The 72,089-nt window shown below is 39.8% G+C and overlaps 4 protein-coding genes across 5 annotated transcripts in view; 1 reads left to right on the top strand and 3 right to left on the bottom strand.

Moving 5' to 3' along the window:
• Positions 1 to 12,782: 12,782 nt before the first annotated feature.
• LOC311296094 (uncharacterized protein) lies at positions 12,783 to 15,977 on the bottom strand. The gene is made up of 2 exons (XM_084417739.1): positions 15,840 to 15,977; positions 12,783 to 14,354 (listed from the first exon to the last, which is right to left on the bottom strand). The coding sequence occupies exons 1-2, from the start codon at positions 15,862 to 15,864 to the stop codon at positions 13,372 to 13,374; spliced, it is 1,008 nt and encodes a 335-aa protein (XP_084273865.1). The 5' UTR covers positions 15,865 to 15,977; the 3' UTR covers positions 12,783 to 13,371.
• Positions 15,978 to 29,666: 13,689 nt separating this feature from the next.
• Positions 29,667 to 42,088, bottom strand: LOC311295733 (uncharacterized protein). The gene is made up of 3 exons (XM_084417238.1): positions 42,041 to 42,088; positions 41,007 to 41,287; positions 29,667 to 35,221 (listed from the first exon to the last, which is right to left on the bottom strand). The coding sequence occupies exon 3, from the start codon at positions 34,956 to 34,958 to the stop codon at positions 34,230 to 34,232; it is 729 nt and encodes a 242-aa protein (XP_084273364.1). The 5' UTR covers positions 34,959 to 35,221; positions 41,007 to 41,287; positions 42,041 to 42,088; the 3' UTR covers positions 29,667 to 34,229.
• A 21,313-nt stretch (positions 42,089 to 63,401) lies between these two features.
• LOC311295731 (uncharacterized protein) overlaps positions 63,402 to 72,089 on the bottom strand; it is a 9,738-nt gene continuing 1,050 nt past the window's right edge. Inside the window, exons 2-3 of one of the 2 annotated variants that reach the window (XM_084417235.1) lie at positions 71,979 to 72,089; positions 63,402 to 65,870 (exon numbers count right to left, since the gene is read on the bottom strand). The exon at positions 71,979 to 72,089 is cut by the window's right edge and continues 136 nt beyond it. In XM_084417235.1, coding sequence (XP_084273361.1) covers positions 64,999 to 65,870; positions 71,979 to 72,027 — 921 coding nt within the window. In that variant the 5' untranslated portion in view covers positions 72,028 to 72,089 and the 3' untranslated portion in view covers positions 63,402 to 64,998. Of the gene's footprint in view, positions 65,871 to 71,719 lie in introns of both variants that reach the window. The other variant, XM_084417234.1, reaches the window with a different exon arrangement.
• Positions 63,452 to 64,422, top strand: LOC311295734 (uncharacterized protein; the record flags this gene model as incomplete). The annotated part of the gene is made up of 2 exons (XM_084417239.1): positions 63,452 to 63,705; positions 63,801 to 64,422. 2 exons carry the CDS (start codon positions 63,452 to 63,454, stop codon positions 64,273 to 64,275), a joined length of 729 nt encoding a protein of 242 aa, XP_084273365.1. The 3' UTR covers positions 64,276 to 64,422.

Below are 72,089 nucleotides of genomic sequence, written 5' to 3'. Positions count from 1 at the left end.
ATGTGACAAATGTTGACAATGTTTCTTTTATACTGTCGATGGTTGTGGCCAGAGCTGAAGAGTTCTAGAATCGCCGGTGTCCCAGATATGAGGTAGTTCAGGGGGTTCGGGGTCATAAACATAGGCTCGACTGATATTTATATACATCAGTTTTCCTGATTATTTTTGTCGGTTGTTTAACATTTCTATCCTAAAATAGCTGTCAAATATGAAATGTTGAGTTTAGCTATTTGATCTCTATTAGCTATTTGAAAATCTGTACATTTAATTTTATCATTTACAGAATTTCACTTGGGCCAATTGAAAAATTTAGATGTTATCGGTCACTTTAAATTTTTGATTTGGGAGGGTTAGAAATTTTTTACAGTGTACACCTCGGAAATATACTGAAGTGACTTCATAACTGGCTACAGCCGTGGTTGTGGCTGGTTAAGACAAACTAATAGGAAAGAGAGGCGGCATCGCACTCGAAAGTGCTGGAACTGAAGATAAGCTACTTAATGTGAGTTTTTGTATGTCTGTGTAGATTAGATAATTGAGTGAAGCTCTTCCCACATGCAGTGCAGTGATACGGTTTCTCTCCAGTGTGGATCCTCTCGTGTGTTTTCAGGGATCCTGACCAACTAAATCTCTTGTCGCAGTGTGAACACTTGTAAGGTTTCTCTCCAGTGTGAATTATCTGGTGCCGTTTCAAAACTCCAGCTGTGATAAAAGTCTTCCCACACTCAAAGCACATATGATTTCTTACACCAGTGTGTATTTTCTGATGTCCTTTTAAATCCTGCAGACGCGAAAAACTCTTTCCACACAAAAAACATGAATGTGGTTTCTCCTGTGAATGAACTGTCATGTGGCTCTTCAGGCCTGAAGCCCTCAAAAATGTTTTGCCACATTGGTCACATTCATGCAGTTTCTCTCCAGTGTGGATGTTCATGTGTTCCTGAAGGTGTCCTTTATGTGCAAAACTCTTCCCACACTGATCACATGTGAACGGTTTCTCTCCAGTGTGGATCCTCATGTGAACCTTAAGACTCTGTTTGCATGTGAAACTCTTTCCACACTGAGTGCAAGTGAAAGATTTCTGAGATCTTCTTTGATGTTTCTCCTCTTCATTCACTTCTTCATTCTCATCCATCGGGCCTGAAATTAAAGTTAAAAAAGTGCTCAGTAAATCAATAAAAGAAAAAACTAGATCACTAGTGGACGTGCTAAACACTGGTGTAAACAGGGTCTAAAACAATTTGAGCTTGTCCACTTTTGACCACTTCCAGAGGTAGTTGAAAACACATTCAACCGGATTGCTTTGGTAGTGTAGACGCTCATGTGGTCGAGTGTGTTCAAACAGACACAAATGCGTAAACATTATGGGAAGTGCTGTAGCCAGACGGCATTTAAACTTTGTTGGCTGAAGACCCAAGTTTGGTTTGAAGAAGGAAAACTCTGTGTTTGACGTGGACTTGCAGCTTTAAGAGCAGAAACAAAACTCTTCATATATATTTCTGTCCATCTCTGGTCATGCTCACATGCAAATTGCATGAGCTTACTTCATCCATTATATTGAAAGCTCGTACATTTACCTGCCCATAGACCGTCCCCTCAAAGAAACAGAACAAAAGTGGATAATAGAGATGGATTTGAAGCACCAGGTGTAAACGGGAATGGGCCCTTGTATACTTGTGATCCAACTGACCAAAACGCATCTTAACACCAGCTGTAGACAAAGCCTCACAATCTTCTTTAATCCTTTTGAACATGTGATTGAAACCAAATGTGAGACATTTAAACTGACCAATCAGCAGATTACAGCTTTCCCACATCGTACTGAAGGTGTGACATTTAGCAAACCTCAGATGTACACACACATCTTGGCCGACAGACCTTTATCACTATCAGCACTTCTTTACGGATCACTAATGGCCCTTGTGGTAAGAAAGAGGGGGTTGGAGCAGGAAAGCAAACGTCTTTGTTCATTTGCAACCCTAAAGAACGCAAAAACAATGAAATATAGTTTTTCCATCACCATGTCCCTTTAGGGGCTCTGAATAAGCCACATTTTTGTAGTGAGAACTATTAAATATTTGATAAACTATTAACATTTAAAAAATACGCAATAATGCTATAATTTTAACACTCCCTGTTTTTATACAAACTAAACCACGTGTAGCAAAGTCTATTTATTTGATAATTGTTTTTAAATGTTGGTGTTTTAGCAAGATAATAACAATATTTTGGAATGCGCAAAAACTGTATTAAGACATATCCATAATTTTGGTAACATGGTTGCAGTAATTGTGAACCAGATGTAAAATAAACAGAAAAAAATGCTCAGATAATACTAATATTGACTTACAAATTGCACCCGGTTCATATTATTTGCTGCTTTAATTATAATTCACAACTAGATTTGTCCTACTATAACAGAGCTAAATCTGATGAACTGCTTTATAACCTTAATGTTCTTCAGCCTCACTAATGAAGAATCAGGAATAAACACCAACCTCTTTGTTCTTCAGTGTGTTTCATTCTGCAGTGTTCTGGATCTCTCATGTTCTCACTGTCCTTCAATAAACTCTGTCTTTGCAGATTTCAGCTCTTCCTGATGGTTTGATGCTCGTCTTCACTTGTAGCTGATGGGAATATTCCGGCATTTATTGGTGAATTGCAGTGGGAGGAGCTTTGCTGAAGGAGGAGGGGCTTAATTGAAGGAGGAGGGGTTTCATTGAAGGAGGAGGAGCTTCACTGGAGGAGGAGGAGCTTCACTGAAGGAGGAGGAGCAGATCTGACAAAATCAAGAAGAAATCACTTACTGAGTTTATGTTTATTCTAATTTACACATTTTAATTGTTATGGTCACATATCTACCTAGAGAAGTAACTTTTAAGTCAATTAATGGAAAAGTGTCAACCACATACTTTATTCCTACATTTATCTTACCTCTCATTAACATATTTAGTGGAGCAGCTAAGTGATATAATCGTTCAGTTTATGATACAAGCGTGAAAATTGGCATGAGCAGTCTCCATGGGTCACTTGACAAGAAAATTGTCTGAGCCACTTGAAATTTCAAGATTTTTCAAGATGGCCGATGGCCGACACCTTAGTGGAGCAGTTAAGTGATATAGTGGTTTATTTGGTGATACAAGCATGAAAATTGGCATGAGCAGTCTCTGATGGTCACTAGACAATAAGCCACCCACAGCTACTTGAAATTTCAAGATGGCGGCCATTTTTCAAGATGGCCACCACCAGTGGAGCAATTAGGCTTAAGAAATCATTTACTTGGTGATACAAGCATGAAAATTGCCATGAGCTGTCTCAAAGGGTCATTTGACAAGAAACCACCCACAGCAACATAAAATTTCAAGATGGCGGCAATTTTTCAGGATTACTGCCACCCGCCATGTGGATCTTTAAATGATACATTTTCTCATAGAAATGTATTGGGTTCCTCAAAAGACTCTGTCAAGAGAGGTAGTTTGACTGTGTTTTGTCTGACTCCTCACCCATGACCTGTCCAGTTTGGTAAAGCCTGTCAGGAGTTGCCTCCCACCGGCATAGCTCTCAGGGTTCATTGAGGTACACAAGCTCCCTTACCACGACAAGGTAACAAGTGACCCACAGAGACTGCTCATGCCAATTTTCATGCTTGTATCACCAAATAAACCACTATATCACTTTACTGCTCCACTAAGGTGTCGGCCATCTTGAAAAATGGCCGCCATCTTGAAATTTCAAGTGGCTCGGACAATTTTCTTGTCAAGTGACCCATGGAGACTGCTCATGCCAATTTTCACGCTTGTATCATAAACTGAACGATTCTGCCAAACATAAGCACTTAGCCGCTCCACTAATTGGCAAAAAATATATAAAACATTTAAGGAGTATAACAATTAACAGACACCAAATATATTTAAGAATAAAGATGAAAGAATAAAACTTAGAAAAATACACTTACAGATTTGCAAGAAACAAATAAAGCAACAATTGAGTTTAACATAATTTGTTTTTGTTTATCATATTTTATATGAAACGTGTTTAAATCCAGATTATTTAAATAAACACTGATAACAAACTTACCTATATCTTGCAGATGTCACAATAGCTGATCGTGTCGTTTGCTCAAATCTGTTGACAATAAAATGAGCTTAATGTGTGAATTTACAGATCTGAAGACATCAGCATAATGAATGAGGAGAAAACAGGATCTATTAACATGAAATAAAGAGGCTTTTCAGCTGCTCTGATAATAGTGATGAGCCATAGACTATCAATACTCATTCAACAAGCCATTCAGGATCAGCAGATCATCTCACTTTATTATAAGTATTTGCTGCTAGAAACAGATTGTTTGAGTCAGAATATCTGCTGAAAGACTATTAAAATGCTTTAAAATGACTATTATTTCTCAAATGACACAGAAAACATAGTAATAATATAAAGACAGACACTATGACACCCATCTTTATCAATCATTGTAATTTGTCTATATGAATCTAAATATAGTCTGATTTCCTAAAGTAGTTCGCTAACATCTTACCGTTTTGTATGTGAAGAGAAACCAAATCATGAAGACTGTATTTTAGTGAGCAGACACACGAATCGCGCAATGTTTTACTCTTCATTTAATTCTTAGCAGTGTTCTTGTGAGTAATTCTCAGAGGCTTGATAAATACGGGCCCAGACCTTTATCACTATCAGCACTTCTACCTTTACCCAGGGCTCGACATTAACGCTTGTCCGGGACAAGTGGATCTTTTGAAGGGACAAATAAAAGAGAATTTGACTTGCCCGACCTGACAAGTAGCCTGATTAAAACGTCAATGACAACAACAACAAAACTAACTAAGGAATCACTAAACGAGAGAATTCTGATTTTATTACATTTATTGTAAGTTGTGATTGATAGTGATCGGATAATAAATGTATTACTGACGGTAACAATGTTGTGCTGTTGAGGTTCGCAGCCTCTCGAGGAGAAATCTGAACAAATGAGCGCAGCTCGCACAAAGAAACTCAGTGAACAACACACTGCCTATAAAATCTTTTATATTTTTAACATATGATACTGTTAAGCAACCTCACACGCCGAGTGCTGTTTCCCGAACACCATCACGATTGAAAATGTAACATTAATTTCAAACAACAGTTCAATAAACAGTTCAAATTAAGTCACTTAGTGGAACCATTCCCCTTGGCAACAACTTCTCCCTTCTTATAACACCAGTGACATCCATGCTCCCCATTAAATTGTTTTATATTTTGGACAGTGCAGTGAGCAACACACAGACAAGATTAAACACATGAACATTCAAGCTTTGTGCATTACTGTTAGACATTCCTGCTCTAGCTGAATGCATTTATCGACAAATGGCTGCAATTCATTTTGGGCTTAGAAGCACCAAACCACTAACCAGCCAGCAGCACATCTGCTTCGCATGTCTGGGGGAAGCCCGTCGATTATGATTTGGATCGGCCAAATGTGGAAGGGAGATGCTTTAAAAATGGGGATACCAACAACATAACAAGTAAGTGAAAGTTTCAACTGGTCTGGATCATTTAGGGGATCTACACCTTTATACAAGGCACCATCAAATATATCTTGAACAGCTTTTGGCCCTGGTCCATTTGTAATCCAACGCTGATCTAAATGTTGAATCTAACATCTTTTCTTCCAATTGTTTTCTAATTGATACTTTCATAAAAATGTCACCTGATTTAACAAGTGAGTTCATATTCAATATTATCATCAATATTATTGATCTGCCTTACTTAAGGTGGACGATGACGCAATTTTCTTCTAGAAACAAACGTTGTATTATTTTCATATTATCACTGTGAAGCTACTTTGATACAATCTGTATTATAAAAAACGCTATATAAATAAAGGTGACCTAACTACTGGGTACTCCATTAGTTCCTTCTGGACAATGTAGATTAATTAGGTCTAATAAAACACTAAGGGAAAATTTTGTTGTTGTGGTGTGTGCCTAAGACCATAACATAAAATTGATAATAGGGATTCTTCATGACTAATCTTAGCACTGGGGTAGATCTTCTCTCCACTGCAATCTTGTGCATCACCACCTGCTGCAGAATTCATCTACAAGAATTGTGGAAAATAAAATAATATGATTTTGTAAACGTATATATTTTAATCTTACAATCATACAAACGTCTGTTTTCTTTGGTTAGCCTAGAAGTAAAACAAGAAGTGTACAGTATGTCCCCTAAAAGTCCCGAATGGCCGCTGGACGTCCTGTGAACATCTTCACGAACGTCCGCTAGACATCAAGAGGATGCTAAACATGGACGTTTGGGGGACTTTCACAGAGGCCATTTAGGGGACGTTCTGGGGACCTTTTTTTGTTAGCTGGGTTAATACTTGGTGCAGCAAATACAAAAGGTAAATTTTTTGTGGATTTCTGTAGATTAGGAATTATATTCGTACTCATTTGCCTTATTTGCATATAACATCATCCTTGATCAGTTTAAAGGAAGAAAAGGCATTACCAATAATTTATAACTTGCTGCAAATCTTTTAATTCTCTCTATATAACATTTCTGAAGACCCAAGTTTGATTTGAAGACAAAAAACGTTATCTGTAACCCTCGTTCCCTGAGAAGGGAAACGGCAACGTTACATCAGTGAATGAAGAAATGGAGGTTTCGCTTAGAAGCCTATTACCTTCTACAAAATGAGCCAATGGCAAGGGAAATGCCATGGGTCTGCAGAATTTGCATAGTGCAACTCCGCCCCACCGTGTAGGTATAAAGGGACACTGAACTCCAGGCCGTTCCAGTGGTACAGCGGTTGTGGCAGAGGGATGCAATGTCTCAATTCCCTCCTCAGGGAATGAGAATTATCTATGTAACCAAGACGTTCCCTTTCGTTCAGTCACTGCGAGTTATGTCAGTGAATGAAGAAATGGGGGTCCCAATTTAATCACACCACGGCGGATGTCTTCCAGTGCCCTGCGTAAGACTGAGCTCCCTGTCGTGAGGCTAGCACGGATGAAGGGCTATGCTTAATGCAGGAAAACCAAGGTACACTGGGTGGCATATCCCAGGTGGAATATGTAACATATAACCTGAGAGTGGGATGCTTATGGAAAACTCAGAGGTATCCAGCCCGCATGGTGGAATGTTTTAACCTCGAGTCACGGGAAAGACACGTCCTCAATAGAGACTTACAGTGGAAATACACATGTGGAGGTTTCCCAACGGGGGAACCATGCACATGAAGGCACCTAGCCAATCACAAGGGCTGACCGAGCGGGCATGCACTCTGGTGACGGCATCAACAGTGCAGGAGGAACTCAGGGTCTAAGAAGAACTCAGTGAAATAGCGCACACATCCAATCCGTGAAGTGTAATGGCACCACAAGCGATGACACCGAGCAGGTCCTACTTACTGGCTAGTGAAAGCGAGTAAATGAGAGGACACTAGCTCTACCCGGAGATTTTAGAATTTCACGAAAGTGTTGGGTGTCACCCAGCCTGCAGCTCTGCAGATGTCTGTTAGCGAGGCGCCATGTGCTAGAGCCCAGGAGGAAGCCACACTCCTGGTGGAGTGTGCCTTCACTCCTAGGGGGCATGGACGACCCTGCATCTGGTAAGCCAAGACAATGGCGTTCACTATCCAGTGAGACAACCTTTGCTTGGAGAGAGCCTTTCCCTTCAGCTTCCCACCATAACAGACAAAGAGCTGGTCTGAGGTCCTGAAACACTGCGTTCTGTCTACATAAGCACAGAGGGCGCATACTGGACAGAGCAGTGCCAAGGATGGTTCTGTCTCCTCCGAGGGCATTGCTTGCATGTTCACCACCTGATCCCTGAAAGGAGTGGTAGGAACCTTGGGCATGTATCCAGGCCGGGGTCTCAAGATAATGTGAGAGTTAGGAGGTGGTAGGGTACTCAAACCTGCTGTGTCCTGTCCAGGACCCACGCATGCAGGTACCACAGATCGGGACGTGGTTGCCAGAGGGTGTCCCATCTCTGAGAAAGGAGGTTCTTCCTCAGAGGGATTGGCCAGGAAAGGGCTGTCGCGAAGAGCACCAGTTTGGAGAACCAAGTCCGTGTGGGCCAATAAGGCGCAACCAAAAGGACCTGCTCTTCAACCTCAGATGCTTCTGACTCCATAGGAGGAGATGACGGGCGAGTTGTGACATACGGCAGGAACGTAGACCAACTTGGCAGTTGATGTCGCTACTGTCGCCGTGTTGTCTGAACGGACTACTATGTGTTGGTCCTTGAGCAACGCTTGGAAGCGGTGCAGAGCAAAGCATATTGCCAGGGACTCGATTGCAAAGCCAGTCAGATGAAGCAGTCCGAGCGGTGTGGCTTCCGCTGCGGACGCCATATGCCCCAGGAGCCTCTGAAATAACTTCAGTGGAACCACAGTCTTACCCTCAAATTGACTGCAATTCAGCAGTAACTGCGAACACTTGATCGGAAGCTGCTCACACATGGCCACACATCCTCTGCACGGGGGAGATTTTGCTCCTTTCCCAGGGCCAAACGGGCGAGGTGCCAGAGCACCATGTCCCTGTGTTCGCAAACCTGGTCTTGAGAGTGATCTAGGATCAGCCAGTCATCGGGATAACTCAGGATGCGAACCCCGTGTTGCCAGAGTGGCACAAGGGCTGCTTCGACGGCTTTCGTTAAGACGCGAGGCGACAGTGTACTGGTATGCCTGCACCTCGAAAGCAAACCATAGAAACGGTCTGTGCCGAGGAAGAATGGAGACATGAAAGTACAAACCAATCTAGTGGACGAGCGCATTCGAAAATGCGTTTGGCTGTCAACATCTTGAATGGAAGCCTGTGAAGGGTTTAGTTCAAGATGCGCAGGTCCAGGATTGGTCATCACCCACCGGTTTTCTTTGGTACAATAAAGTAGGGGCTGTAGAAGCCGGACTTTATTTCGGCTGGAGGGACGGTCTCGATCGCACCCTTCACTATTAGGGTGGCAACCTCCAAACGCATGACAGGGGCGTTGCCACCCACAATGGTATATCAGACTCCCTGGAAGCGGTGAGGAGACTGAATCGCATAGCCGAGCCTGATGGATCTCGTGAGCCAGTGGGACAGATTGGGAAGCTCTAACCAGGCTCCCAAAAACTGAACCAGCAGAGCATCCCAATGGGGGGCAAGCTCATATGCCACGTCCCGACAGAGGAGGCTAGGGAAGGACGAGCATTCCTGGATGAGCAGAGGGGGACGAGAGTGGTGAGGCGGAGCATTGCACACTGACATCCGCGGCCTCTGGGGGCTCAGAGATGGGGGTGTCAGTTCGTTCTTTAACCACATTAGGGTACTGCCGGCTGTGAGGCCAGCAGCGTGGTGTATAACAAAAGATGTGGGTGTCAGTTTTTTTATTTAACCACATTAGGGTACTGCCGGCCGTGAGGCCAGCAGCGGGGTGTAGAACAAAAGATTCTCCTCCAGCCCTCCACCAGGGGAAGGAGTGGCCCTGCTACCATCTCCTGCAAAGAGCTGCAGCCCATCTCTGAGCAGTCCGCATCAGGACCAGGGTAGACGAAAACCTACAGGCTTTGGAGGGGTGCTTAGGATCACCACGTCAGGTAGAAGTGCTGTGAGGACACAACTGCATCGCAACAGAGCGCTCCACTGGGGGGACACCAGTGTACTCTTTAGCCGCGGCTCCATCAAAGGAAGAGAAGATGGAGGAGGCTGCCGAACGTTTGCGGGAAGACAAAATCGACTGCCAGGACCTCGTAACCTCCTCATGCACCTCCGGGAAGAAAAGTATTGGGGTTGAGCGCTGACAAGTGTCGGCACTCGCCTCCCTTTAAAAACCAATCACCCAGTTGCGAGCGCTCGGTACAGGGTGGAGGATTCCACTCCAGTCCGATACTTGTGGCTGCCCGGTAGAGCATGGCTGACAATTCCAGATCAGACTCGGGCAATGCTGGCGCACCCGAAGGAGGCAGCACAGCAGAGTCTTCATCTCCAGAAGACTCCAGCCCACCTTTTGATGTGGCAATGGAAATCATCTCATCATCTGGAGTGCCAAACGAGACACAGGGAGTGTCAGAAGATTGTCCCGTGATCTCAGCTTAAACACTCGCGGGTTGCGGTGCACAAGAGCGGGGTGTGGCCCGAGGAAGAATCGTCGGGGCTTTATTCCACACCGTCACCCTCAGGTTACCCTGGCCACCGGCCAAACTCTCATGGAGGCAATAGGTTGGGGTTTGGTAGAGGGGACTCTATGGAGGTCATTGAGTCTTGACCGCAGCACCGCGATGGTCATGTTCACACAATGAGAACCTGACTAGTCCACAAATGCTGCCTGAGCGTGATCTAAACCCAAACACGATAGGCAGCGATTGTGCCCATCAGGTGGCAAAACGAACCGATCGCACCCAGAAGTGCATGGGCGAGACATCTTTAAAAAGACGTGCCACGCGCAAGATCTCTTGTGAGTGAGAGGAAAAAGCTCAGCAGAGTGCTGAAGCACCCAAGAAGAACACACACTGTTGGCAGATCACTGCACAGATCAGCAGCAGGCAATGTGATCTTACTAGAACGCGTCGTTGCAGCAACACGCCGACTGTCTCGTAGTGGCAGAGTTGCGCTGCGCAAACTTCGCAGAGCCATGGCATTTCCCTTGCCAGTTGCTCGTTTTTCTAGAACTCGAAGGTGATAGGCTTCTAAGCGATACCCCCATCACGTCATTCACTGACGTAACTCGCTGTGACTGAACGAAAGGGAACTCTGTGTTTGAATTGGACTTGCAGCTTTACTGGACTTCCAGTTTGAACTTGCAAACTGGAGTTTTTCTCCAGTTGCGTTCACATACAAATTGTGTAAGCTTTTTTAATCCAATAGATAAAAGAATTGAGAAATCCCATATATTGACTGGCCCACAGACCCTCCCTCGAAGAAATCTGAACAGAAGTGGTTGAAAGTAGACAAAAGAGACAGATTATTGACCAAAATGTATCTTAACACCGGCTCTAAACAAAGCTTTACAATCTTATTTCATCCCTTCCTTGACCATGTGACTGAAATCAAACATTTAAACTGACCAATCAGCAGATTACAGCTTCCCACATCATACTTTAGGTGTCACATTAGAAGCTTTCGCACCGAAGGAACCTTTTCATAGTTCATAGAAACTAGGAATGATTTTCGTTCTAGGAACTCCTCTTGGAGGAACTAATTTACTTTTTTACTTAATTTCGGCTGATTGGCCGAACACACGCGAAACTTAATTAAAAAAAAATGGCTGTGTAAACATACAGATTAAAGCCTAAATACACTCACCTAAAGGATTATTAGGAACACCATACTAATACTGTGTTTGACCCCCTTTCGCCTTCAGAACTGCCTTAATTCTACGTGGCATTGATTCAACAAGGTGCTGAAAGCATTCTTTAGAAATGTTGGCCCATATTGATAGGATAGCATCTTGCAGTTGATGGAGATTTGTGGGATGCACATCCAGGGCACGAAGCTCCCGTTCCACCACATCCCAAAGATGCTCTATTGGGTTGAGATCTGGTGACTGTGGGGGCCATTTTAGTACAGTGAACTCATTGTCATGTTCAAGAAACCAATTTGAAATGATTCGAGCTTTGTGACATGGTGCATTATACTGCTGGAAGTAGCCATCAGAGGATGGGTACATGGTGGTCATAAAGGGATGGACATGGTCAGAAACAATGCTCAGGTAGGCCGTGGCATTTAAACGATGCCCAATTGGCACTAAGGGGCCTAAAGTGTGCCAAGAAAAGATCCCCCACACCATTACACCACCACCACCAGCCTGCACAGTGGTAACAAGGCATGATGGATCCATGTTCTCATTCTGTTTGCGTCAAATTCTGACTCTACCATCTGAATGTCTCAACAGAAATCGAGACTCATCAGACCAGGCAACATTTTTCCAGTCTTCAACTGTCCAATTTTGGTGAGCTTGTGCAAATTGTAGCCTCTTTTTCCTATTTGTAGTGGAGATGAGTGGTACCCGGTGGGGTCTTCTGCTGTTGTAGCCCATCCGCCTCAAGGTTGTGCGTGTTGTGGCTTCACAAATGCTTTGCTGCATACCTCGGTTGTAATGAGTGGTTATTTCAGTCAAAGTTGCTCTTCTATCAGCTTGAATCAGTCGGCCCATTCTCCTCTGACCTCTAGCCTCAACAAGGTATTTTCGCCCACAGGACTGCCACATACTGTATGTTTTTCCCTTTTCACACCATTCTTTGTAAACCCTAGAAATGGTTGTGCGTGAAAATCCCAGTAACTGAGCAGATTGTGAAATACTCAGACCGGCCCGTCTGGCACCAACAACCATGCCACGCTCAAAATTGCTTAAATCACCATTTTCCCATTCTGACATTCAGTTTGGAGTTCAGGAGATTGTCTTGACCAGGACCACACCCCTAAATGCATTGAAGCAACTGCCATGTGATTGGTTGATTAGATAATTGCATTAATGAGAAATTGAACAGGTGTTCCTAATAATCCTTTAGGTGAATGTATTGACTCTAGAAACTAACTCTACAACCATGTAAAACAGTGATAGATGGGCCTCTTAACCTTTACGCTGAGGAGAAAATCCAATGCAACTTTGAAGGGACCAAGAGAAACATACTTATGTATTTCTACTCAGCTTGACTTTTAGATGTAATAAAGTAAAATTATCAAATTATTTATTCTTGATGCAAGGAGGAGCAGACAATAAAAGTATCTCTCTCTTTATTGACTAACAAGCTAGCAAAGCATTTTAATCAAGCTCTTCTTCAGATTCCTGAGCAAGAACAGTTAGTAAATTTTTTTTTAAAAACACTTGTACTTTTAAACATATACGTAGATTATATTAAGCAAAATTATATATGCGATATTGCTCTTTGGGGAGGAAGTTTATTTTTGAGCTGATGTGAATCTCACAGTTAAATATAAACTATTTAATGTGACAAATGTTGACAATGTTTCTTTTATACTGTCGATGGTTGTGGCCAGGGCTGTAGAGTTCTAGAATCGCCGGTGTCTCAGATATGAGGTAGTTCAGGGGGTTTGGGGTCATGCTCCCCTGAGAAAATACATGTCATTTTCAGACATATGAAAATCTCCATCACTCTTTCTTTTTTCTCTCAGTCTCTCTACTATGGTCTGTCTTTTCAGACGAGAAGATCTTGGAGCTGTGCAATATCCTTGCAGCACTAAAGTAGAGTTAATACTATATTAGAGAATAATTTCACAACCTTTATTATATACACCTCGGGAATGTACTGAAGTCTGGACCTTTGTGACTTCATAACTGGCTACAGCCGTGGTTGAGGCTGGTTAAGACAAACTAATAGGAAAGAGAGGTGACATCACACTTGAAAGTGCTGGAACTGAAGATAAGCTACTTAATGTGAGTTTTTGTATGACTGTGTAGAGCAGATGAATGAGTGAAGCTCTTCCCACATACAAAGCAGTAATACGGTTTCTCTCCAGTGTGGATCCTCTCGTGTGTTTTCAGATGTCCTGACTGATTGAATCTCTTGTCGCAGTGTGAGCACTTGTAAGGTTTCTCTCCAGTGTGAATTCTCTGGTGCTTTTTTAAATCTGAAACCGTGATAAAAGTCTTTCCACATTCAAAGCACATATGATTTCTTACACCAGTGTGTATTTTCTGATGTCCTTGTAAATCCTGCAGACGTGAAAAACTCTTTCCACACAAAGAACATGAATGTGGTTTCTCCTGTGAATGAACTGTCATGTGTCTCCTCAGGACTGAAGCCCACAAAAATGTTTTACCACATTGATCACATTCGTGCAGTTTCTCTCCAGTGTGGATGTTCATGTGTTTCTGAAGGTTTCCATGTTGTGTAAAACTCTTCCCACACTGATCACATGTGAATGGTTTCTCTCCAGTGTGGATCTTCATGTGTTCCTGAAGGTGTCCTTGATGTCTAAAACTCTTCCCACACTGATCACATGTGAATGGTTTCTCTCCAGTGTGGATGTTCATGTGTTCCTGAAGGGTTCCATGTTGAGTAAAACTCTTCCCACACTGATCACATGAGAACGGTTTCTCTCCAGTGTGGATCTTCATGTGTTTCTGAAGGGTTCCATGTTGAGTAAAACTCTTTCCACACTGATCACATGTGAATGGTTTCTCTCCAGTGTGGATCTTCATGTGTTCCTGAAGGTGTCCTTGACGTCTAAAACTCTTCCCACACTGATCACATGTGAACGGTTTCTCTCCAGTGTGGATCCTCATGTGAACCTTGAGATTACGTTTGCATGTGATACTCTTTCCACACTGAGTGCAAGTGAAAGATTCCTGAGATCTTATTTGATGTTTCTCCACTTCATTCACTTCTTCATTTTCATCCATCGGGCCTGAAATTAAAGTAAAAAAAATGCTCAGTAAATCAATAAAAGAAAAATTATGTAGTGAAAAATATATACAGTATATATAAAACCCAGATGTAATAGCAGAAAGTATTGAGTTTTGTTCAAACAACTGTTATTCAAGATTGATGATTTTGATCCATTATTTCCCTGGAATTTTCCATGAAAGGAGTGCATTAATGTACTAGACATTATTTTTTTTATTCATTAGAGTCACAAATCTATAGAGCCCCTAATAATGGGATATTATGATGGGAGAAAAAAATAATATTTCAATGCTTTTGTGTTCCCGCAAGAAACTTTTTGATACTCACAAAACCTTAGAGATATTTGCGAGCAAACGCAAAATTACATGTGGGAACGCAAACGCTTTTGCGAGGGAGATGTAAGGGCGTCCTCAGGCAGTGGTTCAGGCTTTAGTGGTTTTGTCGAATAAAGAAACATTATCAGCATGCTGGTGTAAAACTATATTTCTTATCCATTACCACCCATCGCTACCAACCACGGACAGTTAGTATAGTAAAAAATATATGGGAGAGAATTGCAAGTTTGTGACTATATTTTAGGGGAGCAACGGTACATGTATTTATCCCGAACCGTACGGTATGGGCCCGGATTGGGCCCTTGTATACTTGTGATCCAACTGACCAAAACGCATCTTAACACCAGCTGTAGACAAAGCCTCACAATCTTCTTTAATCCTTTTGAACATGTGATTGAAACCAAATGTGAGACATTTAAACTGACCAATCAGCAGATTACAGCTTTCCCACATCGTACTGAAGGTGTGACATTTAGCAAACCTCAGATGTACACACACATCTTGGCCGACAGACCTTTATCACTATCAGCACTTCTTTACGGATCACTAATGGCCCTTGTGGTAAGAAAGAGGGGGTTGGAGCAGGAAAGCAAACGTCTTTGTTCATTTCAGCCCTAAAGAACGCAAAAACAATGAAATATAGTTTTTCCATCGCCATGTCCCTTTAGGGGCTCTGAGTAAATCACATTTTTGTAGTAAGAACTATTCAATATTTGATAAACTATGCAACTACCTAAAATAATAATATTTTAAAAATACTTTAAGTCAATGGTTCCAGGTAACTGTTTGGTTACTGACATTCTTCAAAATATCTCCCTTTGTGTTCAGCAGGAGAAAGAAATTCATACAGGTTTGAAACAACTTGAGGGTGAGTAAATGATGACAGAATTTTCATTTTAAAGTGAATTGGTAATTGTGAACCAGATGTAAAATAAACAGAAAGAATTGCTAAGATAATACTAATATTGACTTACAGATAACAAACATCCTTGTTAAAAATAATAATAATTGCATCCGGTTCATTATTTGCTGCTTTAATTCTAATTCACAACTAGATTTGTCCTACTATAACAGAGCTAAATCTGATGAACTGCTTTATAACCTTAATGTTCTTCAGCCTCACTAATGAAGAATCAGGAATAAACACCAACCTCTTTGTTCTTCAGTGTGTTTCATTCTGCAGTGTTCTGGATCTCTCCTGTTCTCACTGTCCTTCAATAAACTCTGTCTTTGCAGATTTCAGCTCTTCCTGATGGTTTGATGCTCGTCTTCACTTGTAGCTGATGGGAATATTCCTGCATTTATTGGTGAATTGCAGTGGGAGGAGCTTCACTGAAGGAGGAGGAGCTTACATGAAGGAGGAGGAGCTTCACTGAAGGAGGAGGAGCTTCACTGAAGGAGGAGGAGCTTCACTGAAGGAGGAGGAGCAGATCTGACAAAATCAAGAAGAAATCACTTACTGAGTTTATGTTTTTATTCTAATTCACACATTTTAAATATTTATGGTCACATATTTATCTAGAGAAGTAACTTTTAAGTCAATTAATGGAAAAGTGTCAACCACATACTTTATTTCTACATTTATCTTACCTCTCATTAACATATTGGCAAAGAATTTTATAAAATATTATGGAGTATAACAATTAACAGACACTGAATATATGAAAGAATAAAGATGAAAGAATAAAACTTATAAAAAATAAATTTACAGATTTGCAAGAAACAAATAAAGCAACAATTGAGTTTGACTTATTTTGTTATTGTTTATCATGTTTTATATGAAACATTTTTAAATCCAGATTATTGAAATAAACAGTGTTATGAAATTTACCTATATCTTGCAGATGTCACAATAGCTGATTGTGTCGTTTGCTCAAATCTGTTGACAATAAAATTAGCTTAATGTGTGAATTTACAGATCTGAAGACATCAGCATAATGAATGAGGAGAAAACAGGATCTATTGACATGAAATAAAGAGGCTTTTCAGCTGCTCTGATAATAGTGATGAGCCATAGACTATCAATACTCATTCAACAAGCCATTCAGGATCAGCAGATCATCTCACTTTATTATAAGTATTTGCTGCTAGAAACAGATTGTTTGAGTCAGAATATCTGCTGAAAGACTATTAAAATGCTTTAAAATGACTATTATTTCTCAAATGACACAGAAAACATAGTAATAATATAAAGACAGACACTATGACACCCATCTTTATCAACCATTGTAATTTGTCTATATGAATCTAAATATAGTTTGATTTTCTAATAACAACAAAGTAGTTCGCTAACATCTTACCGTTTTGTATGTGAAGAGAAACCAAATCATGAAGACTGTATTTTAGTTAGCAAACACACGAATTGCGCAATGTTTTACTCTTCAGTTAATTCTTAGCAGTGTTCTTGTGAGTAATTCTCAGAGGCTTGATAAATACGGGCCCAGACCTTTATCACTATCAGCACTTCTACCTTTACCCAGGGCTCGACATTAACGCTTGTCCGGGACAAGTGGATCTTTTGAAGGAACAAGTAATAATGAAGATAATAAATGTATTACTGACGGTAACAATGTTGTGCTGTTGAGGTTCGCAGCCTCTCGAGGAGAAATCTGAACAAATGAGCGCAGCTCGCACAAAGAAACTCAGTGAACAACACACTGCCTATAAAAATTCAAAATGTGGAGTTTTTATATTTTTAACACATGATACTGTTAAGCAACCTCAAACGCCGAGTGCTGTTTCCCGAATACCATCACGATTGAAAATGTAACATTGATGTAATACAACAGTTCAATAAACAGTTAAAATTAAGTCACTTAGTGGAACCATTCCTCTTGGCAACAACTTCTCCCTTCTTATAACACCAGTTACATCCATGCTCCCCATTACATTGTTTTATATTTTGGACAGTGCAGTGAGCAACACACAGACAAGATTAAACACACCAACATTCAAGCTTTGTGCATTACTGTTAGACATTCCTGCTCTAGCTGAATGCATTTATCGACAAATGGCTGCATAAAATAATTCATTTTGGGCTTAGAAGCACCAAACCACTAACCAGCCAGCAACACATCTGCTTCTCATGTCTGGGGGAAGCCCGTCGATTATGATTTGGATTGGCCAAATGTGGAAGGGAGACGCTTTAAAAATGGGGATACCAACAACATTCCAAGTAAGTGAAAGGTTCAACTGGTCTGGATCATTTAGGGTAGTGGTTCTCAATGGGGGCGTTCAGAGAACAACGGGGGGCGTTGGAAGCAAGATTTTTGAAAGGGGGGTGTTCAAGTGTTCACGAGTTTAAATATATTACGCAAATTTTTGTTCATTTACTTTTATTCATTTTAAGCATTTAGTAATTTATTTGTAATAAACACTTTAAGTGGGCTATTTAAAAAGTGTTAGGACTATGTAAATGTTAAATTATGTTGTAAAACATATGCACAGAGTGTGATGCCATATTGTGTGTGCACGCTGGTGCGCGTGAAAGAATACGTCAGCAGCGTTAAAAAATAAAATAAAAATTGTCCGCAGCCGCTCTACTCCTGACCGCAAGTCCACCGTCATTGTTGTAGGTAGACACTAGGCAGGTTTTTTTATGTTCATTTCTATTGCATTATGATTTAAACAATCAACTAGAGAAAGCCAGACCAGAGAGTTTGAAGAAGTGAAAAGTAGTTAGAAGTTTTAAGTAGTTTAAAGTAGTTTAAATTTTGATTGATAAATTAGTTAGAAAGAAAGAATAGTTAGAAAGAAAGAAAAAAGATTAATTAGAAAGAAAGAGAAAGAAAGATAGATTAGATAGAAAGAAAAATAAGTTAAAAAGAAAGATTAGTTAGAAAGATAGATTAGAAAGAAAGATTAGTTAGAAAGAATGAAAAAATGAAAGAAAGAAAGAAAGAAAGAAAGAAAGAAAGAAAGAAAGAAAGAAAGGCATATTAGTTAAAAAGAAAGAAAGAAAGAAGGAAAGAAAGAAAGAAAGATTAGTTAGAAAGAAAGCAAGAAAGAAAGAGATTAGTTAGAATGAAAGAAAGAAAGATTAGTTAGAAAGAAAAAGAAAAGTTAGAAAGAAAGAAAGAAAGAAAGAAAGAAAGAAAGAAAGAAAGAAAGAAAGAAAGAAAGATGGATTAGTTAGAAAGAAAGAAAGAAAGAAAAATATATTAGTTAGAAAGAAAGATGGATTAGATAGAAAGATATATTTGTTAGAAAGAAAGATAGATTAGCAAGAATTAAAGAAAGAAAGATATATTAGTAAGAAAGAAAGAAAGATGGATTAGTTAGAAAGAAAGAAAGAAAGAAAGAAAGAAAGAAAGAAAGAAAGAAAGAAAGAAAGATGGATTAGTTAGAAAGAAAGGTGGATTAGTTAGAAAGAAATAAAGATGGATTGGTTAGAAAGAAAGAAAGAAAGAAAGAAAGAAAGAAAAAAGAAAGAAAGAAAGAAAGAAAGAAAGAAAGAAAGAAAGAAAAAGAAAGAAAGAAATATGGATTAGAAAGAAAGAAAGAAAGAAAGAAAGAAAGAAAGAAAGAAAGAAAGAAAGAAAGAAAGAATGAATGAAAGAAAAATATATTAGTTAGAATGAAAGAAAGAAAGAACGATTAGGTAGGAAGAAAGAAAGAAAGAAAGAAAGAAAGAAAGAAAGAAAGAAAGAAAGAAAGAAAGAAAAGATTAGGTAGAAAGAAAGAAAGAAAGAAAGAAAAAAGATTAGGTAGAAAGAAAGAAAAAGATTACGTAGAAAGAAAGAAAGAAAGAAAGAAAGAAAGAAAGAAAGAAAGAAAGAAAGAAAGAAAGAAAGAAAGAAAAGATTAGGTAGAAAGAAAGAAAAAAAGATTTGGTAGAAATAAAGAAAAAGATTAGGTAGAAAGAAAGAAAGAAAGAAAGAAAGAAAGAAAGAAAGAAAGAAAGAAAGAAAGAAAGGGTTATGTAGAAAGAAAGAAAGAAAGAAAGAAAGAAAGAAAGAAAGAAAGAAAGAAAGAAAGAAAGAAAGAAAAGATTAGGTAGAAAGAAAGAAAAAAAGATTTGGTAGAAATAAAGAAAAAGATTAGGTAGAAAGAAAGAAAGAAAGAAAGAAAGAAAGAAAGAAAGAAAGAAAGAAAGAAAGAAAGAAAGGGTTATGTAGAAAGAAAGAAAGAAAGAAAGAAAGAAAGAAAGAAAGAAAGAAAGAAAGAAAGAAAGGAAGGGTTATGTAGAAAGTAAGAAAGAATGAAAGAAAGAAAGGCTGATTAGTTAGAATGAAATAAAGAAAGGCTGATTAGTTAGAAAGATAGATTAGTAAGAGAGAAAGAAAAATTGATTAGTAAGAAAGAAAGAAAGAAAGAAAGAAAGAAAGAAAGAAAGAAAGAAAGAAAGAAAGAAAGAAAGAAATTTTACTTATTATTTACAGGCCTCCAAAATACTCTCCAGCCTTTGCTGAGGACTTTACAGAACTGTTATCAACAATTACCTCAGAGTTTGACTGTTTTGCCATTGCTGGGGATTTTAACATTCACATAGATAATGCAGAGAACAATATGGCAAAATAAATCAAAACTGTTTTAAAAACTTTTGATCTGACTCAGCATATACATGGACCCACACATGATCGTGGACACACTCTAGATTTACTTATCAGTAAGGGTCTAAACATGTCATCGATTGTTATTAAGGATGTAGCACTGTCTGATCATTTCTGTATTTTCTTTGATATATTGATCTCTCCTGCCACTGAAGCTAGATCTGTGTCTGTCAAGAAGAGATGCTTAAATGAGAACACTAGTGTCCTATTTATGAAGGCTATATCCTTAACACCAAGCATATCTGCTGACTGTTGATTTTCTCCTTGATTCTTTTAACTCAAAAGTTAAAGGTGTAATTGATGATATTGCTCCTGTTAAAGTCAGGAAGAAGAGTGGCAGACAAAAAGCACCTTGGAGAAACTCAACAGCAGTGCAAAATATGAAAAGACAATGCAGAAAAGCAGAGCGCATGTGGCGGAAGACAAAACTTGTAGTCCATTATAACATCTACAAAGACAGCCTTCATGCTTTCAATATGGAACTAGGCAAAGCTAGACAGACTTTCTTCTCAAATATTATAAACAGCAATTTAAACAACACACGCACTCTTTTTGCTACTGTAGAGAGACTGACAAACCCCCCAAGCCAGATTCCCAGTGAAATGCTCTCAGACAACAAGTGCAGTGAGTTTGCTTCTTTCTTCTCTGAGAAAATCAGTAATATCAGAAAGGTGATCAGCACATCCTTGAGTTGCACTGAGGTCAGTCAGATCAGACCACCTGAGAAAGTAGTTACTATGTCTGATTTCAAAGAAATTGATGGCAAAATTTGGGAAGAAACCGTACAGCACCTTAAAACATCAACATGCGCTCTTGACACACTTCCCACATCGTTTTTCAAAAGTGTGTTAAACAGTTTAGAAGCAGATCTTCTAGAAGTGGTAAATGCTTGACTTCTCTCTGGGAGTTTTCCAAACTCCCTGAAAACTGCAGTTGTCAAGCCCCTCCTGAAAAAGAGCAATCTGGATAAGACCATATTAAGCAACTATAGACCGATCTCAAATCTTCCTTTCATAGGCAAGATCATTGAAAAAGTTATCTTCAATCAGCTGAACAAATTCTTGAGCTTGAATGGATACTTTGACCATTTTCAATCTGGTTTCCGACCGCACCACAGCACAGAGACAGCGCTCATAAAGATAATAAACGATATTCGCTTAAATACTGATTCAGGCAAATTATCAGTGCTGGTACTACTCGACCTCAGTGCTGCATTTGACACTGTCGATCATAACATACTTCTTGACAGGCTGGAAAACTGGGTGGGGCTTTCTGGGATAGTCCTAAAATGGTTCAGGTCATACTTACATGGGAGAGGTTATTATGTGAGTATAGGAGACCATAAGTCTGAGTGGACATCCATGACATGCAGAGTCCCTCAAGGCTCAATTCTTGCACCACTCCTGTTCAACCTGTATATGCTCCCAATGAGCCAAATAATGAGAAAGAACCAAATCTCTTACCACAGCTATGCAGACGACACACAGCTCTACTTAGCCCTATCACCTAACGATTACAGCCCCATTGACTCCCTGTGCCAATGCATCGATGAAGTCAACAGTTGGATGTGTCAAAACTTTCTTCAGTTAAACAAAGACAAAACTGAAGTCATTGCGTTTGGAAACAAAGATGAAGTTCTCAAGGTGAACGCATACCTTCACTCTAGGGGTCAAACAACTAAAAATCAAGTCAGGAATCTTGGTGTGTCCCTAGAGTCAGACCTTAGTTTCAGTAGTCATGTCAAAGCAATAACTAAATCAGCATACTATCATCTGAAAAATATTGCAAGAATTAGGTGCTTTGTTTCCAGACAAGACTTAAGGCGGGCGTACACGGTGCGATTTTTGCTGTTTTTACGAGCTAGCAGATGATTTTTTTCACTCGGGAGAAATCGAGTGGGATCGGTGATGCTCGCATGGTCGCGGCTCGCAGCGTGTGAGAGGAATTACGAGCCGAGCCGAGCACGTTATGAGCACCTCCCCGACCTCCCGATCATTTTTAAACATGTTTAAAAAATTCGGGGAGTCGGCCCGATTTTCACCAGCTGTCCCCTATTACCAAATCATACACAACCACGTGGGGCTATACCAAGAGTGTGCCACCAGGTGGAACTCAACATTTTATATGTTGAAACGAATTCTTGAAACAAAAGATGCCATCATCTCCACCCTGGCCCTCATCAACGCACCAGTTGATGCTCTATGTCAAGAGGAATGGGAGCTGGTGAAAGAGGTCTGCACCGTCCTGCAACCATTTGAGGAGGTGACTGTGGAGATAAGTGCAGACAGGTACCTTGAACCATTTTTTATTTTTTTTGCACTACCACCATTCAGTCACTATTATACATTGCAGAAACAATACAGTATAATGTGCCACATATAATATGCCACATACTTTAAAAAAAAGCTTAATTTTAAAAGTTGCTGTTTTCTCTCCCTCAGCTATGTCTCGGCCTCAAAAATGCTCCTGCTATGTAAAGGTTTGCAGCGTGTGACAGCCCAACAGACTGTAACCATGCAGAAAGTGAAAGAATTGGTTGCAGCTCTTTGTTCAGCCATGGACCGGAAATTTCAGCGTATGGAGTACAACACTGTCCTCTCAGAAACCACATTATTGGATCCTATGTTTAAAAAGCTTGCATTCAATGACAACAGAGCTGTTGATGAGGCACTTCAGAGAATTAGTGCAGCAGCAGCAAAATGCACCCCTAGCAGCCAGCCAGCTCCGCCATTAGAAGGCCAAGTGTTTGAGGAACCACAAACCTCTGTTGTTTGGAGGCTTTTTGATGAAAGAGCTACAGGAGATGCTACAAGAAGAAATCCTACAGCTGATGCTATAATGGAGGTGAGGTCTTATCTTGAGGAGCCCATCATCCAACGAGCAGAAGACCCACTGAGCTGGTGGCAGGCCAAGGCCTCAGTCTTTCCACGCCTGGTGAAGGTGATGGAGGGGAGACTGTGTATTGTGGCAACATCAGTTCCTTCAGAGAGAATCTTCTCAAAAACAGGGCAGATAATCTCAGAAAGAAGAAATAGGATCAGTCCATCAAAGCTGAGGCATCTGATTTTTTTGAATGCCAATCTTCACTGAGGACATTAATACTGTTTGCTTGAGTTTGGTTCTAGTTCTGTTCTGTGGATTTATTTGCTGTTTTGTTGTTAATTTGTGCAATAAAATGTTTGATTAAACAAAAGAATGGTTTTGTAACAAAATAAATGCATAAAAACACTGCACATGAAAGGGTTTTCAACACACAAACCATTAATTTTTGCAAAGTTATGGTAAAATAAAGGCCTACAAAAAAATCCTAAATTAAGAGCCTTTCAGGAGTCGAAAGAGCCGGCTCTTCTTTGGGAGCTGAGCCAAAAGAGCCGGCTCTCTGAAAAGAGCCGAACTTCCCATCACTACCAGAAACAGAGAACTTACACATTATTGGTTCTGCCTGGACATACCATTCGCTGGGAGTTGCCCGGGGGAGGAAGAAAAGTTTATGTCTTTATTAATTGATTCCTTTAGTTGTACATTTATGGTATTTAATTACATTTTGATTTCCCTTATTTTATTTAATATATATATATATATATATATATATATATATATATATATATATATATATATGGTTGATTCGATTTTGATTTACTTATGGTTATATAGATTTTTTCTGCTTGTTTGGTTGTTATAATAAGCAGATTGCTTGTCTCTTTGTCTGTCAACTGTTTGTATTATTTTGTGAAGCGACCTTGGGTTCTTGAAAGGCGCTATAAAAATAAACATTATTATTATTATTATTATTATTATATGCTGAATGTAAGGCAGAATTGTTTTCCCTCTTAATTTGTAATGGGTCCATTCTTTATAAGCTGTTGCTTTGTTCATTTGAGGAGGTCAGTTTTAGTTTGTTTGGTTTTTGGCTAACTGTTTTTTTATCTCATTTTTTGTTTGTTAGTAAGAAATGTATGAGTTTATAAAGCTGATTTTTTTTCTTGGGTTCAAATAAAGACCCATTTTCCATAAAAAGCTTGTGTTCCTTGTTCCTGACTTCTTGGTCCCTCACACACACACACACACACACACGACCCCTAAAACTTCCCATCACACAAAACCTTCTGGATTTTTACATTTAAAAAAAAAAAACTAATTCTGTATGATTTATAAGCTTGTTTCCTCAGAGTCCCCATGAGTGTGTGTGCATTCAGGTTTAAAGGAGAACTCCGGTCAATTTTAACATTGAGCTCATTTTTTTGTACATTTGCAGTGCTGTCAGTACAGAGAACAACGACAAAAATCGGTGTTGCCTACACTGTGTTATCCTCTTTTTCAAATTTACACCCTGTTGACTTCAGTGGGGCAAGTTTTAAAGCTGCTTTTAGCCTCTTAACATCCTTGATGTGTCATTACAAGTGCACAGCCAATGTGAGTGATTCCTTCAGAGTGAACACGGGTGAATCTGACTGCAGTAGATGTGAAAGATATGAATAAAAATTATGTTAATTCAGCCAGCGCTCATACCTGTATTTACTTCCTGTTTTCGGTCGAAGTCCACAGTAGTCGATTGTCGAGTTCACGCGCATAGGTTTAGTTACCTATGATCACGCGCATGAACTCGATTAGCCTACTATGGACTTCAACCGAAAACAGGAAGTAAATACAGGTTTGAGCGCTGGCTGAAATAACATAATTTTTATTCACATCTTTCACATCTACTGCAATCAGAGTCACCCGTGTTAACTCTGAAGGAATCACTCACATGGCATAATTATAATTGCATTACGAATTGCTGTGAATACGGTAAGGCAGTATAAGCTCAGCTAGCACGATCATCAGATAATGTTAGCTGTATGCTATGCTACTATCTTAGCTAACTAAAAAACACACTAACAACGAGAAATGTTTCATTTCACAATCTATAGCTTCGGTTAAATACTAGTTTATGAAACGTGTAAGTTAAAATACATTAATGACTCGTTATAACGTAGTACAAACGTCTTCTATAATAAAGTGATTTTGTATGATTTGTAACCAGGCACTAAAGCGATTACCCATAAAACGTGCTTTGAACCAATCGGATTGCTTGGGTCCTAAACCCGGACTCATCTCTTCAGTGGGACTCATTTGTTCACCACACCGGCCTAGAAAGTCAGTAAAGACATTGTTAAAATAGTCCAAGTGTCTACAGTGGCTCAACCTTAATTTTTTGAAGCGACGAGAATACTTTTAGTGCGCAGAAAAAACTAAAATAACAACTTTATTCAACTCTTTATGTTCTTCTGTGTGTTTCTGAGTGAGTTCTTGTAGAGGAACAGCGCATCGATTCTGGGTCGTACGTCAGAACGGAGGCTCACTATTGGCTGACGCTGGTCATGTGTGTGATGATGCGTGTGATGCTGGCCAATAGTGAGCCTCCGTTCTGAGATGTACAATTGTGATATAAGTATTTGAAATGAACATGATTTCTTAATGTCTAGTGACACATCAGGGCCATTTTATGATTAATTGAAATAGATTTCTTACATACAGCTCCTTTAAATTTTCACACCGTCCCATCCCTACTCCAAGATTTCTGACCGACCTTGATGGGGTGATTGATGTTGAATCTAGCTGGATAGTGAAGTCGTGCTGTAGAGACGGATTGGCAGGGAGGACGATATCTATCTATCTAGAGAAGTAACTTAAGTAAAAAAAATGGAAAAGTGTCAACCACATACTTTATTCCTACATTTATATATGTATATACAAAAAATATTTATTATATATACACAAAAAATATGGTGTCTCCTTTCATTTATATGCTGACGACACCCAACTTTACCTTCCCCTGCAATGCAATAATGATTCTTCTCTTCAGCCACTGTTAGACTGCCTGAATGATCTTAAGGCATGGCTTTCCCTCAATTGTCTTCATTTAAATGAAAACAAAACTGAGTTTATTCTGTTCGGCCCCAAGGAAAACTGCGATTTTGACCTTGACCTCGGCCCTCTCACCCCTTACAACACAAAGTGTGTTAGGAATTTGGGCTTCTTATTCGATTCAAATTTAAAATTTGATAAATAGATTTCTGCTGTAGTCAAGTCATGTTTTTACCAACTCCGCCTTCTCAGTAAAGTAAAATCCATTCTTTCAAGAAATAATTTAGAAATAGCCATTCATGCTTTCATTACCTGTAGGCTTGATTACTGCAATTCATTGTACTATGGCAGTACTCAGGCATCTATCTCCCGCCTACAGCTAGTTCAGAACGCAGCCGCTAGATTGCTTGCAGGGAAGCGTAAGTTTGACCATATAACACCTGTTTTAATGTCCCTTCACTGGCTACCAGTCAAGTACAGGATTGAGTTTAAAATTTTATTATTTGTTTACAAAGCTTTGAATAATCTGGCACCGCAATATTTAACTGAACTTTTGGTTCCTTATACACCATCTAGAAACCTGAGATCCAGTGACCATGGCCTCCTAACAGTCCCTAAAGTAAAACTAAAAAAACGTGGCGATCGATCTTTTGCTGCCGCAGGCCCGAAGCTATGGAATAGCCTTCCGATGTTTATTAGGCATGCCCCGTCTATCTACATTTTTAAAACTCAGCTAAAGACTCATTTATTCTCCATGGCTTTTAACACTATATAGCTATTTTTAGCTATATTATTACTGCTCGCTTGTTCTTATTTTTTGTATTATATATGCATGCTGTATCTGTTTTATTTTTTCTACTGTGTTTCTTTGATTGCTTGTGAAGCACTTTGGTCAACCTTGGTTGTGTTTTAAATGTGCTCTATAAATAAATGATTGATTTATCTCACCTCTCATTAACATATTGCCAAAGAATTGTATAGAACATTTTTTTTAAAGAAGTAAAACAATTAACAGACACCAAATATATGTAAGAATAAAGATGAAAGAATCAAACTTAGAAAAATACATTTACAGATTTGCAAGAAACAAATAAAGCAACAAGCGAGTTTTTTCTTGATTTTTTGTTTATCATATTTTATATGAAACGTGTTTAAATCCAGATTATTGAAATAAACAATGTAATGAAACTTACCTATATCTTGTAGATGTCACAATAGCTGATTGTGTCGTTTGCTCAAATCTGTTGACAATAAAATTAGCTTAATGTGTCAATTTACAGATCTGAAGACATCAGCATAATGAATGAGGAGAAAACAGGATCTATTGACATGAAATAAAGAGGCTTTTCACCTGCTCTGATAATAGTGATGAGCCATAGACTATCAATACTCATTCAACAAGACATTCAGGATCAGCAGATCATCTCAAATTATTTTAAGTGAATAAAAACGGATTGTTTGAGTCAGAAATGACACAGAAAAAAATAGTAATAATAGTAATAGTAAAAACAGACACTATGACACCCATCTTTATCAACCATTGTAATTTATCCATCCATCCATCCATCCATCCATCCATCCATCCATCTTCTTCCGCTTATCCGGGGCCAGGTCTTGGGGGCAGCCGTCTAAACAGGGATGCCCAGACCTCCATCTCCCTGGACACTTCCTCCAGCTCTTCCGGGGGGGACACCGAGGCGTTCCCAGGCCAGCCGGGAGACATAGTCTCTGCAGTGTGTCCTAGGTCTTTCCCTGGGCCTCCTCCCGGTGGGACATGCCCGGAACACCTTTCTGGGAAGGCAACCAGGAGGCATCCGGAAAAGATGCCCGAGCCACCTCAGCTGACCCCTCTCGATGTGGAGGAGCAGCGGCTCTACTCTGAGCTCCTCCCGAGTGACAGAGCTTCTCACCCTATCTCTAAGGGATCGCCCAGCCACCCAATAAAAATTATGTACAGAACCGGCGACAAAGGGCAGCCCTGCCAGAGTCGAACATGCACCGGGAACAAGTCTGACTTACTGCCGGCAATGCGAACCAAGCTCCTGCTCCAATCGTACAGGGACCGGACAGCCCTTAGCAAAGCCTCCAGCACCCCGGAGAGGGTATAGAGCTGGTCCAGTGTTCCACGACCAGAAGGAAAACCTCACTGTTCCTCCTGGATCCAAGGTTCTACTATCGGCCGTGTTCTCCTCTCCAGTAACCTGGCATAGGCATTCCCGGGGAGGCTGAGAAGTGTGATCCCCCTATAGTTGGAGCACACCCTCCGGTCCCCCTTCTTAAAAAGAGGGACCACCACCCTGGTCTGCCAGTCCAAAGGCACTGTCCTCGACCACCAGGCGATGCTGCAGAGGCTTGTCAGCCAAGACAGCCCCTCAACATCCAGAGACTTGAGGTACTCAGGGCGGATCTCATCCACCCCCGGTGCCTTGCCCGTTTTTTTGCCTCAACAACCACCCAGGCTGCAGTCCGCTTGGCCTGTCGGTACCTGCCAGCTGCCTCAGGAGTCCCACAAGCCAGCCAGGCCCAATAGGACTCCTTCTTCAGCTTTACAGCATTCCTTACTTCCGGTGTCCACCACCGGGTTCGGGGATTGCCGCCTCGACAGCTGAGTGGCCGCGTCGACAATGGAGGTGGAGAACATGGTCCATTCGGACTCAATATCTTTATGCTTTATTTTTGACAAAACATACTATATTTAACATATGAGCAAAAATTGGCAAAACAAAAGCTTATTTGAGGTGGCAGATATTTTACAGTAAAAATGTATAATCTATCCAAAACTAGTCATCGAAATGTTGTCTTTCATATGTCTGTAACATAGGTCTTTCGTTTTTATTATAAGGAATATAATTGTTCATTTGCAGTTTAATACGTTGCTTATACAAATACATTTTATTTCAACATATTTCACTCGATTTTTACTCATCTTAGTATAGCAATACAGTTTGCTAAAAGCGGATCATTCATTCACACACAGAAACGCGATTCAAATTTAAACTGTCTTTTTGCAATTGTGGTAAACAGCGCGCATCTCTGCCGTTCATTCATTCACACACACAGAAACGATTCACTTGAGAATGAAAAAAACGTACTACAGTATTCCATCCGTTGCTTCTCGAAATACCAGCAGCTCTGAGGTACATTTTCCATTATTATTATTACGATAGTATTATTCCTCACAGCGCTGCGAGACGGAGTAAACAAGTACAATGATCTGATTACACTTGTGTTTTCTCAAGCTGATATGGGGGCGTTCACAGTTTGCATGGATTGCTTTAGTCATTTGCGTTTGAATAGCGCACGCTCTCGGTGGGCGGGGTCACATTAAAAATAATGAGCTGAGATGAGAACGACTGACATCTCTCTCTTTTCATACAGATTACATAAACGGAGAATATTTGTTTTTTATAAAAATTACTTAATTTAAAAGAAGAGAATTCAAGGGAGAAAATCCAACGCAACTTTGAAGGGACCAAGAGAAACATGAATATGTATTTCTACTCAGCATGACTTTTAGATGTAACTAAAGTAAAATTATAAAATTATATATTCTTGATGCAAGAAGAAGCAGACAATAAAAATGGGCAATAAAAGTTTAATACTTGGTGCAGAGAATGCAAAAAGAAAGTAAAACTGTAAACAAATAAGACAGATCTCTCTTTTTTTTTGAATATCAATCAGCCTCTTCTTCAGCTTCCTGAGCAAGAACAGTTAGTAAAAAATGTAAAAAAAAAAAAACACTTGTACTTTTAAACATATAGATTATATTAAGCAACATTAATATGCAATATTGCTCTTTGGGAAGGAACTTTATCTTTGAGTTGATGTGAATCTAACAGTAGAAACTGCTGTTCTTAAAGATAAACTATTTAATGTGACAAATTTTGACAATGTTTATTTTATACTTTCGATCGCTGTGGCCAGGGCTGTAGAGTTCTAGAATCGCTTTCCCGAGAAAATTTAGATTTCTCTGATTTACATGTGTGCATTTCAAGACATATGAAGGCTAAAATCTCCATCACTCTTTATTTTTCTCTCAGTCTCTCTACTATGGGCTGTCTCTTCCCCTCCTAAAGCTGAGCTTCCTTTGATATTCTTTTTATTTTTGTCTGTGTCAATGAAGAAAGTAAACATAGGCTCAACTGATATTTATATACATCAGTTTTATGTAAGATTTTCTGCACAGAAATGCTCCGTTATTCGTCCAAAATATTTTTTTTAAACTTTGACCATGTTTAGCATGATAATCCATCTCTTTAACACTATAAACAACTCTGAATACATGAAACACCATTGTACTTTTAACACCCCCCTTTAAGTCTGGACCTCGGTGACTTCATAACTGGCTACAGCCGTTGTTGAGGCTGGTTAGACAAACTAATAAGAGAGGTGGCATCACACTTGAAAGTGCTGGAACTGAAGATAAGCTACTTAATGTCAAGTCAGTCAAGTCATCTTCATTTATATAGCGCTTTTAACAACGTAGATTGTTTCAAAGCAGCTTCACAGAGATAAGCGTATAATTTAAGGTAACAGATATTGTTTTGGCTTTATAGCAGAGTTAAGTTATTTTCCATCCCCCACCCAATCCAAGATGGCGCCTGTGTTTGGCATTGCCGCTGTGGCTGGAGGATCGTTTCGTCTTGTTTTATTTATTTTATGTGCTTTGCTGTTATTAAGTTTGTCCTCCTATGATGTGTCTGCCGTGTGGGTGTATGATCGCCAAACGTTGATCATGATTCGCTCATCTGTGACCAAGTGTGGCGGCTTTTGTACTTGGAGTGGCTTGGGCGAATCAACCCTATATCGCTGTCCACCTGCATTGGCTGCCTGCATGCGGGAAGGAGAGGGACCTAAGAGACGTACTAAGAAGCGGAGGAGAAGAAGAGGAAAAAGGGCTGGGAGACAGGTGCTCCTCAGAAAACTTTGGAGGTTGGAGCAATGCTATGCCGTTTCCAAATTGCCGTGTCTTCGCCCCTTGGTTCCGAATGTTTTCAGTGGTCCGTTTCCTTTGCCCCTGAGAGTTTCTTCGACCGGTCGCGGTGTATGTGACGAGCATTTGAGGCCGCTGTTGCGTACTTCTGTTTCTGCTCCTGGTGGGAGATCTGCACCGCTTAAGATGGCTTTGCTGAACGTTCGATCAATCAGAAACAAGGCATTTCTACTCAATGAACTATTCACTTACAAAAATTTGGACTTTATGTTTTTGACGGAGACATGGCAACGGAGTATGGAGTTTTCCCATCTGATTGAGCTCTGTCCTGCGGAATGTTCATTTATCAGCACACCAAGGCTCGTGGGCCGCGGGGGTGGACTTGCTGCTGTTTATAAAAATCAGTTTATTTGCCAGTTGATGAACTCCAATACGTACTCGTCCTTTGAATTACAGATGTCTAAGGTTGGTCGATTAAATTCTTTTTATTGTATTCTTGTTTATCGGCCTCCCGGGATTTTGGGTCCTTTTCTGAGCGATTTTACCGAATTTTTATCCTCCCCAGAGTTATTTTTATCCTCTCCAGAGTTATTATTGTCGGTGATTTTAATATTCATGTGGATAATGCTGCATGTCATATTGTTTTAAATTTTTTTAATTTAATGGATACTTTTAATTTTGTTCAACATGTCTCTGGTCCTACACATGATAAAGGACACTTGCTTGATTTAGTGTTTTCTCATGGTTTAAATATTGACGATGTGTGTACAGAAGATGTCTTTGTTAGTGACCATAAATGTGTTTTATTTAATCTTGCGTGTAACGAAAATCCACCTCCGGTTAAGCGAGTGTCTTGTTCTCGCATGATTACCCAAGTTGCTGTTGAGAATTTCTCGACTGCTTTTGACTCCAACTCGGTTATTTTTTCAAATGACATTGACAGTTCTGTACAGTCGTTTAATGATCACTGCACTGTTCTATTGGATCAAGTGGCTCCATTTAGGAAACGGAATATTTCCGTGGTTAAGACTTCTCCATGGATAACTGATGCCATTCGCAGTCTCAGACGTGTGTGTCGGAAGACTGAACGCTTGTGGAAATCTACGCGGCTCCAGGTTCATCGTCTGTATTTTAAAGAGTTGCTGTCTGATTTACATGAGATGATTAAGGTGGCCAGAGCGCTGTATTTTAAAAATTTGATTTCAACTTGTAAAAGGAAGCCTAAGATTTTGTTTGACACTATTAAGAGCCTTGTGTCGCCTGTTACATCATCTGTACCTGCTTTTTCTAATGATGATTGTAATAATTTTTTATCTCATTTTGTGGGTAAGGTTATGGCTGTCAGGGCTAGTATTTTACCATTAGTTATTTCCCCTGTAATTATTACAGAGCGGCCCGCAATTTTAAGCTCTTTTCAGTCAATTTCCTTTAATGATCTTATTAAGATAGTTTGTACGATGAAACCTTCTCAGAGTCCGGTGGATGTTTTGCCTGCTTCTGTGGTCAGAGAAACTATTACATCCATTGGTCCATGTTTAGTCTCAATTATTAACCTTTCTCTAAAGCTGGGCCAGGTCCCGAGGTGTTTTAAACACGCTGTTGTTCAACCCCTCTTGAAAAAGAGTAATCTTGATGTTACTTCGCTGAACAACTATAGGCCTATTTCTAAATTACCCTTCATTTCTAAAATTCTGGAGAAGGTTGTAGCAATACAGTTGAATGATATTCTGGAGACTTATAATATTCATGACAAATTTCAATCAGGTTTTCGTAAAAATCATTCTACTGAAACTGCCTTACTTAGGGTATCAAATGATATTTTGATGGCCACAGATGCGGGGAAATGTTCCGTGTTGGTTATGTTAGATCTCAGCGCAGCGTTCGACACTGTGGATCACTGCACTCTGATTAATAGATTACGCTGTTTAGTAGGTATTTCGGGTTCGGCTCTGGACTGGTTTTCATCTTATTTGTCCGACAGGACTTTTTCGGTATCTGTTGGATCCTTTATGTCTGATTCTGCATTTTTGTCCTGTGGGGTGCCACAAGGTTCTGTGCTGGGCCCTTTGTTGTTTAATTTGTATATGCTTCCTCTTGGACAGATCATTAATAGTTTTAAAACAATATCTTATCATTTATATGCAGATGACATTCAGTTACTTTTTTCGTTCAAACCTGATAGTCTAGATAAACTGTCAGTTTTACAAGACTGTTTAGTCTCCATTAACAAATGGATGGCAAACAATTTTTTGCAACTTAATAAGGATAAAACTGAATTGATGATCTTTGCTCCTGACAATATTATACCTAAGATTAAGCAGGTTTTGGGGGTTTCAGCCACCTCAGATTGTAGTGAAATGAGAAATTTGGGTGTCTGTCTGGATAGAGCCATATGTTTTAACAGTCATATAAAGTCTGTAGTTCGCTCATGTTTTTACCATCTTAGGAACATTGCTCAGATTAGATCGGTAGTCTCAAGAAAAGAGTTGGAGATGCTTGTTCATGCCTTCATCTCGTCAAGATTGGACTACTGTAATGTTCTGTACACTTGTTTAAATAAGTCTTCTATGCAGCGACTACAAGTTGTACAAAATGCTGCAGCAAGGCTTTTGACTGGTACCAGTAAGTGGTCCCACATAAGACCAGTTCTCAAGGACCTTCATTGGCTTCCAGTTGAATTCAGAGTGCAGTTTAAAATTTTAGTTATCACTTATAGAGCCCTGCACGGCCAGGCACCTCTCTATATTCAAGATCTTTTACACAAACATTCACCGGGTCGCCTCTTACGGTCTTCTAGTATGGACCTTCTAATTGTCCCTAGAACTCGTCTAAAGACTAAAGGGGACTGTGCCTTTTGTACTGTGGCACCGAGGCTTTGGAACTCACTTCCCTTAGCACTGAGAACTATGGATTCTGTCAGTTCTTTTAAAAAACATCTGAAGACGCATCTTTTTGGGCTTGCTTTTATTTGACAGCATTGGTTACTTGTGTTTTTATGTTTTGTGTGTTGTTTTAGTAGATCTATTGTTTGCATGTCTGATCTTTTTAATTAACAGTTTGTAAAGCACTTTGTGACTTTTTGTCTGTGAAAGGTGCTATATAAATAAATTTTACTTACTTACTTACTAAAGTTAGTTTTGATTGATTTGCTTCCGTCGCAACGATCATTTGTTATTAAATTAGGGGCCGCTAAGACCACACCATTCCCTCTACACAGACTTTAAACGCGAACCTGTGAGAAACGCAGTTTTAATGTGAGTTTTTGTGTGACTGTGTAGATTAGATGAATGAGTGAAGCTCTTCCCACATGCAGTGCAGTGATACGGTTTCTCTCCAGTGTGGATCCTCTCGTGTTTTTTCAGATGTTCTGGCCGGTTGAATCTCTTGTCGCAGTGTGAACACTTGTAAGGTTTCTCTCCAGTGTGAATTCTCTGGTGCCGTTTCAAATCTTCAGCTCTACTAAAAGTCTTCTCACACTCAAAGCACATATGATTTCTTACACCAGTGTGTATTTTCTGATGTTCTTTTAAACTCCGCAGATGTGAAAAACTCTTTCCACACAAAGAACATGAATGTGGTTTCTCCTGTGAATGAACTGACATGTGGTTCTTCAGGCATGAAGCCCTCAAAAATGTTTTACCACATTGATCACATTCATGCAGTTTCTCTCCAGTGTGAATGATCATGTGAGACTTAAGGCTTCCTTGTCGTGCAAAACTCTTCTCACACTGATCACATGTGAACGGTTTCTCTCCAGTGTGGATCCTCATGTGTTCCTGAAGGTTTCCATGTTGTCTAAAACTCTTTCCACACTGATCACATGTGAACGGTTTCTCTCCAGTGTGGATCCTCATGTGTTCCTGAAGGTTTCCATGTTGTCTAAAACTATTTCCACACTGATCACATGAGAACGGTTTCTCTCCAGTGTGGATCCTCATGTGTTTCTTAAGGCTACCATTTTGGTTAAAATCTTTTCCGCACTGATCACATGTGAACGGTTTCTCTCATGTGTGGATCCTCATGTGAACCTTGAGACTCTGTGTGTGTGTGAAACTCTTTCCACACTGACGGCAAGTGAAACATTTCTTGTCTCTTCTTTTCAGTAAAGAAATACTTTCAGTCTGCGAGCGAGTTTTAGCTCCAGTTTTGACATGATGATGTTCCTCCTCCTCTTCACTCTCCTCATTCTTCAGCATCACGTCTGAAATGATAGTTAAAGGCATCATGTTTCTGTAGCAAGGACTATTACATATATTAAATCAACTGCACAATTATCTATACAACAGTAATACAGTTCTGACAGTCTCTCAGATAAATATTACATTTATTTTAATAAAAACGTTATGAACAAGTAATTAGTCATTGTACATTTTTGGCAAACAAATGGCGACAACCAGGAAGTGACATCATTTGAACTCTTTCTAGAGTATGATGGGAAAATAATCTCAATCATTTGTAGTGTTGACTACATTCATCAACCCTGTTACCAAAGTTACAAGATAAATAACTTTTTATTATGAAATACAACTAGACTAACTTTGGCCTTGACATTCATAGGGAATTATAAAAGTTTAAACTCTAGCCATAGTCATTTGTGCGCGGGCTATATGCATGCATATTATATATATATATATATATACATACATATATATATATAGTTGTATAATATCAAGAAAATGCAATTACCTGCCTCCTTGTTTATTGTTGATTCCTTTTTGATACACGTGTTTAGCCAATGTATTGGATATAATGCATTGCATTCAATGTTGTTATTTATTTTGGTTGTAAAAGATGGCTTATATTGTTTTGACATAGATGTACAGTAATTGGTTATGCATGTATATGTGACTGTGCCAACTCATGTTGAGAGGAGCAGAAAAGTGCGATTATGTGTGTGCGCTATGAGGACTCCTAGAACTTTAAATGAACTCAGCCATCTTAGTTGAGTTTACTGTAGTTCAAGGACATGAAGAGGTGGACCGCTTGCATCTGCCTGGAGAAGGATCTGGGAAACTTTGGAGGAGTGTCAACCTAACGCCTGTTGTTTACAACAGGAGTATAAGGGGCTGTTTACACCTGGCCACTTCATGCGTTTTCTCAGATCGGATAGCTATCTGATTTATCAAGACGATTCCATTTACACCTGGTCACATAAATGTGTTTTTGCGAAACGGATTTAAATCCGATCTTCAATTCCCGTGCTATATGCAGATTTAATGGAGTACACGTCATGAAAGCAACAGATATGAGCTGCATTTTATTGATCATCAGCTAAAATTTCAAAATCAAAGACCGCAATAAGAGAGAGCGGCAACAGCCCTGGTAAGATCATTTCGTTTCTTTACTTTTAATGATGATGATTGTGTGATAAGCGTCTGCGACTTACTTTCACTTTGATTTGCGATAGTTTGCACGTTGGCTTAATGAATAGATGCTCATCTGCGGTGATGTGTGTTCCAGTAGCGTCGCGTCGTCATATCTGGCTATAACATTACATATAGCCTATAACACGCTCTTACACGTTTATTTTTTAGCATTTTTGGGAGGAGTACAATTTACATATGTGGTTTCAACAACCAGATGCATTTACACTTGTCCAGTTTCGTCTGGAATGCGTCTCAGACCTCCTGAAGTGGTTTGAGCGATCGGATTCAAATCCGTCTCGAATGCGTTTCGGAGGGCATTTACACCTGGTCTTTTCACGATCGGATAGCTATCCGATCTGAGAAAACGCATGAAGTGGCCAGGTGTAAACAGCCCCTAAAAGACTGAAGAACTGACTGCCTCTTGGGATACTGATACGCCAGCGCCCCCTACGCCTAGAAGCCCAGAGCTGAGGACAAGAAACCCCAAGCAGAAGATAAGAAGCCCAGAGCTTACAACACCTTTGATTCAAAACGTGATTATTGTATTGTATACTTAAACGATGATGTTGTATTTGCCTTTATATTTTTGTTTATTATAAAAAGAAATGTAACCAATTAAAATAAATTTAATTGATTACAAAATCTGAGACTTAGATTCATGATGCTGGAATACTTATGAGAACATACCACAAGGGAGTCTTCTGACCAAATTGTAAGTACCTTTTGAATGCTTATGGTTTAGGTCAGATTTGACTTTCTTTACCTTACCTGAGAATAAATAAATAAATAAATAAATAAATAAATAAATAAATAAATAAATAGGTAAAAGGTGTTAAGAGTAGAGTACACACCATAAAACAATATATATATATATATATATATATATATATATATATATATATATATATATATATATGGAGGTTGCCGAGCTGGAGAATGGCCATAGCAGATGTTTAAGCCAAGTTCAATTCTTCTTCGTCATCAAGGTTCCCTCAATGCTCACAGCAGACCTTTTTTTGTCAAATATTCAGAAAAGAGTATACAAAATGCAAAACATTTTGGATGGAAACCCAGCCTGGCGAATTCAATTTATGATTGATATATATCATAAATTGAATCGTTTCCATCTCTTTTCATTCTGTTTAAAAGAACAAAATCATCACTTCGATTTCTACCAATGACTTTAATATTAATAACTTATTAACAGTCAAAACATGATAAAAACATGTCCAAATATAGCTGCAAGCAGCAATTATCGGGTGCCAAGCTAAATAAGACGACAAGACATGCCAACATGTCTGAAAGTGTCAGACAAACTGCAACAATGAGCAATTAAAGGCATTTAAATATGATTTTAGGAAAAATGCCTGAAAAATCATAGAAACAGTAAATAAAAATATGATTTAATGGATTATCACTTTTGACCAATAGGTGGCGCAGTTACAAAATTGATGTGATGTGGTCAGAATGAAGTGACAATGACACATACAAAGTTTGGTGTCAATATGTCAAGGCATTGCAGAGATAAAGCCTGAATAGTCATTTTAGCATCATGCCTAAAATTTGCTGCTGCGCTATACGAAATCGGTTTCGTCTATCGACACGAAATCCATAACTTTTAGTCGGCATAGTCTGGAGATGATACGATTCGATTTTGGTGAAAATCGGACAAACGGTCTAGGAGGAGTTCGAAAAAGTAGGTTTTGACTGAAAATCAAGATGGCGGACAGGAAGTTCGGCCAAATAAAGAAAACTTGGTATCTATGTTCTCGGCTTGACCCAGGGAATCTATTAAGACCAGTGGCATTTAAATAGCCAGATTTATTCAAAAGTTATTAGCCTTTTTGGAAATTTTGTTATAACTTTTGACCACTAGGTGGCGCTATCTCGAAATAAGCGCCTTTTTAAGCGCTAAATCACAACGCTACACAAACCGTAAGGTGAAACTTAGCATGTTTGGTATCGTGAATATAAGTCGCCCACACCCAAAGTTATAAGCATTTGGGAAAAAAAAAAAAATCACCACTTGGTGGCGCTGTTTCAAAACTTCTCAGGCTCCTTCAGGGCATCGTGCTGATGACCCATACCAAGTTTCGTAACAATGCGTTCATGCATTTATAAAATACAGCATTTTAGCACAAAATTCAAAATGGCTGACAGCCAAAATGGCCGATATGGTAAAATCGGATACCAGTCGACTCAGCATGTTGGCCTGAATCTAACGAGAACAATTTTATGATTTTTGGAATTTTCAGAAGTTATTAGCAAAAATAGTCAATGGGAGAGATCTCTCTCAGCCTCACGGGACAATGTGAAGTACAGAAAGGGGCCTCGATCTCCCTGCTGCATTTGATTAAATAGTCAGACCTTTTTCACATGGAAACATGAGCTAACAAAAGAAATGTGCATTCAGATGTAGCACCACCTCTTGGGGGTGAGTGACCATTTGTCTTGAGAGACCACCTTCCTTTGTAAGTCAGTTTTCCATAATGTCTTAAAACCTTTTTACTAGTGATCGACCGATAAATCGGGCCGATATTTGCGGGTTTGACGTGCATCAGCCGATACGCGGCTGCTGCGTTCGCCGATAGTTTTTTCCCGGCATTATTTACAGACAGGAGTCTGCAGGCTGCTCTGTGTTGCTGGAGACGCTGCAGTTCACGTGCAGCCCATGCACTGCCCCTCCCACACTAACAGTGCTGGAAGCCTCTTCAAGACAATGGCAAGTTTTAAACTTTCAAAGCATCTTTTAACTGTTTGACTTCGCTGAAATATTGCCATACACTTAAAAAGTGGAAACACGTTGCTCTATATGTGCGTGCAACTAAGCAAGTTTGTGGGTCCAAATGGAAAACGCGAATGCCTCATCTATAAAACTGCTTGTCATTGTATTTAGGGAGCTGCAAATAGCTAAGTTTGAGGCTATCCATATGCATACGGCAGCTGTTAAGAACACTGGTCATAGGATTAAATAATGCCGACGTTGTTCCGTGATATTTGTGGGAGTTTTATTCAGCGACCACCTGGCTGAGGTTTGGACGTGTGCTCATAAAAGAAGCGACGCGGTTGCGACACAGCACGCTCGTTTGTCCAGGCGCTCCTATGCCGTGGTGAGATGAAAACATCTAAACTTTTTAGGGCCTGTTCACATATCGCGTCTTTTGCGCGCTCAAGTTCGTTATTTCAAATGTAGGCGCGCGGTATGCGCGCTCATAATGGAAGCGACGCGCTCGTTTTTTCCAAGCGCGTCTGCGCCGCATCGAGATAAAAACATCTCAAGTATTCAGAATGCCGCAAGCGTGGTGGAATAATACGACAACATCGAAAGCTCGGCCGAACAGTGGATCATAGCTGGACAGGGCGGGTTTTTATTTCTCATCTCCATAAATACATGTAGTCGTAAAGGGTTAGAAATAAATGAATCCTTACTTCCTCGTCATCATGGAGAGTGCAGTTCATGGCTGCATAGCAATGACAGACGTTTATTATGCTGCTTGCTTGTTGCTACTGTGTGCAATAGTGTAATTATTTTATTCATGCTTAAATATTTATTTTCAGAATTTACTTAAAGAATTTGAATTATGCTTAAATATTTATTTTCAGTATTTTTAGCACTGAACTTTTTTTACTTGTTCTACCTCACATGTTTTTAATATTTGTCAAATATTGTTTTTTAAGTTCAATAAATGTTCCTTTTTTAAATTGAGACTTGTAACATTTGTTATCATAATTGTGTCATTTTTATGATTTAAATTGAGTGAGCAAAAGCAGTATCGGCTCCAAATATCGGCCTAAGAAAATCGGCAGCCCGTATAGGTCATCGGCTAAGGCTGAAAAAATCGGTATCGGCACTAAAAAATCCATATCGGTCGATCCCTACTTTTTACCTTGTGTTTTACTTATTCTGAAATGAGACATCTGTACCAGTCGCACTGTGACATTTTAAACGATACCAAACATGAAAATACTCTGTGATAATCATTCAACATTAAACTATACATTTTCTTGGGAATTCAGGTGATCATCTGAGCATGAGAGAGCGGGGGTGAGGGGAGAGGGAAAGAGATGTAGATTAGATGACTCAGAGGTGAGACTTTCGTCTCGATGGTGCACGAGAGCCAGTTCAAATGGTAATCTCCAGAGAGGTCCTTTTGTCCTCTCAGGGTCTGGTCACTAATTTATCAATTCTTACAACCAGTAAAGATGTGTATTATGCGACCTCATTATCTTGCAACTTACATAACCCCAACAGTCAAAATAAGCCAATTATGCCATGGATAAGATTCAGAAAACCGCTTCACAAATAACAGAAAATATTATATATTTTTACTTATTTCAGTATCGAGAAAATACTGTATATCGTGATAAAAGTTTCAGCAATTGTCGCAACATGAAAATGTTATACCGTCACATGCCTACATACAACTTTATCAGAAATTATAAACAGGTTTTGTTTAATTTACACCATTATGAAAATTGTTTGATCTTTGTATGTTTAATATGTATTACTAATTAATACTAATTACTTTTTCTCTACTACAAACACTAAATCTGATGAAGTGCTTTATAACCTTAATGTTCTTCAGCCTCACTAATGAAGAATCAGGAATAAACACCAACCTCTTTGTTCTTCAGTGTGTTTCATTCTGCAGTGTTCTGGATCTCTCATGTTCTCACTGTCCTTCAATAAACTCTGTCTTTGCAGATTTCAGCTCTTCCTGATGGTTTGATGCTCGTCTTCACTTGTAGCTGATGGGAATATTCCAGCATTTATTGGTGAATTGCAGTGGGAGGAGCTTCACCGAAGGAGGAGGAGTTTCATTGACGGAGGAGGAGCTTCACTGAAGGAGGAGGAGCTTCACTGTAGGAGGAGGAGCTTCACTGGAGGAGGAGGAGCAGATCTGATAAAAAAAAAACAATGTGAAAGATTAGTTAATGCATCTATATATTTCAATACTAATTCAAGCATTACTGTTGTGTGTATATTAGAGCTGCATGATTCTAGATACATGGTTAAAAAAATGAATCTGCACTATTGGGATCAGTAAGAGTTTTTATTGTAGTGAAAGAATATTTTGTTTAATGATTCAATCAAAAACAGTAATACTGAAAAAAGTTATTACAGTCTTCTGTTTTACATTCCTGTGATCAAAGCTGAATTTTCAGCATCATTACTCCAGTCTTCAGTGTCACATGATCCTTCAGAAATCATTAAGAAACCATTTTAATATCACTTCCCTTCTAGAAAAAATACTGACCTCAAACTTTTGAACAATTCACAAGCACGCGCACACACACACACACACACACACGCACGCACGCACACACAAACAGGCGCACACACACACTGGCCGGAATGGTAATGTGAATGAATCATCTCACACATGCTTCCACACGCACACATGCATTAATTTAAGAATAATCTTTATTTAAACTTTTCTCTTTTGTCATTCACATTAATTTGTTTCAGTATAATGATAAATCATAATAGCCACACGAAACAAACAATATTCATTCATTCTTTATTGTTAGATTTGCATATGTTTACATTTACAACACATTTTTATATACATTGTTACTGATTTGAAGTGCACACAAACTAGTTAGGTTATATTTGTTACTTATATTTGTTTCTATATTGAGTTTCAGTTTACCGTTGATGTTGGCGATGGTCCGCTGCAGCCGCATCCTGGCGTGACGAGAATTACAGTCCGGGCAGAAACAGAGAACTGAAGCATTATTGGTTCCGCGCGGACATGCGCTGGGAGTTGCCCGGGGGAGGAAGAAAAGTTGATGTCTTTATTAAATGATTCCTTTCGTTGTACATTTATGGTATTTAATTACATTTTGCTTTCCTCTATCTTATATATATATATATATATATATATATATATATATATATATATATATATATATATATATATATCTGGTTGATTTTGATACTTAAGGTCATATGTTGAATGTAAGGCTGAATTGTTTTTCCTCTAAATTTGTAATGGGCCCATCCTTTCCTTTATAAGCTGTTGCTTTGTTCATTTGAGGAGGTCAGTTTAGTTTGTTTGGTTTTTGGCTAACTGTTTTTTGTTTTGTTTGTTTGTGTTGTAAGAAAAGAGTTTGTAAAGCTGTTTTTTTCTTGGGTTCAAAAAAAGACCCATTTTCCATAAAAAATATTGTGTTCCTTGTTCCTGACTTCTTGGTCCCTCTCACACACACACACACACACACGGTGTTTGGTGTTTTAAGCCCCCTACGGCGCCATCCAGGCAGCGAGGGGATGGGTAGGTTTAAGGTTGAGGGTAGGGCTAGCTGCCTCTAAGCAGCCATTGGGGGCTTAAAACACCATCGAGCCACACACACACACACACACACCAGTCCTCTACACCTTCCCATCACACAAAACTTTCTGCATTTTTACATAAAAAAAAAAAAAACTAATTCTGTATGATTTATAAGCTCGTTTCCTTAATTTAGGTCACAGTGACACGAGTCCCCATGAGTGTGTGTGCATTCAGGTTTAAGTCCCCACCGGGATAGAAAACATGAACACACACACACACACACACACGACATTCATAGACCTATTTTCATACACACTGTAGAAGCTTCCAAAACCTCAAGTTTCACTGAACGAACACTGTGACTCATCACTGCCACAACATCGGGTGACGCTTCTTCCTGTGACTCAGCGGCTGCTCTGATTGGCTGAAGCTCTTCCCACATGCAGTGCAGTGATACGGTTTCTCTCCAGTGTGGATCCTCTCGTGTGATTTCAGATGTCCTGAGCGACTGAATCTCTTGTCGCAGTGTAAACACTTGTAAGGTTTCTCTCCAGTGTGGATCCTCTGGTGTGTGTTCAGTTGTTCTGAGCGACTGAATCTCAGTGTGAACACTTGTAAGGTTTCTCTCCAGTGTGGATCCTCTGGTGTGTTTTCAAATGCGAGGTCGATATAAAGCCATTTCCGCACTCAAAGCACACATGAGTTTATTATTTGATGCTCTTTAAAACCATCCAGTCTTGCAAAACTCTTCCCGCACAGAGAACAGAAGTACGGCTTCGGCTGCCGGTGTCTCTTCAGCATCGACGACGACAGAAACGCTTCCTCACAGTGTTCGCAGCTCTACAGAGTGTGTGAAGATGCTCATCAGATTGATGACGTGTGTGAAACTCTCTCACACTCGGTGCAAGTGTGTGATCTCATCATCTCAACTTCATCATCTTCTTTCGCTTCCATCAGGACTACAATGAACAAACAAATCAGCAAAAGTCCCAAAACTTGATATAGAAATCTAAAAAAAAAAAAAAAAAACTCATATTTTTGTTTGCTTGCGGAATTAAACGAATTGATAATTCGCCACTAGGTCGAGTCATCTTCATTTATATAGCGCTTTTAACAACGTAGATTGTTTCAAAGCAGTTTTACAGAGATAAACGTATAATTTAAGGTAACAGAGATTGTTTTGGCTTTATAGCGGTTCTTTAATAAAGTTATTTTCCAGATAAAGTTAGTTTTGATTTATTCGCTTCCGTCGCAACGATCATTTGATATTAAATTAGGGGCCGCTAAGACGACACCATTCTCTCTACACAGACTTTAAACGCGATCCTGTGAGAAACGCTGATGGCGTTCACATGCGCATTAAGAACTGGCTCTATAGTTATGTGCGTTTGAATATATGTGCGCAGGTTTGTAATTCCCTACAAACTAAGTACTGAGCTTTCCTTATAAATATTAATACAGAATTTTATTTTATTTTGTCACTTCGGGGTAGGTATGCGAAACGAATTTTCCCGACAACGCTTTATCCGTAGAGTGGTAAAGGGATCCTCCATAGGGAGAGACTAGTTGCCAATTCAGCACTGCGTTGTCATCGGGTCCAGGCGAAGGTCCTTCATCAGATCTGGATACGGCCTGGATCCGGCAGGCTGCGGGAAAACCTCGGGATAAACAAAGACACTAAAATTAGCGTAGATGCCATTCTTCTCATGATGTAACGAGTACATCAGGATTTATGGGAAGTGTTCCCGGTTCCAGGTGTCAGGACATAAACAAAACAAGAGCACTTAAAAAGAGCAAAAAATCTGCATTTGTTTTGTTTTTGTAATTCAAAATCTGATTAACATTCCTGTGAGATATCTGAACGAAGACGAGCACAATCTGGTGATAGAATAGTTTAATCACTACAGTACTGAGATGCAATGTTGAAACCATTTGACTTGATTTAAATAAAAATACATTTTCATTCATAATCAGCAGCACAATATTACGAAAGCTTGTTTCTGCCACTCCATAAACAATAGAAAAGGTAGTTTTAGCGACTTTTTATCTCACAATTCTGGCTTTTTGTCTTGCAATTTGGAGTTAAAGGGTTAGTTCACCCAAAAATGAAAGTTCTGTCGGTAATTACTCGGCCTCATGTTGTTCCAACCCCGTAAGACTTTCATTCATCTTCAGAACACAAATGAAGATATTTTTGATGATATCTGAGAGCTGTCTCACTCCTCCATAGGCTTCTAGGTAATTGAAACTTGTCGGCCCAGAAAAGTTAGTTGAGACATCGTTAAAATTGCCCAAGTGACTACAGTGGCTCAACCTTAACTTTTTGTGCGCAGAAAAAAACTAAAATAATGACTTTATTCAACTCTTCATTTTCTTCTGTGTCTCTGAGTCATGAAGTGTAACGTGGTTGTACGTCAGAACGGAGGCTTACTATTGGCTAACGCTGGTCATGTGTGTGATGCTGACCAATAGTTTGCCTCCGTTCTGAGAAATACAACCTAGAAGCGCTGCGCTGTTTTTTGCACACAAAAAGTATTCTCGTCCCTTGATAAACTTAAGGTTGAGCCACTGTAGTCACTTGGACTATTTTAACGATAGGTCTTTACTAACTTTCTGGGCCGGCAAGTAAAGTCTTACGGGGTTGAACAACATGAGGGAGAGTAATTACTGACAGAACTTTAATTGTTGGGTGAACGAACCCTTTAAAATCTAGCAATTCTGAGAAAAGTCCAGAGTTGTGAGATATACAGTACTGTGCAAAAGTCTTAGGCATGTTAATATCCCTCCCACCCCCACCCCCACCCCCACAAAAAAAATGGTTTTAAGTCAGTTATTTACATCTTTTGCTGTAGTGAGTCAGGAGGAAATATCAGTTTACATTTCCAAACATTCTTTTTGCCATTAATTGTAAGAATCCAGTGAGATTTGTGTATGCACAAGGAGTCTGACAACAGCCGGTATGATCTGATCTCACCATCATCGAGTCCGTCTGTGATTACATGAAGAAACAGAAGAAACTGAGACAGACTAAATCCAGAAGAACTGCGGGAACGTCTCCGAGACGCTTGAGGAAACCTTCCAGCAAAGCTACCTGAAAAACTATGCGCACGTGTACCTGGACAAAAGCCGTTTTAAACGCAAAGGGTCGTTACACCATCTATTGATTTGAATTAGTTAATAGAAGTTATATCATAAATAAATTCAATTTGTGATTTTATTTTTGAATGCATTCTCACTTTACAGCATTTTAACACAAGTGCCAGTGCTTTTCACAGTACAGTAGCTTTTCAGGAAGGTTTCTTCAAGCGTCTTGGAGATGTTCCCGCAGTTCTTCTGGAGTTCTTCTCAGTTTCTTTTGTTTCTTCATGTAATCACAGACGGATTCGATGAATTAGTGTAATTATTCACCAAAGTAATACTACCCACTGGATGAAGAAGGGTCGGCTCTCCACAGAACATATTTAATTTTCATGTTCGCATTTATGAGGAAAAAACAATGTTAGCCTACGGACGGGACCGCTCTGAAAGTAGCACTAAAAGACTGTTTAAAACTTTCACTGAGACCTCAAACAGAAAGCTCAAAGCCTTTCTTTAAAATGAATTTCGTTTTGTATTAATTGTATCTTAATTTTAATCAATGTTTCATCAACGGATTTAATAAATAAGAAGTAAATATAGCAGCTAATAGATAATCACCACACGGAGGCGCCGGCACGTGAACTGGAGCTTGTCTCATAAATAAACCGAAACTCAGCGTAAGGTAGCCTACTTGCCTGACAGACCTGAGAAATATATCTATAGAAAGCTTGAAATTTCTTCTTTTAAACAGAAAAATTCAAAACAAAAGAAAACAGACTGTTGTTGTGTAATCCGTATGAAATGTGCATTTCTCTCTGGCGCATTCACTACTGCGAAGATCGCGAGTCAGCATCGTCAACTTCATCTTTGCAGCTGACACTGACACAGAAAACACTTTTTTTTTTAATAAACAATTAAAATGTCTACTTGCTTTATTTTACATATTCATAATTATTACTTTTGCCGGTTCTTTGTGACAGCTTTTAGGTGCTTTATTGGCAGCGCCACCCTTAAATGTCACATGAACGCGTAAACACCGCATCAGCCCTGAAAACAGGAGATTTTTTTCAATCCCTGTTTTCAGATTTATTATGGGGGAAAAACTGATCAGAAAATGAAACGTTGTAGAATTGTAGTGGAGAAGAAAGTACAATAATTGCTGCAAAATGTAACGAAGTAAGTCAAGTCAAGTCAACTTCATTTATATAGCGCTTTTCACAATACAGATTGTATCAAAGCAGCTTCACAGTATTAAATAAAATAGCACATCAGTGTTTGTTTCTAGTGTAAAACGTCCACGTTTGGTAATGCTGATCAATAGTATTGTTGATTGATTAAATTAAGTATCCCCAACTGAGCAAGCCAAAGGCAACAGTGGCAAGGAACCGAAAAACTCCATCAGGTGACCTAATGGAGAAAAAAAAAAACTTGGGAGAACCCAGGCTCAGTCGGGGGCCAGTTCTCCTCTGGCGTTTATGAAGTAGAGACTGGATTTAACTGTAAGATTAAAAATATTATATAAATGCCTGGCTGAAGAGATGCGTCTTTAATCTAGTTTTAAACTGGGACAGCGAGTCTGAGCAACGAACACTATCAGGAAGGCTATTCCAGAGTTTTGGAGCTAAATGTGAAAATGATCTCCCTCCTTTAGTTGATCTGGAGCTTTTAGGTGCTTTATTGGCAGCGCCACCCTTAAATGTCACATGAACGCGTAAACACCGCATCAGCACCGAAAACAGGAGATTTTTTTCAATCCCTGTTTTCAGATTTATTATGGGGGAAAAACTGATCAGAAAATGTAACGAAACGTTGTAGAATTGTAGTGGAGAAGAAAGTATAATAATTGCTGCAAAATGTAATGAAGTAGGCCTAAAAGTCAAAAGTATGCACTATTGATTCTACTTAAGTAAAGTACAGATCTGTGAAAAATGTACTTCAGTAAAGTAATGAAGTATTTGTACTTTGTTACATTCCACCACTGCTGATTAACAGTAATGTAAATGCTATAATGTCCTAATACCTGTTGATACTACAACATTGCAAAGTAGCCTATGTGCTCTTAACCTTGCAGTTTTTCACATATCATGGAAGACTCAATTTCTCCATTTCTTTGCACAAAACTCTCCAGAAAATGCCATTTAATGGTTTATTTAAAAAAAAAAAATCCCGTTGGGGGGGGCGTACCCCTGGAGCCCCCGCACATAATAAATCGTACATGGTTACTTACGTAACCTCGGTTCCCTTAGAAATAAGATAAGGGAATGAGTACTGCATTGCAAACGCTGTGGGAAAACTCCTTTTCTCAAGAATATTAAAGCCTTTATTTTAAAATGACCCTCCTCTCTGAGACCAAACCCATGCTCACACTCTGCTGGTACCAGCTGGTGTTTTTCCAGGGGTCCAGAGCTCTGATACAGCACTGGTCCACCCTGATATTCAAGAGGCCCGAGCGCCATGCATGGGGTGGTACTTGAGGTGTTAGCCACAGCTGAAGAGGACGCATACGCAGTAGGCTTAGTTGGAGTACTGATGAGGCTGAAGCCATAAGGCCCAAAATCCTCTGAAATGAACGACGCGGCGAACCACTGAATTGACAGAGCCCGGTCCGTTGTGGGCCATGCTCTCATAAGTACGGATTCGAGAACTGTACCCAGGAACGTGATACGTTGGCTGGAAGACAGTATACTCTTGGAAAAGTTTACCCTGAGCCCGAGACATTCTAGATGGCTGAGGAGCCAGGTTTTGTGATTATGGCACTCCGCCTCTGACTGAGTCAGTATGAGCCAGTCGTCGAGGTAGTTCAGAATGCGCATTCCCCGCTGTCTTAGGGGGGAGAGAGCTGCATCCATGCACTTCGTGAATGTACGAGGCGCCAGTGCCAGTCCAAATGGTAGGACTGTGTACTGATATGTCTGCCCCTCGAAGGCGAATCTCAAGAATAGCCTGTAAGTGGGGGTTCACTTGGATGTGAAAGTAAGCGGGATGTGTCTGGTTGTGAGCATTCTGAATGGCCGTGACATGAGGGCCTAAAATGGGTCTCAAGCCGCCGTCTTTCTTCTCAACAAGAAAATAACGTCTGTAAAACCCCGACTTGCTTTGTGATACGGGGACTATCTCGATAGCCCCTTTCGCCAGCAGACATGAAACCTCGGTGCGGAGGATAGGAGCTATGGTGCTCCTTATCGTGGTTTGAATAATAGCACGAAAGCGCGGTGGTCTGCGGGCAAACTGAAGTGAGTAGCCGCGCTTCATAATATTCATCACCCAATCTGAGACTCCGGGGATGGCCTACCAAGCCAGAGCCCGATGAGCCAGAGGTAGAATCATATTTGGCTTCGGTGAATGCGCGGCGACCGCTTCCTCAAGTGGCGGGAGCGTCACGTAGCCCTTTTTCTCAGCGCCGTCAACAGCGAGAGCGTGGTAGAGGAAGAAGAGTGCAAACGTGCTGAAAAGGGTGCCCGCCAGCTTTTTGTGAGCTCTTCGTGGACCTCAGGGAGAAATGGAGCAGCGCGCTGGCGAGGGGCCGTCTGGCGCCCCGCCAGGTACCAATCGTCGAGGCAGCTTCTGGCGAGTTCAGCTGGGGAAAGCCAGTCGAGACCCAGTTCGTTGACAGCGCGAGACATGACACGGAGAAGCTCGGCGTCAATACTCACTCTAATGTCGAGACGATCGCTCTGAGAGGGAGGGGCGGGGTCCGCGGAGCCCGACCAATCCTCACTCTCAGATGCCGCCACTGAAAGTGCATCATCCAATTCCTCAGCAGATCCGCCAAAGGAAACGAGTTCCGCCGCTGCAATAGAGGGACATTGGTGGCTTCTAACGAAATGAACTGAAGATGGAGGTAGACGAGGCACACGGGGAAGGACCCAGCGTGCACGCACTGAAATCACCGCGTTCAGGGATCCTCTGATCGCGCCACTTCTTCCTACGGGGCTCGCGGGGCGCCGAAGATGGAAGGTGGGCGGGCTCACTCTCTAAAGTAGCGAGAGCGAGTCTGGATCGGAGGACAGCCACAGGCATGCTGTCACAGCAGATGGGGAGCGGCATTTGTAACAACACACTTCCACTGTTAAAACAGCAATTTGCTCTTTTAGAAAAGCTTGTAAAAGGATACTCGCCGGATGCAACAGGGAAACAATTGCTAGCGAAGTCTGCCGACGGTGCGAAGCTGTTCCGCTGAGGCTGTTCTACAGCAAGGCGGCTTCCAATCCGGAGAAATCAGCGACGAGGTGAGTCTTAGAGCTGAAGGAGAATAGATCTGTCATATGGCGAGTTTTCTCTGAATTTATACTCGTCACGCCCAAATTGGCACGCTCGAGTCTGGCAGGGCGCCAAGCATTCCCATTGCATCGCGCACTCCTGCTCACTCGCCATAGGTTTGTGCAGTTGCCGCAACACAGCCAATCAGCACACTCGCGCGAGTTATGATGCGCTGGCTGTGCAGCTGCAATGCGTTTTAAAATAAAGGCTTCAATATTCTTGAGAAAAGGATTTGCAACACAGTACGGGAGAACGGTCTCGTAAGGGAACCCAATTTAACCCCTGAGCCTATATGATCCGAAGTAACTATAACTAGCTACTTGAGTAGTTTTTTCATTGGATACTTTTTTACTCTTACTCAAGTAACTATTAAGATTTTTACTTTTACTTTGAGTAAATATTTCTATAAGTACTTGTACTTTTACTTGAGTACAGTTTTTGGATACTCTACCCACCTCTGATTTATTGTAAGTTGTGATCAATAGTGATCGGATAATAAATGTATTTGTTATGCTGTGTTGTGCTGTTGAGGTTCGCAGCCTCTCGAGGAGAAATCTGAACAAATGAGCGCAGCTCACACAAAGAAACTCAGTGAACAACACACTGCCTACAAAAATTCTAAATGTGGAGTTTTATATTTTTAACATATGATACTGTTAAGCAACCACAAACATTTAAGCTTTGTGCATTACTGTTAGACATTCCTGTTCTAGCTGAATGCATTTATCGACAAATGGCTGCATACATTTTTTTTTTTTTCTCCCCTCGAACAAATCTGGACAGAAGTGGTTGAAAGTGGACAAAAGAGACTGATGTATACTTGTGATCCAATTGACCAAAATGCATCTTAACACCAGCTGTAAAAATGCTTTACAATCTTATTTCATCCCTTCCTTGACCATGTGACTTAAACCAAATGTGAGACATTTAAACTGACCAATCAGCAGATTACAGCTTCCCACATCATACTTTAGGTGTGACATTAGAGGCTTTTGCACCAGAGGAACCTCTTAACCTTTACGCTGAGGAGAAAATCCAATGCAAATTTGAAGGGACCAAGAGAAACATGATTATGTATTTCTACTCAACATGACTTTTTGATGTAACTAAAGTACTAATTATCAAATTATTTATTCTTGATGGAAGAAAAGGGAGCAGACAATAAAAATCGACAATAAAAGTTTAATACTTGGTGCAGAAAATACAAAAAGAAAGTAAAATTGGAGCAAATAAGACAGATCTCTCTCTCTATTGACTAACAAGATAGCAAAGCATCTCAATCAGCCTCTTCTTCAGCTTCCTGAGCAAGAACAGTTAGTAAAAAAATTGGTCCCACTTTATAATAAGTGGCTTTAAGTACTATGTACTTACATGTACTTACATTGAAATTAATAATTTGATACAATGTACTTATTGTGTAACTACATGTTTTTACATTGTACTAACATTTTAAAAATTACTGCATGTAATTACAGCTGTAATTAATTTATGTAATTAAATTTGTAATTACACAGTTGACCCTTCCCTTACACCTTAAACCTACCCAATCCACCACACCTGTCCCTAACCTTCCCCATATCACACCTCAATAGCACCAAAAGTGTTTTACAATACAACATGAACACAATAAGTACATTGTACTTATTTTTTTATGCAAGTACATAGTACTTAACGCCACTTAATATAAAGTGGGACCAAAAAAAAAAAAAAAAAAAAAACTTGTACTTTTAAACGTATAGATTATATTAAGCAAAATTATACATGCGATATTGCTCTTTGGGAAGGAACTTCATCTTTGAGTTGATGTGAATCTAACAGTTAAAACTGCTGTTCTTAAAGATAAACTATTTAATGTGACAAATGTTGACAATGTTTGTTTTATACTGTCGATGGTTGTGGCCAAGGCTGTAGAGTTCTAGAATCGCCGGTGTCCCAGATATGAGAGGTTTTAGAATAGCTCCCCCGAGAAAATGTTGATTTCTCTGATTTACATTTGTGCATTTCAAGACATATGAAGGCTAAAATCTCCATCACTCTTTCTCTTTCTCTCAGTCTCTCTACTATGGTCTGTCTCTTCCCCTCCTGAAGCTGAGCTTTCTCTGGTATTCTTTTGTCAGTGAAGAAAGTAAACATAGGCTCAACTGATATTCATATACATCAGTTTTCCTGATTATTTTTGTCGGTTGTTTAACATTTCTATTCTAAAATAGCAGTCAAATATGAAATTTTTAGTTTAGCTATAGTTGATCTCACACTTCATGACCGTTAAAGGGGTCATATAATGGTACATGCACTTTTACAAGTTGATTGTACTGAAATGTGTGTTGGCAGTGCCTGTACACAACCATCATAAAATGATAAAAATCCATCCAGTGTTTTTTTTTTTTTAAATCTCCTTATATGTTTGACCCTCTCTGAAATCAAGCCGTTCACAAAATCGACGCCCCTCCCATGATTGTGATTGACGGCACTGCGTTTCAACCAGGGATGGGCATTTTTCAAAAATATTGCATTCGAATATTCGGGCTCATAAAATTCGAATATTCGTTTAAAAATTACGTTTAACGAAAAAGACGTGGTTTTTTAAGGTACTTTTTTTTTATAGTTTTGTCACCATTTCTGAAGAAGCTTATGATTAGGCAATGTACACAACAAGCTTGCAATATACACAACAATCTTACAATATGTTAAAGTTTTCTTTTAATTGAAAACATTAAACAGTAGGCCTATGTGTAAACAAAAAAATATAAAGAACAAAATGATATAAGCTCAAGCAGCGCGAATGGAAAAAACGCCTAATAGAGTAGCAGATTGCGCCAGTTATCGTACAGAACGTACACATACACTCGAGTCAGCATATGATTATCGTGTTTATATTGTTTCACGTTTATGTTGAGAAAAACAATAATATCCACATGCAGACGCGCCAGCAATTTATGCTCGAGTGAGAAAACGCGCTGCGCTGACAGACGTTTCAGAGAAATAAAGATAACGGTGTTCTAGTTCTAAGTTTCTAACAGCACGTTTTCTGTTCTTAAACCTCTCTCAAAAGAAAACTTAAAGGAAGAATATTTTGTTTGGATTTCATGTGATTTCTTATTGCGGTGATGATATTATAACTCCAGATTAATTAATTAATCTGATCAAAAGTAATTCCATTTAGTAAAATCATTTAGTAACCTCATTTTCGACTAGTAATTCCAAACTTCGCGAGGCAGATGATATTATGATCAAATACAAACAACTTGTTAAACACGCGCCACAGTGCCACCCAGTGCATTTAATTATAACTGCGAGTTAGTGCTTGGGATTTATCAGGGATTCACTGCATTTACGACCCGCAAAGTATTTACGGCTTCAAAAATTCGATAAAATTCGAATAGTATTTTATTTTTCGAATAATAATTACAGATCGAATATTCGAAAATTCGTGCACATCCCTAGTTTCAACACAGACCCGCCCTCGCTCGTGAGCTTGTGAACATCATAGTGCATTGATATGCTGGAGAAGAATGGCGTCGTCTAAGCGATTGTGGCGCTCTGTTCTTGGGTGTAATAAGGAACACAGCAGTCATTTTGATGTTTTGATGGAATATTCCCAAAGCATTGATGCGGGGATTGCCCACGATCAACGTCCATGCTTTCATGTTTGCATGAGTCATTTCACACCAGACGGCTTTACAAATGAGGGTCAGTAAAGCTGGTTCTGCTAAGAAGCTGCTCCTGAAAAAAGGATTGGTAGTAACTATTCGTGTTCCTGCTGCACCTCCAGAAGAACTGAAGTGAGTGTAACGTTTTATTAAAGGGTTAGTTCACCCAAAAATAAAAATTCTGTCAGTAATTACTCACCCTCATGTTGTTCCAACCGCGTAAGACCTTCGTTCATCTTCGGAACACAAATTAAGATATTTTTGATGAAATCTGAGAGCTGATCACTCCTCCATAGGCTGCTAGGTGTCCCAAACTTAAAGAGATCGTTATAGTCCAAGTGACTACAGTGGCTCAATCTTAAGTATATCAAGCGATGAGAATACTTTTTGTGCGCAAAAACAAACAAAAATAAAGACTTTATTCCACTATTCATTTCCTTCTCTCTGGGCCTCGAGTTAGTTTACGTAGTGTTTTTGCGTAGCGCGTCTGTGTTGCACGTCACCACGTAGGCTCACTATTGGCCGACACTGGTCATGTGTGTGATGCGTGATGACATGTAACACAGACGCGCAGCGCAAAAACACTACGAGGTGTGTCATTTAAAGACACATGCACTTAAACGGTGTGCTGAAAACAGAGCTGTTTTTGACCAGGTAAAATGAGTGTTTTCTTACAATACTAATTGGAATTTTTAAATAAAGTATATACAAACTTTTAATTTAGACCCTAAAGAATCATATTAGCTTGTACAAAAATGGCATTATATGACCCCTTTAACTGAAGCGCTAGAACGGGGGTACCCAATCCTGCTCCTGCCCGATCGACTGTCCTGCACAGTTCATCTCCAACCCTAATCAAACACACCTGCCTTTAATTTTCAAGTTATCCTGAAGACCTTAATTGGTTGCTTCAGGTGTGTTTGATTAGGGCTGGAGATGAACTGTGCAGGACAGTCGATCGGCAGGAGCAGGATTGGGCACCCCTGCACTAGAACATGCGCTCAGCAGCTTCTGTGAACATAAAGCCTGTCTACTTTAATTTGATTGGTCATCTCAATATTCTGATGTTGATGAGCGGCGACAGACCGCAGAGCTCAGACGAGAAGATCTTGGAGCTGTGCAATATCCTTGCAGCACTAAAGTAGAGTTAATACTATTTTAGGGAATTATTTCACAACCTTTATTATATACACCTCGGAAATATACTGAAGTCTAGACCTTGGTGACTTCATAACTGGCTACAGCCGTGGTTGAGGCTGGTTAAAACAAGCTAATAGGAAAGAGAGGTGGCATCGCACTTGAAAGTGCTGGAACTGAAGATAAGCTACTTAATGTGAGTTTTTGTATGACTGTGTAGAGAAGATGATTGAGTGAAGCTCTTCCCACATGCAGTGCAGTGATACGGTTTCTCTCCAGTGTGGATCCTCTCGTGTGTTTTCAGGGTTCCTGAATGATTGAATGTCTTGTCGCAGTGTGAACACTTGTAAGGTTTCTCTCCAGTGTGGATCCTCTGGTGCCGTTTCAAATCTTCAGCTGTAGTAAAAGTCTTCTCACACTCAAAGCACATATGATTTCTTACACCAGTGTGTATTTTCTGATGTACTTGTAAATACTGCAGACGTGAAAAACTCTTTCCACACAAAGAACATGAATGTGGTTTCTCCTGTGAATGAACTGTCATGTGGCTCTTCAGGTCTGAAGCCCTCAAAAATGTTTTGCCACATTGATCACATTCATGCAGTTTCTCTCCAGTGTGGATGTTCATGTGTGTCTTAAGGCTTCCTTCTTGTCTGAAACTCTTCCCACACTGATCACATGTGAATGGTTTCTCTCCGGTGTGGATCCTCATGTGAACCTTGAGATTTGGTTTGTGTGTGAAACTCTTTCCACACTGACGGCAAGTGAAACATTTCTTGTCTCTTCTTTTCAGTAAAGAAATACTTTTAGTCTGTGAGCGAGTTTTAGCTCCAGTTTTGACATGATGATGTTCCTCCTCCTCTTCACTCTCCTCATTCTCCAGCATCACGTCTGAAATGATAGTTAAAAGTATTATGTTTCTGTAGCAAGAACTATTACATATATTTCTGTATATGTACTATACAGGCTTTCCTGTAGCTCAAACAGTAGAGTGTTGGCGCTAGCAATGCCAAGGTCATGGGTTCAATTCCCAGGGAAAGCAAGAACTGACTAAAACTGACTGATAAAAGCGACTGCCAAATGCATAAATGTAAATATATTAGATCAACTGCACAATTATCTAACATAATATTAACATTTTAAAACTATACAACAGTAATACAGTTCTGACAGTCTCTCAGATAAATATTACATTTATTTTAATAAAAATGTTGTAATATGAACAAGTACATTTTTGGCAAACAAATGGGAACCAGGAAGTGACATCATTTTAACTCTTTCTAGAGTATGATGGGAAAATAATCTCAATCATTTGTTGTGTTGACTACATTCATCAACCCTGTTACCAAAGTTACAAGATAAGTAACTTTTTATTATGAAATACAACTAGACTAACTTTGGCTTTGACATTCTAGGGAATTTGAAAGTTTAAACTCTAGCCATAGCCATTTGTGCGCAGGCTATAAGGAGGTTGCCGAGCTGGCAAATGGCCATAGCAGATGTTTAAGCCCAATATGATATAGGCTCATTAATTCTTTTTCTACTTATAACAGCATTTAATAAAATGGGTCCATCATGACAAGGTTCCCTCAATGCTCACAGCAGACCTTTTTTTTTGGTCAAATATTCAGAAAAGAGTATACAAAATGCAAAACATTTTGGATGGACCCCTCCTTGAACTGCCACCTTACCGTGGTGGAGGGGTTTGAGTACCCAAACGACCCTAGGAGCTATGTTGTCTGGGGCTATATGCCCCTGGTAGGGTCTCCCAAGGCAAATAGGTCCTAGGTGACGGGTCAGTCTAAGAGCGGTTCAAAAACCCACCCTGGAGCCAGGCCCGGGTTTGGGGTCCGGCCGGGCTCAGCCCGAAGGAGAGACGTGGGGCTGCCCTCCCGTGGACCCACCACCTGCAGGCGGGACCGTCAGGGACCGGTGCTAAGTGGATCGGACGGCAGTCGAAGGCGGGGGCCTTGACAACCCGATCCCTGGACACGAAATCTAGCTCTAGGGACGTGGAACGTCACCTCTCTGGCGGGGAAGGAGCCTGAGACTGTGCGTGAGGTTCAGAGATTCTGACTAGAGATAGTTGGGATCACCTCCACGCACGGCTTGGGCTCTGGAACCACACTCCTTGAGAGAGGATGGACTCTTCACCACTCTGGAGTTGCCCATGGTGAGAGGCGGCGGGCTGGTGTGGGTTTGCTTATAGCCCCCCAGCTCAGCCGCCATGTGTTGGAGTTCACCCCGGTGAATGAGAGGGTGTGCGCCTATGGGCCAAACGGCAGTGTAGAGTACCCGGCCTTCTTGGGGACTCTGGGATGGGTGCTGGAAAGTGCTCCGACTGGGGACTCCATGGGCACCAGGACACCCTAGGCCGGAGGTCGATGACTGACTTTGTGGTTGTTTCATCTGACCTCCGGCCGTATGTCTTGGACACTCGGGTGAAGAGAGGGGCGGAGCTGTCAACTGATCATGGCGGGGGAGGAAGCTGGACAGACTCGGCAGACCCAAACGTCTGTGAGGGTCTGTTGGGAACGTTTGGCCGAATCCCCTGTCAGAGAGATCTTCAACTTCCACCTCCGGCAGAGCTTCAACCAGATCCCGAGGGAGTCTGGAGATATTGAGTCCGAGTGGACCATGTTCTCCACCTCCATTGTCAATGCCCCGGTGGTGGACACCGGAAGTAAGGGATGCCGTAAAGCTGAAGAAGGAGTCCTATCGGGCCTGGCTGGCTTGTGGGACTCCTGAGGCAGCTGACGGGTACCGGCAGGCCAAGCGGACTGCAGCCCGGGTGGTTGTGGAGGCAAAATATCTGACTTGGGAGGAGTTCGGTGAGGCCATGGAGAAGGACTACCGGTCGGCCTCAAAGAGATTCTGGCAAACCGTCCGGCGCCTCAGGAGGGGGAAGCAGTGCCCTACCAATGAAAGACGGAGATTTAGAATCGCTCCCCCGAGAAAATTTTGATTTCTCTGATTTACATGTGCATTTCCAGACATATGAAGGCTAAAATCTCCATCACTTTCTTTTTCTCTCAGTCTCTCTATGGTCTGTCTCTTCCCCTCCTAAAGCTGAGCTTTCTCTGGTATTCTTTTGTCAGTGAAGAAAGTAAACATAGGCTCAACTGATATTTATATACATCAGTTTTCCTGATTATTTTTGTCGGTTGTTTATCATTTCTATCCTAAAATAGCTGTCAAATATGAAATGTTTAGTTTAGCTATATTTGATCTCACACTTCATGACCGTTAACTGAAGCGCTAGAACATGCGCTCAGCAGCTTCTGTGAACATTAAGCCTGTCTACTTTAATTTGATTGGTCATCTCAATATTCTGATGTTGATGAGCGGCGACAGACCGCAGAGCTCAGACGAGAAGATCTTGGAGCTGTGCAATATCCTTGCAGCACTAAAGTAGAGTTAATACTATATTAGAGAATTATTTCACAACCTTTATCATATACTGAAGTCTGGACCTCGGTGACTTCATAACTGGCTACAGCCGTGGTTGAGGCTGGTTTAGACAAACTAATAGGAAAGAGAGGTGGCATCACACTTGAAATTGCTGGAACTGAAGATAAGCTACTGTTGTAAACTCAGAATCGAAGACCAGGAGACTTGGTTGTTTCTTCAGCAGGATTCTTTATTGAGAATGCGAGCTGTCGGTAGCTGCAGTCACCAAAGTCTGTCTGAGTTCTATACAGTATAGTTTTTATACATTTACAAGGAGGTGGGACTTTTGGAGGTGGAGACAAGTCAAACAAAGCAGAGGGATGATTCTTGATTCAATCAAGAATAAGCATAACACTATCATTCAAATGATCCAATCAGCCTGATAGCATCACCCATACCTTCACATGATAATAGTTTACCTTGGAGTCATGTCACTGTTCAGGAGGTGTACACAGATACAACGGTTAATGTCCGATGACTGGGTTGCTTGACTTAATCTTCTTTGAACTGTCAACTCACATGACCATAAATTAAACATATTCCCACACTCAGGGTTGCCAACTCTCACGCATCTCGCGTGACAGTCACGCATTCAGCCTCAATCTCACGCTCTCACGCTCAACAAAGAAATCTCACGCTAAAATAGACATTCTTTTGTGCTGTATTTTTTTTTTCACTCATGTGCACTAATTTCCAATTACTATAAACAAGTTAAGGCTCGTAACTACTGATTGGACCACTGCTGTGTCTAATGCCTTTCCCTGATTGTTGATTCGCTGGAAACACTTGTCGTCGTTACGTCAGTGACGTCCGTCTGCTGGAATCTTCCATTGCACTTCACCTTAAACGCCAAGAAAAACGTGGTCTGTTTGTGACATGTAATCAGAATGGTGGTTATCTAGGTAAGAAACATATAATTTATCAAAACGATATACTTGTTCAACTGTATGTCATTACTAAACTTTGTCTGATAGAAAGTCACATTATACTAAAACTCTTAGCGAAGCAAAGAAACGTCGGTACCGTTAAAGTTTAGGTGTAACGTTAATGAAAGTCATAGATATAACACAAAACGGGGTTAACGATGGATTATAACACTCCTTGTTAGATCATGATGAGTTTGCTGACATATTTTCGAAAGAGGACGCCGGACAAACGTAGAGAGGAGGTTGGGGAGACTGAGACAACAGAATCTCACCAGCAGGTAAGCTAATTGGTTTCAAAGATGATTATTTGTTACACCTGACCTAGATGATAAACATGTGTAAGCATTAAGCGAGGAAGGTAGTAGCCTATCTTTTCTGGTAGGCTAAAAATGGGGGTTGGGGACCAGGGGTGTGTGTATAAAAAATAAATGTATGGTATATGAGGTATCTGACTCTAGTGGGGATGGGGGGTAGGTGTGAGACAAGGCTTCAGCATTTGTGTAGCGGCTATTCTGCAGAGTAGTGTGTGTATAATTGGCTACTGTATCATGAATAATTGTGACCCTGGACCACAAAACCAGTCTTATGTGTAATTTTTTTAAAATTGAGATTTATACATCATCCGAAAGCTGAATAAATAAGCTTTCCACTGATGTATGGTTTGTTAGGATAGGACAATATTTGGACTATTTGCAACTATTTGAAAATCTGGAATCTGAGGGTGCAGAAAAATCGAAATATTGAGAAAATCGCCTTTAAACTTGTCCATTTCTATTGGCAATAGTGCTGCATTCACTCACAAAAATAATTTTTTTATATATTTAACTTGGGAAATTTACAAAATATCTTAATGGAACATGATCTTTACTTAATATCCTAATGATTTTTGGCATAAAAGAAAAATCTATAATTTTGACCCATACAATGTTTTGTTGGCTATTGCCACAAATATACCCGTGCAACATAAGACTGGTTTTGTGATCCAGGGTCACAATTGTGTAATTGGAAAGAAGGATGCTATGTGATTATGTAGATTTAACCCTGCCTTTTAGATTGAGGCAAGGGTGGTGGTGGAAGAGGGACATTGTCAGGATGACGAGGAGGATGTCAGTCGAAATTCAAGCAAGAAAAGGGCCAGAACAGGAGCTGCAAAGTACAGTACAAAATTCAGTAGTGCCTGGAGTACAGAGTGGCCTTTTATAAAACCTGGCACCACCCAGCACCATTTCTGGAGTGTGGTCATCAAGGCAGAGCGGATGTGCAGAGGCACATCACCAGTGACGGTCACATAAAAAAAACAGAAAAGTCTTGAAAGCTCCCAGAGAATACACAGTTTATTTTGTTCAAGAACTGATGAACTGAAACTTGAGACTCAGGTGATTAGTAAATTAAGATCCATGCAAGTGCTCACATAGGCTTCAGATGTTCAACTTCAGATGTTAAATTACATATTTTTATGTATTATATATATTTAATGTACTAAAGATAACTATATTATGTTTCTCATTTTGCAGACTAGGAGGGCAGAGATCAAGGTTGCGGTGGCCATGGTCAACCATAATATTCCGTTAGCATTCGCTGATCATCTTAGTCCTCTTTTCAGGGAGTGTTTTCCAGATTCAAAAATTGCAAAGAAATATTCCTCAGCGAGAACCAAAACATCGGCCACCATTAATGGGGCAGTCAGTCCCTATCTTTTGTCTGAGCTTGTGAAATGCTTAAGGGAGAAGCCTTTCAGTCTCTCAACAGATGGGTCCAATGACACAGGTGACATTTAATTCTTTCTCTTGGGTACCTTTTGCAACTAACTTTGGCCTGACTTAACTATATTATTGTGAATTCAGGGAAGGAGAAAATGAATCCCATTACTATAAAGACCTTTGACAAGAATGGGGTGGTCCACCGATTCCTGGACATGGGGGTAACGGAAGGAGAGCATTGTGGCACTGCAGCAACCATTTTTGCCAAGATCGACTCAGTGTTGAAGAAGCACTCAATACCGTGGACTAATTGCATTTCCCTTTCTGTGGACAATGCCAGTGTGAATGTGGGAGACAGAAACTCCATAAAAACAAGGGTTTTGAAAGAAAACCCCTCCTTGTTCACATTGGGCTGCCCGTGCCACATAGTACACAATAATGCATCTGCTGCTGGTGCAGTGTACACTGAGGTAAATACTGAAATTAGTCCCAGACATGTATTACAAAAATGTACTCCAAAGGAAAATATTTATTTACATACAGCATTTGCATGCTTTCTGGGAACTGTGTTAATATCTGCCTTTAAAAAAATAGATCACAGGGTTTGATATTGAAGACATGGCTGTGGATGTGGGCTATTGGTTCAAGAGCAGCACCAAACGGAAGAATAAACTTGATGGTAACTCAGCCACCTCATTTATGATGTAATTTTAACTACATTTCAGTAATTGTTGCTAAAGAGGGGCCATTTGACCAAAACAGACCATTTCAATACCCAGCCTAAATGTAAGGGGTAATAGGACTGTAAAATTGTATTTGAGCTTATCGATAAATCTAAGTAGAATACATTTACATTTTACATTTACATTTAGTCATTTAGCAGACGCTTTTATCCAAAGCGACTTACAAATTAGGACTAAGATTAAGCGAGTCATCATGAAGAGGCAAAAAACAATAACAACGCAAGAAGTGCTCAGAATACGAGGTTCAGGCATTATTCAGAGTAGCATAAGCCCGATAAGTGAGGTTTAAAGGATTTTTTTTTTTTTTATGAAGGTAAGTGCTCACGAAAGAGATGGGTTTTCAGCTGTTTTTTGAATGTTGTCAGGGATTCTGCATTCCGGATGAGGGTGGGGAGAGTGTTCCACCAGCATGGAGCTGTGAATGAGAATGTTCTGGAAAGTGATTTTGTGGCTTTCTGTGATGGAACCACGAGACGTCGTTCGTTGATCGATCGTAGGTGTCTGGTAGGGATGTATGCTCGTAGGAGTGAGTGAAAGTAGGAGGGAGCTGAGCCTGTGATAGATCTGTAAGCAAGCGTCAATGCCTTGAACTTGATGCGAGCAGCGATAGGTAGCCAGTGCAGAGAGATGAACAGAGGAGTGACGTGGGCCCTCTTGGGCTCGTTGAAGACAATACATTTATTTACAGAATACATTTATTTTAAACATCAAAGAACAAGGTATAATACGTAATTCATCCTTTCTACAATCCCTTTAAATACATTGAACTGCTCATTTGCATTAATCAATGGTTTATCATTTCAGAGTTTTGTGTGTTCTGTGACACGACTTACATGGAGACGCTGCTTCATGTGAGCACACGGTGGCTGAGTCTGGAGCAGGTTGTGACCCGTATTCTACGCCTATATGCTGCACTCAGGAGTTATTTTGGAAGCTGCAGTAAGTATTGACCTAGTGTATGCTTAATAAACCTATTGGCAGAATATCACTTTCTATGGAACCCTATCCTGAGTAAAGTATAACATTACAAGATGTACAAGAAGGGATCAATGAAGTTCATTTTTCATTCAATAACTTAATTCAATGTTGCATTGATTCATTATACACAATGTGAAATATGTCAATATGTCAAATATGTCAGGTTTGAAAATTAGAATATTATGAAGCAATCATTATTGCTAATTAACTCAAATGAGCATAAATGCAAAAGTTTTCTGAGTCTTGACATTCTCTGATTAGACTTCAGAATTATTGAACTAGCCTAAATTAACTTTTCATCAATGTTCCAATTAATAATTACTTAGTTTCCTATTGATATTTTTGCTTTTGCCTGTGTATTTCTACTTCCAGATGAGAAACAAGCAAGGTGCGTCCGATTGCGTGTGCTGTTTGATGATCCAATGACTGAAATTCACCTGCTCTTTTATCAGTCCACACTGATCATCTTTACAAACTTCAACCTTCTCTTCCAACGTCAAGACCCCTCTGTCTACCTACTACATGACCAAGTATGTAACACTCAATGTTGCAAGTAGTTAATATTACAGATTATTACATGGGACTTGAATCTTTATTTCTGAGCCATCCCAGTGTTGCTTTGCTTAAAAGTAAGTAGAATAACATTTTTGTGTTTTTTGTTTACTAAAGATCAGGTTTTTCATAAAGAAACTGATGTCAAAATTCCTGAAGCCAGGAGCTTTCAGAACAGTTGATGTGGTCAGTGTGGACATCATGAATGAAGAGAACCAACTCCCAGGTCAGTATGAGGGCACAAAATACAGTTATCTTAATACTTTGTTGGCTGGTCTTAAGTTGCTCTTGGTGATCAATTGCGTATTCTGTGATGCCTGTAGATTCACAGCTTGGCATCGGCTTCACAACCGGAACCACCTTGAACAGACTCATTGAAGCTGGTCATGTCTCCCCTGAGGCTGTTAAGAAGTTCCACATGGCAGCAAGAAGTTTCTTCATGAGATCAGTGGAGTATGCCTTGGCCAAGTTGCCTCTGAATGACCAAGTGCTGCAGTATGCCAAGTTTGTGGACTTCAAGCAGAAAACGGATGTTGCTGTGGATTATGTGCAGTACTTTGTTCAAAGGTATCCATCCTACCATCATTATAGTGGAGAAAAGGTGGAATAAGTTTAGGAGTTGGTATACAAGTGATGGTTCATTCTGTTTCTTTAATGTTTAGGTTCAACCATCTCCTGCCATATGACGAGCTGAGGGAACAGGACCACTTAAATGATGAATTCCTGGAGTACCAGATGATGGAAGAAAAAGACATCCCTGATGCCATCTGGAGAGATGCTGTTGTCAGAGAGAGTGCACATGGAGAGTACCACCGGATGGATCGAATTTGGGCCTATCTCAGCACTGTGAAGAACCGCATAAGTGGAATCCTACAATTCCCAAGACTGGTAACAGTTGCACAGCTAGTGTTGGTTCTGCCACATTCTAACACTGATGCTGAACGTACCTTCTCTGTGGTTGGACTTAACAAGACAGACACACGGAATAAACTGTCTCTTGATGGCACACTTTCATCCATTATGTCTATCAAAATGAGTGACATTGAGCCCTGCTACAAATATGAGCCCCCTGCTCAGATTATAAAAGATGCTAAGTCTGCCACAACCCGTTACAACAGGCCAAACGTCAGTGATTAAGAGAAACCATGCGAAATTTTGACATGGTCTCATATTCAGTTTATTTGTTGTAAAGACAAATTGTAAAGTGACAAACACTTGTAAATACTTTTTGTTAGCACCTTATAAATAAATGAAGGTTTTCAAGAAACTTTCCCACTATTTTTTTCCCAGTAAAATTAGCCAAAGCAAAATTATGACAGACAGGAGGGTAATGGACCATTCTAAGGGCCCAATGTATAGTAATTTCTTGAATATGCACCATGCATCAACCTCAGGTCAGTGTTTTATGCAAACAAAAAAACAAAACCATGTATTAACCTCAGTTTACTAACACAACCTATTGAATCAGATCATGAGTTGACGATAAAGTAGAATAGATGCAATGCCATGTATAGTCCTCACCCATGCATTAACCTCATAGAATATGACCTTAGTTAATCAACCATACTTTATTCAGGGGAGCTTGATGAACTTTCACCTCTCTTTCAGCAATGCCCTGATCATAACAATCACATAATAAATCAAATAGTCAAAGTAACAGTGAACAAAAAGAAACTTATCAAAACAAAAACATCAAACATTGGGAAATTAATGTAGTCGGTGTAGGTTAAGATGGTGAGAGGTTTGTGGTGGTGTCAGTAGTGACCGCCGGCCAAAATTTCCATTATGGCCGCTGCATGCGCATATTTGGGCGGAGAAATCTCACTCCAGCCAAATCACCAAAGTTGGCAACCCTGCACACTACTTAATGTGAGTTTCTGTATGTCTGTGTAGATTAGATGATTGAGTGAAACTCTTCCCACATGCAGTGCAGTGATACGGTTTCTCTCCAGTGTGGATGATCATGTGAGACTTAAGGTGTCCTTGTTGTGTAAAACTCTTCCCACACTGATCACATGTGAACGGTTTCTCTCCAGTGTGGATCCTCTCGTGTTTTTTCCGGGATCCTAAGTCACTGAATCTCTTGTCGCAGTGTGAACACTTGTAAGGTTTCTCTCCAGTGTGAATTCTCTGGTGCCGTTTCAACTCTACAGCTGTGATAAAAGTCTTCTCACACTCAAAGCACATATGATTTCTTACACCAGTGTGTATTTTTTTATGTTCTTTTAAACTCTGCAGATGTGAAAAACTCTTTCCACACAAAGAACATGAATGTGGTTTCTCCTGTGAATGAACTGTCATGTGGCTCTTCAGGTCTGAAGTCCTCAAAAATGTTTTGCCACATTGATCACATTCGTGCAGTTTCTCTCCAGTGTGGATGATCATGTGAGTCTTAAGGTTTCCTTGTTGTGTAAAACTCTTCCCACACTGATCACATGTGAACGGTTTCTCTCCAGTGTGGATCCTCATGTGTTCCTGAAGGTGTCCTTGTTGTCTAAAACTATTTCCACACTGATCACATGAGAACGGTTTCTCTCCAGTGTGGATCCTCATGTGAACCTTGAGACTCTGTTTGCATGTGAAACTCTTTCCACACGGATGGCAAGTGAAACATTTCTTGTCTCTTCTTTTCAGTAAAGAAATACTTTCAGTCTGTGAGCGAGTTTTAGCTCCAGTTTTGACATGATGATGTTCCTCCTCCTCTTCACTCTCCTCATTCTCCAGCATCACGTCTGAAATGATAGTTAAAAGCATCATGTTTCTGTAGCAAGGACTATTACATATATTTAGATCAACTGCACAATTATCTTAAAACTATACAACAGTAATACAGTTCTGACAGTCTCTCAGAGAAATATTACATTTATTTTAATAAAAACGTTATGAACAATATATATATATATATATATATATATATATATATATATATATATATATATATATTAGGGCTGGGCGATATATCGCATGACATTGTTTTGCGCATCTCGTCAGTGAAGCCAGTTCCTTGACAAGCTGAGCCATATCGCATTCGATACGTCCGTGATAATTAATGCGATATGGCTCAGCTTGTCAGTTAACTACGGCTCTGTGTTGTAAAAGCAGGTGATGGCGATTTACTACTAATCAAGGAACCGGCTTTACTGACGAGATGCGCAAAACAATGTCATGCGATATATCGCCCAGCCCTAATATATATATATATATATATATATATATGGTGGTTGCCGAGCTGGCGAATGGCCATAGCAGATGTTTAAGCCCTATATGATGTACAGCATTTAATAAAACGGGTCCATCAAAGACAAATGTTAAAGACATTTAAAGAGGATTTTAGGCAAAATAGCTGAAAAATCATATAAACAGTAATAAAATATGTAATACAAAATATGATTTAATGGATTATCACTTTCAACCAATAGGTGGCGCAGTTACAAAACTGATGTGATGTGGTCAGAGTGAAGTGACAATGACACATACAAAGTTTGGTGTCAATATGTCAAGGCATTGCAGAGATAAAGCCTGAATAGTCTTTTTGGCATCATGCCTCAAATTTGCTGCTACGCTATATGAAAACGGTTTCGTCTATCGACACGAAATCCATAATCTTTAGTCGGCACGGTATGGAGATGATACGATTCGATTTTGGTGAAAATCGGACAAACGGTCTAGGAGGAGTTCGAAAAAGTAGGTTTAGAATGAAAATCAAGCGGACAGGAAGTTCGGCCAAATAAAGTAACCTTGGTATCTATGTTCTCGGCGTGACCCAAAGAATCTATTAAGACCAGTGGCATTTCAATAGCCAGATTTATTCAAAAGTTATTAATCTTTTTGGAAATTGTTATAACTTTTGACCACTAGGTGGCGCTGTCTCGAAATATTTTGAGTACTTTTAGGGGATGGTGCTGATGGCACATTCTGAGTTTCATAATATTACACCAATGCATTTGTTTAGTATAGCATTTTATTTCACAAAACTGTATTGAAGTCAATGGGAATTTCATGTTTTGTTCTATTATAGCGCCACCAAGAGGCTCAGTCCCACCATTTTTTTATGTGTCCTCAGAGATAGCCCATACATGTGTGTCAATTTTGGTGAAAATATCTCAATTCGCTTCGGAGTTATAGACACTTAAATGAAAAAACACATAAAAAAATGACCGACACATGACTTTGATCGGATTTTACTACCCCTTACTATCAATATTTAAGCATTTGGGTATTGGTGTATAGCTATCGACCTGTGTTTCCAAACTTCTGACGGTGGTTTCGTCTCAGTCGGACTAGCGGTTTCGAAGATATCGGCAGATGTTTTTTAAGCGATAAATCACAACTCTACACAAACCATAAAGCGAAACCTAGCATGTTTGGTATCGTTGGACTCAGCAAGGATTCAGGAGTCTAATGTGATGAGTCTCGTGAATATAAGTTGATCACACCCAAAGTTATAAGCATTTGGGAAGAAAAAAATCACCACTAGGTGGCGCTGTTTCGAAACTTCTCAGGCTCCTTTAGGGCATCGTGCTGATGACCCATACCAAGTTTCGTAACAATCCGTTCATACGTTCTTGAAATACAGCATTTTGGTACAAAAGTCAAAATGGCTGACAGCCAAAATGGCTGATATGGTAAAATTGAATATCAGTCGACTCGGCATGTTGCCCTGAATCTAACAAGACCAATTTGATTACTTTTTGACAATTTGTTCAGAAATGATAAGCAAAATTAGGCATTTTTCATATCTCCGGACCAGTAGGTGGCGCTGCGCCGAAACGCAGCATGTAGCCTCAAGTCATGCTTGTGAGTACATGTACCAAGTTTGGTCTGAATACGATAAACCGCTGCGGAGATACAGCCTTACGATTGTTTTCGCAAGCGCTACGTAAAATTTGTTCTTGGGTTTATCGAAAATGCTTTGACGAATCAATTTGAATTCCGTAACTTTTTGTCACGACTGCCTGAAGATGATCTGGCTCAATTTTGGTGAAAATCGGAGCATCGGCCTAGGAGGAGTTAGAAAAAGTACGTTTTTCAGATAATTCAAAATGCCGGACAAATTTACATAACGGAAGATGATGTGCTAGGGTCCAATCGAATCACCATGAGCTCAGGAATCAGAGGAAAAAAATTATTTTGTTGATAAGCCTTACGATTCAAAAGTGATTAGCATAAACATTAGTGCTGTAGCGGTGCGTCGATGTCGACGTCATATTTTTTGCGTCGACGCTTCTTTCTTTCTTTCTTTATTTTTGCACCATTCCCGGAGGTACAGCTCGCCACACACACCGCCCGCCGTGTTATTCTGCCATGTTTTCTCCCTTTCTTTCCAAACCGCGACAAACGCCAGTCTCCTTTCTCTGCAGAATGCCATAAATCCGCTCAACCAATCACAGCGCCCCATTCCACGCATTGTAAACAGTAACGGTGGCGCTCTGACACCCGACATCCTAGTTTTCCTTATCTACTTTGCACTTTTTGATCAACAAACAAACAAAAAAATTAATACATTTGACGGCATTGATGAACCTGTGGTGGATTCTGCCGTAGGGAAGAAACGTAAGCCATCGAAATCTAATAATTTACGTGAGGAGATTAAGAAGATGAGGCACGCGGGAGGAAGAGAAATGCCGACTGTTGCTTGTTCTCACACGACAGCGTCAAACTTATGTCGAATGCTGACACGTTAACCCCAGGGGATCTTTTAAAAATCGTTCAATTCTTGTACTCAAAGTCAACGAAAACCGAGCAGGACCTAAAGCCATTTTACAGCTGATCGCCGTCAAAAAAGAAGGTCGCCGTCATTCAGAAGGTATTTCTTAGCGATGGCTGATTGAATGTAGCCTATGTTTAGTCCAGAGTTCAGAGGCTGTCATATGTGGATCAACTTACTTTGTTGTGTATTTTCAACAGTTTCAATGTGAAAAATAACTTTTATATTGATTCAATGGATTAATTGCATAAAAAAAAAGGATTTATCACATTTATACTATATTATTCAGAAGTAAACATTGTAGCTGACAGTGTGTTTATGTCAGAATGTTTATTTTTAAACCACAACCTTCTAAGTGCTTCTTTTACCGATATATTTAACATATCTTTTGCATTTCTCATCCAAACAACGTCAAACTTGGCACTGCACTTACTCGTGCCCAGACAGCTGTCGAGTTTGAAATCCATCGGAGTAGCAGTAACGGTTCGACAGAGATGTGCGAATTACAGACAGGATAAATAATTCCAATTAGTCGTTAGATTAGTCGACTAATCGATAAAATAATCGCCCGACTAATCGTTTAATTAATAATCGTTTACCCCAGCCCTAATAAACATGTGTGCAGCTTTGGACAGTTGGTGCTTGGCCCCTAATTTCTGGGAATGACAGCACAGCACCGTGTCACCTGGAGCACTATATGCGTTCATCCATCATTATGAATTTGCAGGGCAAATCTAAGATATATAAAGTGTCAAAAAGATTACTCTTCAACAGTTCAAGTTTGTATTCGACTCTACAATCTGGCTTTGGAATTTTAGAACACCAAATCTCAGAATGATTTTACATTTTATGATTTTATCAACGTTTCAGATGTGTTGCTTTGTCCGATTATTCCAATTATGAATTAATTATTCAGTCACACTTTCTAAATGCACATCTTACATTCCTAAAAAATCACTAGGATTTTCTTCGGTAAATATGTTGACATTAGAATTTATGTCGTATAATAGGATAAATGATCAATCCCAGGTGAGTGCACAAGTTTTATTTTGGTTTTTCAGAGAACTATTAAAGATGCGTATTATGCGACCTCATTATCTTGCAACTTACATAACCCCAACAGTCAAAATAAGCCAATTATGCGATGGATAAGTTTCAGAAAACCACTTCACAAATAACAGAAGTGCATCTAAGTTTATATAGCCTTTTATATTGTTGTGTTGGAAACACGAATAGCAGTCTAATCCAATAGATCATCTCCAAAACATGACATGTAGTGCACTTTGTAGAGACATTTCTTCCACTTCTTAATAGATTTTTTATACATTTAACATGAATATAGTAAGTTATTGATAACATTATATTTATCATTATACTTAATTGTCCTGAACATAGGTCATAACAAAAACATCTTTCAGTGTTTGAGGGTTCTGTCACTTCTATCTAGTTTATATCTTGGTTTGGTGACAGAGCTCTGACACTCCCGGTTTTTATTCTCCCTGTGTTTGCAGTCCTGTGCTGGTTCATCATCTATATATCCTTGTGTTCCTGTTTCCTGACATAGTGCTGTTGTATCTCGATGCCTGTCCTGTTTTCCCCAACGGGGAGTTTTTGTTTGTATTTTGTTTCATTTTTATTATTAAAGACCCTCCATTCCTGCACTTGAATCCTCGCTTCACTATTACTTCCGCCCAGGTGACCGGTGGATCCCCCAAATGAAGTGCCGGATCGGATTTGAGTTTGAGCTTCAGCAAGAACCAATGAGGTTCATTCTCATGTTACAGGATTAAACTAACCCTTTCAATACTTAAAGACTTAATCAAACTTAAACATTTTTATATTTTAATCTGGACTGCAACATGTTCTAGATATTGATTGTAAATGTTATGATTTTTTATTATTGTTCAGTAACACTTTACAATAATTCATTAGTTAACATAAGCTGACAATTAAATACTTCTAAAGCATTTAATAATCTTAGTTAATGTTAATTTCAACATTTATTAATACTAACATGAACTAACAATGATCAGTTGTATTTTTTTAAATAACTTTAATAAAGAATAGTAACTTCTGTAACAAATGTAGCTATTGATCATTAACTAATAAGATCTTATTGTAAAGTGATACCTATTGTTCTTTCTATTTCTTTTGTACTTTAATCTGTTTGAAACATCTGTTTACTTTATATTTTTTGTGTACTGCTTTATTATATTTATATGTTCAGGTTTTTTTTGTTATAAGAAAAAGTTATTAAACCTGTTATAGTATAAAAAAATATTTCAGTATCGAGAGAATGCTGTATATCGTGATAAAAGTTTCATTAATTGTCGCAACATGAAAATGTTACACCGTCACATGCCTACATACAACTTTATCAGAAATTATAAAACAGGGTTTGTTTAATTTACACCATTATGAAAATTGTTTGATTTTGGTATGTTTAATATTATTACTAATTACTTTTTTCTACTACAAACACTAAATCTGATGAAGTGCTTTATAACCTTAAAGCTATAGTAGGTAATCCTGTTCAGAAACACTTTTTTCTTATACTGGGTGAAATGGTCCTTCCATCCTGAGTGTGTTCAGAAAAAGGAATGAAAACAATCAGACCTCTGTAGCAGCTGCAGGACAGTAAAAACTCTGACCAATCACTGCTACTCGGTCCGAATGTAAAGAACCAATCAGATGCCTTCATGTCTCGTGCCCGAGCCCCCCTGCGTGCACTCATCACATGTCACCGTTCCCGGAAATATTCAGCTCACCAAACATGTAACGTTAGCCTGAAAGCTGCGAGTAACATTACTAACAATAGCCATGCTTTTTTTTTTTTTTGCAATTATTGTAATAATAATAATATAGTTTACTTACAGGTGAATGAGACATGAAGTAGTTTGGTTGATGCCCATAATGTGCTGAAATACTCGGCTTTCCTGTGACCTGCAGCTGACTCCGACTGTGGATGCGCGTTCATGTTTGTGGGGGCGTAGCTTTGGACGGAGTACTGACGGGAGGGGGTGGAGCTTAGAAGAGGCGCCGCTTTCAAATCTTGCTAGCTCTCCCAACATTACCTACTATAGCTTTAATGTTCTTCAGCCTCACTAATGAAGAATCAGGAATAAACACCAACCTCTTTGTTCTTCAGTGTGTTTCATTCTGCAGTGTTCTGGATCTCTCATGTTCTCACTGTCCTTCAATAAACTCTGTCTTTGCAGATTTCAGCTCTTCCTGATGGTTTGAT

Source organism: Rutilus rutilus (genome assembly GCF_951802725.1).
Source record: "Rutilus rutilus genome assembly, chromosome: 8".
NCBI classification, from domain to species: domain Eukaryota; kingdom Metazoa; phylum Chordata; class Actinopteri; order Cypriniformes; family Leuciscidae; genus Rutilus; species Rutilus rutilus.
This window is presented reverse-complemented; position numbering and strand designations above follow the sequence as displayed.

Excerpts from the sequence above, each read along its gene's own strand:
- LOC311296094 (XM_084417739.1), bottom strand. The coding sequence starts at position 15,864 with ATGAAACACACTGAAGAACAAAGAG. Across the intron at positions 14,355-15,839 it reads ACACACTGAAGAACAAAGAG|GCCCGATGGATGAAAATGAA; the intron begins GTTGGTGTTTAT and ends CTTTAATTTCAG.
- LOC311295733 (XM_084417238.1), bottom strand. The coding sequence starts at position 34,958 with ATGAGGATCCACACTGGAGAGAAACCGTTCTCATGTGATCAGTGTGGA.